The 71,212-nt window shown below is 44.3% G+C and overlaps 2 protein-coding genes across 5 annotated transcripts in view; both read right to left on the bottom strand.

Annotated features, from left to right (window-relative positions):
- Positions 1 to 20,774: 20,774 nt before the first annotated feature.
- Positions 20,775 to 55,102, bottom strand: Nckap5l (NCK associated protein 5 like). Of its 4 annotated transcripts, none has more exons than XM_026407035.2 (13): positions 55,025 to 55,102; positions 34,875 to 34,930; positions 32,851 to 33,009; positions 31,784 to 31,852; positions 31,657 to 31,695; positions 30,807 to 30,926; positions 27,975 to 28,088; positions 24,366 to 26,998; positions 23,027 to 23,189; positions 22,684 to 22,765; positions 22,069 to 22,377; positions 21,849 to 21,991; positions 20,775 to 21,482 (listed from the first exon to the last, which is right to left on the bottom strand). In XM_026407035.2, exons 3-13 carry the CDS (start codon positions 32,959 to 32,961, stop codon positions 21,270 to 21,272), a joined length of 3,996 nt encoding a protein of 1,331 aa, XP_026262820.1. In that variant the 5' UTR covers positions 32,962 to 33,009; positions 34,875 to 34,930; positions 55,025 to 55,102; the 3' UTR covers positions 20,775 to 21,269. The 4 variants fall into 4 exon arrangements, with proteins under 4 accessions (XP_026262820.1, XP_026262816.1, XP_026262818.1 ...); XM_026407031.2 differs by having other exon boundaries at positions 32,851 to 33,014; positions 55,025 to 55,056; XM_026407033.2 differs by lacking the exon at positions 34,875 to 34,930 and having other exon boundaries at positions 32,851 to 32,989; positions 55,025 to 55,095.
- Positions 55,103 to 65,426: 10,324 nt separating this feature from the next.
- Bcdin3d (BCDIN3 domain containing RNA methyltransferase) overlaps positions 65,427 to 71,212 on the bottom strand; it is a 6,373-nt gene continuing 587 nt past the window's right edge. Inside the window, exon 2 of the mRNA XM_026407036.2 lies at positions 65,427 to 68,323. Coding sequence (XP_026262821.2) covers positions 67,754 to 68,323 — 570 coding nt within the window. The 3' untranslated portion in view covers positions 65,427 to 67,753. The remainder of the gene's footprint in view (positions 68,324 to 71,212) is intronic.

Raw genomic sequence — 71,212 nt, 5'->3', positions numbered from 1 at the left:
CCAGGTTCCATTCTAGATGCATCATTAAATTAAAATTGAAATTAAAATTCTTACCCTTGTAGAGCTTATATATGAGATTATAAATCAGAGCTTGCACTGCAATCAGTCTATTCAATCTCGGCACATTTGCCCTCTAGTTGTCATGTTCGCTGTAGACCCAGTCCTTCCTGTTAGGATTTGTTATTCTGAATGGTTGATCCAGGTTACTTCCAGTTGACCTATTTGGACTCGATATAAAATCTCCATGCCAGCTAAGTATTTTTCCCAACTTAAAAAGGATCTTTTAAATATCTTCTCTGTTGCTGACTTTGAGGACATGCTCATCTTAAAAGACTTTAAAGCCTGAGTTTATCTTTGTGCTGGGAGCAGGCACAAGCCATGATTGAGTGCTTACACATTGGGCACTGTGCAAAGTGTCTTATAGATTGTTTTGTTTTAATATTCCCAGTAGCCCAAGAAGATGGTGTGTTGACTAAATAGGATCAATTCCAAGTTCATACTGACTCCAGGGCCCCTGCTTTTCACTGTGTAAGTAACATAAAGTTAGTCCTTCTGGGCCAGTGTCATCCTTTCCATCCTGACTTATATAATGGCTATGGCTTCAGCTGAGGTGGAGAGGGAAAAGTGAAGGGTTTGTGCAAAAATCCTATCCCATATCTTCGCAATCAGTGTAGAAGACAGAATACTTTTTATTCTCTTTCCTCTCCCATTACTAGTTAAACTGAAGAGGGTAACAAAGTCAGGCTGCACAATCCTGTAATCCCAGCTGTTGGGAAGGCTTGGGGAAGGAAAATCTCAAATTCTAAGCCAGCCCATCTGGCCAGAATTTATCTGAAAAAACTAAAGGAAAAAAGCTGGGATGTACATCAGTGGTAGAGTGCTGACCTAGTTTGTGCACAGACCTGGACTTAATCCCCAGCACAACAGAAAAAAAAAGACTAACTGCTTCTTGGTCCATGAGTGGTGGATCTGCAGGCCTGTACCAGACAATTGGGGGGAGTGCAAATGGAAGACTCATTGCTGGAAGAGAGTATGGCCTTCCTGTTGTGGTGATCAGACGGAGCTTCTGCTCAGTACTTTCTAGTCATTCACTGCTAACAGCACAGCAGAGCCACATGTAAACTAAACATTGTGTGTTGAATAGGAGAAAGCATGCGGGCCTTGCAGCTTGCTCTGTTAAATCAGGGAAAGTGCTTTGAAAGACAACTGAGCTAAACTAAATCACCAAGGTTGAGCCATGAGTCAGAACAAGAGATTAACAAAACTAAGATTTCTGGGGCTGGGGTTGTGGCTCTGTGGCAGAGCGCTTGCCTAGCATGTGTGAGGCACTGGGTTTGTTGCTCAGCACCACATATCAATAAAATAAAAGTCCATTGACAACTAAAAAAAAAATATTTAAAAAAACCTAAGATTTCTTCTCACGCCAGTCAGAATGGCAATTATCAAGAATACAGACAACAATAAATGTTGGCGAGGATGTGGGGGGAAAAGGCACACATACATTGCTGGTGGGACTGCAAACTGGTGCTGCCAATCTCGATCCCACTCCTTGGTCTCTACCCAAAGGACTTAAAATCAGCATACTATAGTAACGCAGCCAAATCAATGTTTATAGCAGCTCGATTCACAATGGCTTAACTGTGGAAGCAACCTAGATGCCCTTCAGTAGATGAATGGATGAAGAAACTGGTATATATACACAATGGAATGTTACTCAGCATTAAAAGAGAATAAAAGTATGGCATTTGCAGGTAAATGGATGGAGTTGGAGAATATCATGCTTAGCGAAGAAAGCAAATCCAAAAAAAAAACAGGCCAAATGTTCTCTCTTATAAGTGAATCTGATCTGTAATGGGGGAGGGCATGGGGAAAATGGAGAAACTTTGATGGGGCAAAGGGGAGGGAGAGTTGGGGAGGGTATATGGGGGCAGGAAAGATGGTGGAATAAGATGGACATTATTACCCTAGGTACATAATATGCACATAGGGTGTGACACTACATTCTGTACAACCAGTTGTGCTGCAATTGTATGCAATGAATCAAAATCCATTCTGCTGTCATATATACCTAATTGAAATAATAATAATAAAAGACAGGCAGTAGGGGTAGTTTTTGGGGCCAAGAGATTAGCATGGGACAAGGCACGGCATGACACAATGTGGAGAGTGCAGGGAACTGCAAATGGTAGGTTTTGCTGAGTTGGAGAGACTAGGAGGAAATGGGAGGGAGAGTTAAGTAGGTGAATAGTTACTGAGGATCTAGTGTGCTGTTCTAAGCGGCAACAGAGAGCATTGAAGAACATTGAGCAAAAAGAAGTGGTTAGCTGGCCGCAGTGGGTGTGTTACTGTAACCCCAGTGGCTCAGGAGGCTGAGGCAGGAGGATCTCAAGTTGCCCAGCCTTAGCAACTTAGTGAGGCCCTAAGGTGAGACCCTGTCTCCAAATAAAATACTTAAAAGGGCTGGGCTCAGTGGTTAAGCGCCCCTGAGTTCAATCCCCAGTGCCAAAAAAAAAAAATGTATGAAATGAGCTTGGAATATAATACTATGTCAGAAAGCAAAGAAGCTATCAGAGATGACTAGCATCATCATTCAAGAGGACTTGGGGGCCAACTTAGAGACTGCTGCTTGCCAGAGATGGGATAATTGGAACATCAGTAACAGTTGAATAAATGTTTTTTAAATCTGTAAATTCATGATTATATTTTTAAAGCATAGGTGGTAGGCATAGTAGCACATGCCTATGATCCCAGCTATTCAAGAGTCTAAGGCAGGAGGATTGCAAGTTCAAGGCCAGTCTGAACAATTTAGCCAGACCCTGAACTAAAACAAAACAAAAAAGGGTTGAGAGAATAGTTCAGTGGTAGAGTGCCTCTGGCAGTACTACCCACCCACCCCACCACCCCACCCCCGCAACAAAAAAAAGTACAAGTTTCTTTCAATAGAAATGTTTCAAATAAACTGTGGTATAAGCCTGTAATCTCAGCTACTCAGGAGGATGAGGCAGGAGGATTGCAAATTCAAAGCAAGCCTCAGCAATTTAGACCCTGTCTCAAAAAAATAAAAAGAGTTGAGGGTATAACTCAGTGGTAGGATCCCTTGTCTAGCATATGTGAAGTCCTGGTTTCAATCCCCAGCATAGAAAAAGCAACTATTGTTGTTTTAAACCACTGTGGCAAAGCAATAGATAACTAAGACAAATACTGACTAGATAGTTAATAATATTAAAAATTGTCACTGTATTATGCCAATGGTATTATTGTAATTGTACTCTTCAAAAGTTATCCTTTAAAATCAGATACCGAAATATTCGTTGATGAGTGAACATGATGTAATAATATTTATCTTTCTATTGCTGTGACAAAATACCTGAGAAAAATGAACTTAAGGAAAGGTTTATTGTGGCTCATAGTTTCAGAGCTTTCAGTCCATGGTCACTTGGCTCTGTTGCCTTTGGACCTGTGATAAGGCAAAACATCCTGACAGGGAGCCCTTGGCAGAGGAGGCTCTTTATTTCATGGTGGCCAGGGAGCAAAATAAGAGACAGGAAGGGGCAGTGTTTTAATATTTCCTGGTGACCTAACTTCCTTCCATTAGGCCCTATCTCTTAAAGGTACCTCCTAATAGCCCCAGGCTGGTGACCAAAACTTCAAAACCTGGCTTTTGCGGGGACATTGAAAATCCAGGCTGGGTGCTGTAATGCCAGTGATTTGGAAGGCTGAGGCAGGAGGCTCACAAGTTCAAGGCCAGCCTCAATTACTTACCAAGACCCTCTCTCTAAATAACCTCTCTCAAAATAAAAAATAAAAAGGACTAAGATGGAACTCAGGGGTAAAATGCCCCTGGGTTCAATCTGCAGTACTTGGGGGGGGGGGGAGAATCCAAACCCTAACCATGATATCCGAGATTTGCTTCAGAATAATGTACCTGGGTGGTAGCAAGGAGTGGAAGGTATAAAGAAAGTGAAGGTAGTAGTTATATGAGTAATATAAAATGAGTTTATATTGGTTGTAGCTGGGCAGTGAACATACTCATTCTACTATTCTATCTATATGTGTTGGGAAAAAAATTTTATGGTGCTGAAGATCAAACCTAAGGTAACATGAACACTAGGCAAGTATTGGACCACTGAGCTATGTCCCCAGTCCAACATACTTGAAATTTTCTACAATAGAGAGCTAAAAAAGCAAAAAAAAAAAAAAAAAAAAAAAAGGCAAAATAGTCCAGGCAAGAGGAAAAAATAATCTGAAGCAGAGTAGTCATAAGAAGGAGGAGAGGAGAAAAAATGGGGACTAAACTATTCTGGGGGTAAAACTCTCCAGGCCTTGGTTCTTAATCAGCTGTGGGAAGGTGAGAGAAACAAGAGAATCAAAGATGACTCTCAGGTGGCCTGTATGGTCCCACCAGCTACTTGCCCTACTAGGGCCTAATTTTCCCAGGGGTCAGATGTAGGTAATAACATAGAGGTAATAACCACATAGAACTACTGTGAGGAGTAAATTAAAATATGTAAAGAATTTAGAAGAATGCTTAGCACATAACAAAATCCGAAGTGTTAGCTCTTCCAGAGAGACTCAGGACTAGGAGTGAGATGATAGTTTTGGCTTTGGACATGTTGAGATGGCAGTGCTGTGGGACACCAATGCAGATGCATTGGGATGACTCTGAAACTAAGGGAGAAGCTAGGGTAGAAGCATGATGATTTGTCACATTTTAAAACCAATAAAATACACTGGGCTTGGTGGTACATGTCTGTAATTTCAGTGTCTTGGTAGGCTGATGTAGGAGGATATCAAGTTTCTGTTCAACCCAGGCAACTTAGCAAGACTCTGTCTCAAAATAAAAATAAATGAATAAAAATGTCTGGAGATATATCTCAGTGGTAGAGTGCCCTAGGTTCAATCCCCAGTACCACAATAAATAAACAAAACCATTAAAAAATGAGTTAGCGTGGGCTGTGGATGTAGCTCAGTGGTAGAGCTTTTGCCTAATGTGCATGAGACCCCGTGTTTAATTCCAGCACCACAAAACAAAAGACAACAAAACATGAGTTAGCTCCTGGAATAGGCTCTTTGCCAAAGAAGATATACAAATGGCAAGTTCAACATCATCAGACATTAGAAAAATGTAAATTAAAGAAACAATGGGAAAAAAAGGAAAGAAACAATGAGCCCAATGTGGTGTCATAGGGCTGTTATCCCTGCTACTTGGGGAGCTGAGGCAAGAGGATCGCAAGTTGGAGGCTAGCCTTATCAAATTAGCAAGACCTCTTGTCTCAAAATTAAAAGGGCTGGAGATATCTCAGTGGTAGAACATCCCTGGGTTCAATCCTCTGTACCAATAAATAAATAGACAATTAGAATGTCTAAAACTAAAAAAAAAAAAAAAGTGATAATACTGAATACTGGCAAGAGTGTGGAACAACTGGTTCTCTCACATGTCACTGGTATCAAGGTAAAATGAGTCATCCTCTCTGGAAAATGGTTTGGCAATTTATTTTTTTGTGGTATCAGGGATTGTATCCAGGAGTGCTCTCCACATTCCCAGCCCATCTTTTAGTTTTTATTTTGAAACAAGGTCTTACTAAGCTGCCAAGTCTGGCCTTGAACTTGTGATCCTCCTGCTTTGGTCTCCTGGGCAATTTCTTTTTCTTTCTTTCTTTTTTTTTATATATTTATTTTTTAGTTTTTGGTGGACACAACATCTTTGTATGTGGTACTGAGGATCGAACCCAGGCCGCATGCATGCCAGGTGAGCGCGCTACCACTTGAGCTATATCCCCAGCCCCCTGGGCAATTTCTTATAAAATCAAACATGAAAACCATTCAGCTCGGGCTGGGGTTGTGGCTCAGTGGTAGAGTGCTTGCCTAGTGAGTACGAGGCCCTGGGTTCAATCCTCAGCACCACATAAAAGAATAAATAAATAAAGGTATTGTGTTCAACTACAACTAAAAATAAAATAAAATAAAATAAAAACATTCTGGGGCTGGGGTTATGGCTCAGTGGTAGTGCGCTTGCTTCACATGTGCAAGGCCCTGGGTTCGATCCTCAGCACCACATAAAAATAAATAAAAGTTACTGTGTACAACTACAAAAAAAAAAATTCAACCCAGTAATTGTAACTACTGCATATTTATCCTATAGAAATAAAAATTTGTGTTTACACAAAAGCTGTACATGAACGTTCTGAGAAGTTTTATTTGTTGTCACCTAAAACTAGAAACAATTCATCTATCTTTCAATAGGTGAATGAACAAAGTATAAATACACACAATGGAACACTCTGCAATATTCTATAATGTGAGGAATGAACCACATTACATGTGACAACTTAGATGGATCTGAAGTAATTATTTTGTGCTGTTTATAAAACGGAACTGAGGTTCCATTGGGAACCCCAGGAATCTCACCATTTAAGGAGCATATGGAAACCTTTTAAATCTGTTTAGGAAGCCTCTCTGGCTGGCCAGAGGAACATTTCTGGGGCCTCCTTACACCTGTGCACTCTCCCTCCTAGCGTGGCTCACATTCTCTTGTGCTCACCCAAAGACTCTTCAGCCTCACCCACGAGGGGGCTACAATCATCTGGATGCCCAGTGTCTGGCTCAGCGCTTCATGCCTACTGAGTGACTAAGGAATGTTTGTGGTAGAATCATTGTAGGAAATGAAGGAATGAGAGAGGCACAGCGTGGGGAATGGGAGGAATGTCACCTTCATAGTCCTGAGTTCAGATGGATCAGGAAGAGGGAGGTAAACGAGGCCCAGAATTGCTGCCTTACCCTTTCTACCTCAAGGCCGGTTGCAGGAAAAGTTCCCCAAGATGCCAGGCTGGCAAGTAGGACTGACAGGGTTAGTTCCAGGAGAATCAGACAGGACAGGAAGAGTTTATGTCCAAGTCCATATATTCATTACCCTCTGTACTTTGTACAAAGCCTGTGGTGGGCTTGAGGAGTTGGTGGCCAGCATTTGATGTGGTTGTTCACAAGCGAAGGGAAGGCGCTCTGCATTTTGTCTTCTCACCACAGGGTGGCAGTGCAGCTTTGTAAACTTCTCCCATGGGTGCTGCCTCCATTGCCACCACCTGGTGGCAACATTTCCCTAATTACTTTTGTAAGAATAGTAAATTATTATTTTATTATTATTATTGGACTGAGGATTTAACCCTTTAACTCAGGGGTGCTTTACCACTACATGTCAGTACGTTTTTTTTTTTTTAAGAGAGAGGAGAGAGAGAGAGAGAGAGAGAGAGAGAGAGAGAGAGAGAGAGAGAGAGAGAGAGAATTTTTAATATTTATTTTTTAGTTCTCGGCGGACACAACATCTTTGTTTGTATGTGGTGCTGAGGATCGAACCCGGGCCGCACGCATGCCAGGCGAGCACGCTACCGCTTGAGCCACATCCCCAGCCCCAATCAGTACGTTTTTTTTTGGGTGGGGGAGCGTATCAGGATTGAGCTCAGGGGCACTCAATCACTGAGCCAGATCCCCAGCCCTATTTTGTATTTTATTTAGAGACAGGGTCTCACTGAGTTGCTTAGTGCTTCATGTTTGCTGAGGCTGGCTTTGAACTCAAGATCTTCCTGCCTCAGCCTCCCAAGCCACTGGGATTACAGGTGTGCACCTCTTCGCGCCCACTTATGTCAACCCTTTTTAAAGCAGACAGGGTCTCGATAAATTGCCCAGGCAAGATTCAAATTTGCCTCAGCCTGTCTAGCTGCTGAGATTACAGGCACACACCAATACACGTTTAAGATTTTTTTCTTTTCTTTCTTTATTTGTTTATTTATTTGTTTGTTTGTTTGTTTGTTTATTTATTTATTTTTGTGGTGTTGGGGATTGAACCCAGGGCCTTATGCATGCGAGGAAGGCACTCTACCAACTGAGTTATATCCCCATATTTTTTTAATGTTTAAAGAGTCAAAACAGAACCATGTGATAAACTCATATTTGCTATTTAAAAATAACTCCTTTGTAGGTATCTCAACATCATAAAACCTATCTATGCTAATTTTCAGGCCAACATAATTCTAAATGGAGAAAAATTGAAAGTGTTCTCTCTAAAAACTAGAACAAGACAGGGATGCCCTCTTTCACCACTTCTGTTTAACATAGTTCTTAAAACACTGGCCAGGGCTGGGGATGTGGCTCAAGCGGTAGTGCGCTTGCCTGGCATGCGTGCAGCCCGGGTTCAATCCTCAGCACCACATACAAGCAAAGATGTTGTGTCCGCCGAAAACTAAAATAAATAAATAAATATTTTTCTAAAAAAAAGAAACACTGGCCAAAGCAATTAGACAAAAGACATTAAATTGATACGGATAGAAAAAGAAGAACTCAAGTTAGCACTACTTGCGGAAGATATGATTCTATATCTAGAAGACCCAAAAAATTCCACCAGAAATCTCTAGAACTAGTAAATAAATTTAGCAAAGTAGCAGGATACAAAATCAACACCCATAAATCAAAGGCATTTCTGTATATCAGTGATATATCCTCTGAACGAGAAAAGAGGAAAACTACCCCATTTACAATAGCCTCAAATCCAATAAAATACTTGGGAATCAACCTAACAAAAGAGGTGAAAGACCTCTACAATAAAAACTACAGAACACTAAAGAAAGAAATTAAAGAAGACCTCAGAAGATGGGAAGATCTCTCTTGTTCTTGGATAGGCAGAATTAATATTGTCAAAATGACCATACTACCCAAAACACTATACAGATTTAATGCAATTCCAATCAAAATCCCAATGGCATTCATCACAGAAATAGAAAAAGCAGTCATGAAATTCATGTGGAAAAATAAAAGATCCAGAATAGCTAAAGCAATCCTTAGCAGGAAGAGTGAAGCAGATAGCATCACTATACCAGACCTTAAACTATACTACAGAGCAATAGTAACAAAAACAGCATGGCATTGGCACCAAAATAGACATGTAGACCAATGGTACAGAATAGACGACACAGAGACTAACCCACATAATTACAGTTATCTTATATTAGACAAAAGTGCCAAAAACATACTTTGGAGAAAAGACAGCCTCTTCAACAAATGGTGCTGGGAAAACTGGAAATCCATATGCAACAAAATAAAATTAAACCCCTATCTCTCACCATGAACAAAACTCAACTCAAAGTGGATCAAGGAGCTGGGAATTAGACCAGAGACACTGAGCCTATTAGAAGAAAAAGTAGGCCCAAATCTCCATCATGTTGGATTAGGTCCCAACTTCCTTAATAAGACTCCTATAGCACAAGAATTAAAACCAAGAATCAATAAAATAGGATGGATTCAAACTAAAAAGCTTCTTCTTGGCAAAAGAAGCAATCAGTGAGGTGAATAGAGAACTTGCATCTTGGGAGCAAATTTTTACCACTTGCACATCAGATAGAGCACTAATCTCTAGGGTATATAAAGAACCCAAAAAGCTAAACACTAAAAAACCAAATAGCCCAGTCAATAAATGGGCCAAGGAAATAAACAGACACCTCTCAGAAGATGAGATATAATCAATCAATAAATACATGAAAAAATGTTCAAAATCTCTAGCAGTTAGAAAAATGCAAATCAAAACTACATTAAGATTTCATCTCACTCCAGTCAGAATGGCGGCTATTAAGAATACAAACAACTATAAGTATTGGCAGAGATGTGGGGGGGGGGGAAAGGCACACTCATACATCGCTAGTGGGACTGCAAATTGGTGCAGCCAATATGGAAAGCCATTTGGAGATTCTTTGGAAAACTGGGAATGGAACCACCTTTTGACCCAGCTATCACACTCCTCAGTCTATATCCAAAGGAGTCAAAAACAACATACTACAAGGACACAGCCACATCAATGTTTATAGCAGCACAATTCACAATAGCTAAACTGTGCAACCAACCTAGATGTCCTTCAGTAGATGAATGGATAAAGAAAATGTGGCATATATATATATATATATATATATATATATATATATATATATATATATATACATAATGGAAAATTACTCAGCAATAAAAGAGAATAAAATCATGGCATTTGCAGGTAAATGGGTGGAGTTGGAGAATATAATGCTAAGTGAAGTTAGCCAATCCCCCCCCCAAAAAAAAAAAACAAATGCTGAATGTTTTCTCTGATATAAGGAGGCTGATTCATAGCGGGGTTTGAAGCAGGAGCATGGGAGGATTAGACGAACTCTAGCTAGGGCAAAGGGATGGGAGTAGAAGGGAGGGGACATGGGGGGTAAAAACGATGGTGGAATGAGATGGATATCATTACCCTAAGTACACGTATGAATACACGACTGGTGTGAATATATGTACAACCAGAGATATGAAAAATTGTATTCTATATGTGTAATATGAATTGTAATGCATTCTGCTGTCATATACAACAAATTGGAATAATAAATAATAAATAAAAAAGGGACTGGGGTTGTGGCTCAGTGGTAGAGCGCTCACCTAGCACGTACAAGGCCCTGGGTTCAGTTCTCATACCACATAAAAATAAATAAAATAAAGGTATTATGTCCAACTACAACTAAAAAATTAAAAAAAAAAATAACTCCTGTGTGAGCTCCTGCTTTAGGGAAGGCTCCCAGTGCTACCTAGTTGGCTTCCACACTTCAACCACAGAAACATGATTTCCAGATGGCTCCTGTAGCCTTAAGGAGCCCAGCTGCCTTCTGTGACTGGGCCCTGCCCATTCCCTCTCCTGCATGAATGATTTTCCATCTTTCAGAGACCTGTCCTCTGGTGGTCCTTTCCCTTCATACCCACATCATTTTCAGGTACATCAGGCTTCCTGAAGCTGACTCTTCACCACCAGCTTCTCAGTCTCTTCCAGCACCTGTTTCACTTCAGCCAGGAGCACAGGATGGGAAAGTCTCCTCTGCTACTCTCTGACCACAACCACAACCATATTCGGCTCTGGCACCCTTTCTCCTTTTCACTGTTGGTGTCACCTCCCTTCTGTTGTGATTTTCTTTTTTTTTTTTTTTTTTTTTTTAGAGAGAGTGAGAGAGGAGGGAGAGAGAGAGAGAGAGAATTTTTAATATTTATTTTTTAGTTCTCGGCGGACACAACATCTTTGTTGGTATGTGGTGCCGAGGATCGAACCCGGGCCGCACGCATGCCAGGCGAGCGCGCTACTGCTTGAGCCACATCCCCAGCCCTGTGATTTTCTTTAAAAATTTTTTTTTTCTCTGATCCTCACTTTGTCAAATTAAAACTGGGATAATGAGGCTGGGGATGTGGCTCAGGTAGAGCACTTGCCTATCATGTGAGACCCTGGATATAATAGCACAGCCAAAAAAAATAATTAAAAAATAAAAAAAAGGATGGGGAGGAAGATAACAATAACATCTATCTAAAAAGATTGTAGCCAGGATTAACTGAGTGTGTGTGTGTGTGTGTGTGTGTGTGTGTGTGTGTGTGTGTCTCAGAACATATAACATTGTTAGGTATTATATATTATTACTGTTCAAGTTGGAGGCTATGGATAATCTTATTTAACCTCTCACCAGGCACCTCAATTCTCTTATTAGCAAAGCCTGTTCGTAGGTTGAACCAGGCATTTTCACTTGCTAAGAGAGGCAACAACAACTACCAAAATCCCACTTCCCTGAAAACTGGTATCTTGGAGATCCCTGGCCTTCAGCCTCCACTGGGCTCCAGGCTCCTTGAAAACCCTGATCAGTCCTTAGCTTGGCCCTTCGACTCAGTCTGCAGCATCCACCTCTTTGTCACATTCTCTCTCCACGCAGTGTGAAATCAAAGGCTCAAAGTGTACAGTGAAATTAAGGGTTCCTCTGTGGCAAATTGATAAACGTGGCTAGTATGATTTGTAACTCCTCCCATTGAATTGTGATGACCCTTTCTGGCCCACACTCCAGTCCTTAAATAGCTCTGCATGTTCCTGTTTCCATTTCCTGAGTCCTCTAGCACTCGTCGCCCTACATCAGCAAAAGGCCAGTGGATATACCCTCTTCTCCGAGTGTTTTCTTGTCTTCCCATGGCAGCAGTCCTAACTCTCCTTTGAGGACAGCATTCTCCCTGAAGCACTTTTTAGCAGGTGGAGCTTTATCTCTCATACTTTGTGCCAACAGTCCAGGGGATGTGGTAGGTGCCTTCATGCACTTCAGTGCTGCTTTTATACCTAGCTTTCCCTTAAAATCCCTCAACTTTGTCTTGTTTCCATGGCCTGTATCACCCAGTATGCCTCCTTCCACTCATCTACCAATCCCTGGGCTACTTCCCCTCATTTCTTGAAAGTTTGACTCCTGCCTCATTCCCTCCCAGCCCCAGTATAATTCTATCCCAACTTTTAGAGATTTCAATATGCAGAGAGATGAATTTCACCAACATGTTGGCCTCTCAGTTCTATGCTCTCCCTGCCTCTCTTCTCCAGTGACCTCTCATGGTCACACTCTGATCCTGTCACTATTCATAACTGCAACCCTTCTGCATGAGCCTGCTAGGGCTACTGTAACAACATACCACAAGCTGGTGGTCTACACAACAGAAATTTATTGCCTCAACGTCTGGAGACTGGAAACTTGAGATCCAGGAGTTCTCAGCATTGGTTCTTTCTGAGGGAAGCGTGGGAGAATCTGTTTAGGCCTCTCACCCATCCTCTGGTGATTGCTGGCAACGTTGCTGCTCCTGGACTTTTAGATGCATCACCCCAATCTTTGCTTCATCTTCCCATGGTGACCTCCCTGTATGTCATGCCTGATTTTTCCCTTTACATAAGGATGCTAGTCAAATTGGACTAGGGCCCAGTCAAATGACCTCATTTTAACTTGATTATGTTTATAGATTCTACTTCCAGATAAGGTCCCCTTCTCAGATTCTGTGGGTTAGGATTCATTATCTATTGGAGAAGAGAATACAATTAAACCACAACATCCCCCAAACTCTCGATTTCATGCATCACACACTCTTGGCAAATTGTCAGTCATGGCTAATCCAATTCACTGTCTATTCTGTGCCTAGCAAAGCTAGAGAAGAGAACAAACTTTTTTTTTTTTAATATTTATTTTTTAGCTTTAGGTGGACACAATATCTTTATTTGATGTGGTGCTGAGGATCGAACCCAGTGCCTCACGCATACCAGGCAAGCATGCTACTACTTAAGCCATATCCCCAGCCCCCACATTTATATTTGTAAGATTCACTTTAAATTCCTGATGGCCCAAGGGGATTATTTGTGCTACTTGGTAATCCTACCACCTTTCCAATCCAGTCACTTTTTTTTTAAGGTATTGGGATTGAACCCTAGGCCCCATAAATGCTAGACAAGTGCTCAAATGCTCTACTCCTGAGCTATACGTCCCCAGGCCTCAGTCACTCTTTTGAGTTAGGTGGCTACTCATATTTTCTCCTTTCTTCTTAGACTTCCAACATCTCCTTTCCCCCATACTTCCTCTTAGCTGACGGTCTTAATTATTTCCTTGAGACAATGGAGCACAGAAGATACTTCTACAAGAAGAAACCATCACCTACACCCACGGTTCCTATATCCATGCATCTTGCTTAAGGCCATTTGTGCATGGGAGTCCAATTCCCTTTTCTTTCTTCTACATCACCCAATAATCTCTATTTGATCATTCACATACATATAAGAATATACTTTCATGGGGTCCAGTGGTGTGCACCTGTAATCCAGCTACTTGGGAGGCTGAGAAAGGAGTATTGCTTGAGCCCAGGAGTTTGAGGTGTGCCTGGACAAAGTACTGAGCCCCTGCCTCAAAAACAAAAGACAGGGGCTAGGTTTGGAGTTCAGTGGGAGAATACACAGCACATAGGAGGCCCTTGTTTCAATCCTCATTTCCCTTGCAAAGCTTAATTTCTTCTATGTTTAAGAAACCTTGTCAACTGGGCCTGAAGGCACATGCCTGTAATCCCAGTGACTGAGAATACAGGTATGTGCCACCATGCCTGACCTTTAATTCCTGATTTTGATAGTCTTGGGGATATACAGGAAAATGCCCTTGTTTGGAGGAAACAAATACTGATGTATTTCAAGTGATGGGGCATCAGGTTGGTAACTTCCTCTCAAATGGTTTAAGAGAAAAAAAAAATTCTTTGTATTGCCCTTGAGACATTTGTGTATGAGATAGTTTCAAAAATAAGACTTAAAAATGTTAAAACCTGCTATTTGCCTAGTGTTGCATGCCCATAATCACAGTGACTGAGACAGGAGAATTGCAAGTTTGAGACCAGCCTCAGCAATATAGTGAGGCCATAAGAACTTAGTGAGACCCTGTCTCAAAATAAAAAGGGCTGGGGATGTGGCTCAGTAGTAAATCCTGGGTTCAATCCCAACAACAACAACAACAGTAATAATGTAGTTTCTCTTTAAAAAAAAATTAACCCCACCAGGCACTGTGATATATATCTGTAATCCCAGTTATTTGGGAGGCTGAGGCAAGAGAATGGCAAGTTTGAGGCCAGCCTTAGCAATATCAAGCCCTGTTTCAAAATAAAATAAAAAGAGCTGAAGATGTAGCTTAGAGGGAGAGTGCTACCCTGCCATGGGTAAGACTCTGGGTTCAATTCCCAGCATTGCAGAAGAAAAAAGAAAGAAAAATTAAAGCCTTGTTTCTTTCTTTTTCTGATAGTGGGAATTGAGCCCATGGGTTCTTTCCCACTGAGCTACATCCCCGGCACTTTTTATTTTGATTTTTGACTCAGTGTCCATGTTGTCCAGGCTGGCCTGGAACTTGCAATCCTCCTACCTCAGGCTCCTGAGTAGCTGAGATTATAGGCAATTGCCACCATGCCTGATTGAAACTTCACTTTGAATGTCTTCTCTCCCATTTATTTTTTCTACCTCACAAAAGAGTTGGCTGTACTCCAGTTCTTTCCTTTTTTTTGTTGTTGTTGTTGTGGTGGAGGGTACCAGGGTCTCATTGAGTTCCTTAGCACCTCACTTTTTATTTTTTGAACTGAGGATTGAACCCAGGAGTGCTCAACCTTTGAGCCATATGCTCAGCCCTATTTTGTATTTTATTTAGAGACAGGGTCTCACTGAGTTGCTTAGTGCCTTGCTAAATTGTTGAGACTGGCAATCCTCCTGCCTCAGCCTCCAGAGCCACTGGGATTACAGGCAAGTGCCACGGGGCCGGGCTCCCATTTTCTTCTGACAAACAGCTTTCATTTCTACTACTGTTCTTGTTAAGGTCCCCAGTGACCTCCATGCTAAATTCAAAACACAATTTTAATCCCCATTTCATCAGATATGTCAGCAGAATTTGATAGTAGAGTATTTCTTCTTGAAACACTTGCTTCACGTATATCTAGAACCCCACATTCTCCCGGTACCACCTTTTCTGTCCCTTTAGCTGTTTCCTCATTTCTTCTGACCTCTAAGAATAGAGGATCCCAGAGTTCAGGACTCAGATCTTTCCTCTTCTCACTCCTTGGGTGATCTCATCCAGTCCTCTGGTTTTAAACAGCATCCATATGTGATGACTTACTAATTAATATCTTCCCAGTTCAGATCTCTTTTCTAAACTCTGGACTTCTATAACCAACAGTTTATTCCAAACTTTCCTTTGGATGTTGTCCAATAGACATCTCAAATTTAACATGTCCAACACTTCACTCCTGATCTTTCTCTCCCCTAGACTGTTCTATCCAGTCTTCCCCATATCAGTTAATGGCAATGTCACCCTTCTAGTTGCTCTGAAGGCCTTGGAGTTATCCTTAGCTCTTCTTTCCCTCACATCAATTACATTAGGAAACCTTGTTGTCTCTATGCTTCCACCTGGACCAGGTCACCACCGCCTCTCATGGGACCACTGAGGAGGCCTCTTTAGTAGTATGCTTCCATACTGCCCTCTACAGTTTATCTTCATCACTCTGTGTTCCCTATTGTACTGAGTAAAAGCCTCAGTCCTTACCTTGTGCTGCAAGACCCTTCATGATATCTTACTCCTACCAACTTGGCTAAGAATAAAAAGTTTGATATTGCTCAATGGAGTAGAAGATGTGGGGAGGTAATTCAACTTAAATATTGTTGATGGGAATACAATTTATTGATTTCTATAAAAATAAATTAAGCATACCCTAGGATCCAGGAATTCTATTTATAGGAGTTTATCTTATGCAAATACATAAGTGGTCAAAAGTGCACTTGATTTCACTGCACCAAGTTACAGCAAAACAAATAAACACAGTGTGCCATGCAATGGAATGGAGTACCATGCGTGATAATGGAGATTCATGGAATTTGAAATGATCTCCAAGATATTAAACACTAAAGGGAAGCATCAGATCAGTAACTATAGAATAATATCCTTGTTAAGTAAACATGAATATGTTGTGTGTTTATGCATTTTCAAAACATCTGAAAGGATTACCAACAAACTCAGGTTGGTTTGGGAAGTGAGACTAGGGATTGAGGAGTATGAGAGTCTTTTGTTTTTGTTCAATTTTTTAAAAAAATATTTTATTTTTTAGTTATAGGTGGACACAATACCTTTATTTTGTTTATTTATTTTTATGTGGTGCTGAGGATTGATCCCAGGGCCTCATACATGCTAGGCGAGCATTCACACTGAGCCACAACCCCAGCCCCTTGATTTTATTTTTTTTTAAATTGAACCTAGGAGTGCTCTACCACTTGTGTACATTTCCGGTCCTTTTTATTTTTTGAGACAGGATCTCCTTAAGGTGCCCAGGCTGGCCTTGAACTTGTGATCCTCTTGTCTCAGTCTTCTGAGTCCACTATGGCTACTGGGCATAGGGGGATTACAGGCGTGCACCACCATGTCTGGTACAAACATAGACTTTTAAAATTTGTATATCTAATAATTTTTTTAAAGTTTTAAAAAAGTTCTTCCCCAGGACTGGGGCTTAGTGGGAATGTGCTCACCACGCACATGTGAGGCATTGGGTTCGATCCTCAGCACCACGTAAAAATAAATAAAATAAAGGAATTGTGTCCATCTACAACTAAAAATTTAAAAAAAAGTTCTTCTCCAACCCAAGATCATAGAAATGCTCACCTGTATTTACTTCAAGTTCATGTGGCTTTAAAAAATGATTTATATGCTTGAATGAAGTCAGGATGACAGATCAGGAATACACATCTTGAATTTGCTGTGGAGTATGATTGTTTCTTTTTTTAAAACCTTTTTTTTTAAATAAAGAAAATAAAACATACTATTTGTAGAAAATCTAGAAAAAGGTGAAAAGAAAATAAAACCACTGGCAACCTCAGTTAACAGTTTTTGAGTCATTTCCTTCAAAAGGCAGAGTGCCCAGTGGAGTGAAACCTCCTGCTTCATTTTTTGCTGATGCCTTGATGCCACTCGCGGGGTGGGCAGGTATCTGGCAGTTTGGGCATCATTTGGGAAGCCCAACAGAAAAGGTCTGACACATGGTTAAAGCAAACATTCACCCATTGGGATGTGTGTGTGTGTGTGTGTGTGTGTGTTTTGTGGTACTGGGGATTGAACACAACATTCTACCACTGAGCTATATCCCCAGCCCTTTTTAGTTTTTAGACAGGGTCTTGCTGAGTTGCTTATGCTGGCCTTGAACCTGTAGTCCTCTTGCTTCAGCCTCCTGAGCCACTGGGATAACAGACATGTACCCCTATGCCCAGTAGCCAAACCTTTTCTTGAAGTGCAAGGAGAAATTGGGTTCCCTAAAGCATTTTTTTTTTTTTTTTTTGGTACTGGGGATTGAACCCAGGATCACTTAACCACTGAGCAACATCCCCAGATCTTTTTATTTTTCTGTGACAGGGTCTTGCCAAGTTGCTGAGGCTGGCTTTGAACTTCTGACCTCCTGCCTCAGCCTCCCAAGTGGTTGGGATTACAGGTATGTGTCACCATGCCCAGCCCTAGAGTGTCTTTAAACTCTCTTGTAAGTGCTCCTCCACAGAATTATTTCAGATAGAACACTGGGTTTGTGTGGACCACATACAGTCATGTGGGCTGAGGGATGACTCCACGAGGACCAGCATCCCTCTGTGGCATCTGGAAGGGGTAGGGAGCAGTTAGGCAGAACAGTTGGTAAGCAGCTGGTAGGAGACAGCTGGTAGGTGCCTAACAGGCACCAGGTGGGTGTACTTTGCCCTAATGCCTGACAAAGGACATTACCCCAATCAGTTCACAAGGGGACAAGGTGACATCTTGTGTTTGCAAACACTAGAGAACAGAGCCCAGCAGCAGATCAGACTCTGGCTAAGAAGAATGTGGATGAATCCTTTGCTCTCAGCTTGGAAAAGGTAAAGTCAACAATCAAGCCCACCATACCAACTTCTTCCCAGAAGGGAAATGAGAGAAATAACTTGCAGGCAAACAATTCAATTTTAACTAAGAAATGAGGTAATCCATTAGATTCAATCAGAGAAAAGGGTTTGGAAAAACAAAAAAATAAAAAAAAATTGGAGGATGCAGACTTCTTTAAGCTCACTTGGGAAGAGGCAGAGGTTTGCAGCTTAGTTTTATGTGTGTGTGTGTGTGTGTGTGTGTGTGTGTGTGTGTGTGTGTGGCCATAAAGGGAACAGAACTGAGAGATGCTCTACCACTGAGCTACATCCACAGCTCTTTTTGTTTTTATTTTGAGACAAGGTCTTGCTAAATTGTCCAGGCTGGCCTTGAGCTTGGGATCCTCTTGTCTCAGCCTCTCAAATTGCTGAGATTATAAGTGTACCACCAGCCCAACTTGCAACTAGATAATACCCACTTAAACTTTAATACACTTAAACCATAAGAATAAAGGAACAGTGGGAGAAGAACCTGGAAGTAGGAGGTAAGGGAATGGGATTCTGACTTGAAGTAAACCAAGACATTGAACCCAGCTCTTTTCTAAGGGCTGATTTCTTCAATGATGACATTAAGGAAAATAGGAGTGAGAGATGCCAGATGCAGGAGGTGGTAAGAAAAAAAAAAAACTAAGGAGGTCTGGGTGATGGCATCAGTGGTTCCAGCCTAACCTCCTAATCTACTGTAGATAAAGAAAACCAATGTCCAGAGAAGGGGTAGTTTTCCAAATGAAGCCCAATTCAGTGGCAAAGACTTCTGACTTCCAGTCTAGTTCTCTCAAGCCCTCCTATTAGGAAGGGCTTAAAGGGAGAACATTAAAGTCTGGGCAAAAGAAAGCAAAGCTAAACACTCCAAAAGTCACCACCTCTACCAGGCTCCATCACAGCCCATCAATGGTGTCTGAGCTTCAGTGTCTTTACCTGAGAACAAGGACACCACTTCCTTGCCAGGGCTGTGGCAGCGGTGAAAGGCAGGTATTCGCCTTACTGAGTGAGTTATCTTGCTGCTCCCATGAAACACACTGGGGCTGGAGAGATGCCGCTAGAGGAGCTAGCATGAAGGGAAGTGCTGTCACTCTCCCCATGATCAGTTTTCTTTGGTTTTGTCAGAATTCGAGACTGGTGTCTAGTGGTACCAGGCTTTTTTTTTTTTTTTTTTTTTTTTTTTTGTGAGACTGGGGATTAAGCCTGGGTACACTTTACCACTGAGCAATACCTTCAACCCTTTTTATATTTTGAGACAGGGTTTTGATAAGCTGAGGCTGGCTCTGAACTTATGATTCAACTGCTTTAGTCTTGAATGGACCCAGTGATACCCCATTAGTCACCTCTGATTCCAGCCTTTGGTACTAAGACAGCAGGACACTATGACCATGTGTCTACTAAGGGATCGCACCTCCTACACACCAACTATTCAGAGTCCCAACCACAAGTCCAGGTGTTTCAAGCGTACACACTGTCCTGGTGGCTTTCAGAGCTTTCATGGGGAGGAGGCAAGCACAGGCTGCATCAGGGTGCTCTGGAAGAGCCATGCTGTACCTTGTAACCTGGCAGAGAGGCCTTCCTCAATAGCTGGCAATGCCAAATGGGCCATCTACCCCCTGGCTCAATTTAGGTTCTTACCCAACTTCTGGCCCAACAGGAAGTCCACAGAGAATTCAGAATAGCTTCTGGAAACCAGGACCCTTCTCCTTAGTCTCAGTTCTGGCCTCCCCTTCCTAAACAGAGTTTCAGAATTGGGGAAACTTCTGGTTTAAATCTGAGATAGAAATTGGGCCTTTCGGCCAGGTGCGGTGGTGCATACCTGTAATCCCAGCAGGATGGAGAGTTCAAAGCCAGCCTCAGCAATGGTGAGGCACTAAGCATAAATACAATATAAATAAAATAAATAAAATACAAAATAGGGCTGGGGATGAGTGCCCCTGAGTTCAATCCTCAGTACCAAAAAAAGAAAAGAAAAAAGAGAAATTGGACCTTTCCTAGACCCTCTTCCCCTAAATCTGAGATTAGAAGGTGGCAGTGATTTAAGACCCAGTTGTGCCTCAGTTTCATGGTAATAGGAGACTATAGTTAACTCTAACTACACTCCAACCTGAGGCTCCAAATTGGTCCACTTTGAGTGCATGTCCATGACATTCTCCCTACCTGCCTTCCCAAGGGGCTGCCTAGCCCTGTGCCCCACCCAACCCTGGCCCAGGGGAATCTCCTAAAGCCCACACATATGCAGTTCCAGGCTTAAGAAAGCCCCATTTCCCTAATCTCCTGGGGTGATTCCACCTTTCCACCCAAGTCCTCCCACATGACAAAGTGAGTCAGGGTGGGAAGGGGCCTCCATGTTTTATTAGGGATACGGCAGAAGCAGAGGCTGGAAGCAGAGCAGCCATGTTTTTAACAACAGATAAATTAACCATAGTGCAGGTTGAGGGGTAGGAATTGGGCCAGGCGCCTTAATAAAATAAAAAAAAAAAAAAAAAAAAAAAGACAAACAAACAGACCCCAAAGACATGGGGCAAGGGAGGGCAGCACCATCCAGACAGCAGGGAGAACCAGGGCAGAGAGAGAAGGCAATGTGTCCCCTTACCCCCAAGCTCCAAAAGCAGGGGCCTCCAGAATGGCCCCATGGAGGCTTTGGGACAGGGGAGCAGCCAAGTTGGGCAGAGATGGCACAGCTGGTGGGCAGAAAGCCCAGCACCACAAGATGGCTCAGCCTGAAGCGGGAGCTGAGACAGTGGCTTTGAACCCTCAGTCCCTTAGAGGAAAAGCCTTATTCTGGGCAAGTGAAGGAACCAAGGGTGGGGTCTCTCCCTGAGCTGAGCAGGGCCATCTCCTCCACAGCAGCGGTGGGCAGTGGGGTGTGCCAGGGACTTCTGTCAACTTCTTCTCCACCTGCATCCTTGGTCCCTTCAGGCAGGGCCCACTGGCTCTGAGGCATGGGGCATGAAGAGAGTGGGTCCAGTCCGTGGTCCCCAGATCCAGAGGGGGCTGTGGTGGGCGCAGTCCCTCAGCCCTGACTCCCACAGGAGGAGAGTGAGTCATAGAGCGAATCGCTGAGGGACTCGGAGGTCTCTAGCCCTGGAGCACCCCCACTGGCCACTCTGCCTTCCTCACCCATGTCCGAAGTGCTGGGAGTACGACTGCCCCCAAATGCTGGGCCCTGGGGCGTAGAGGCTGGGCGGCTGGGCTCCAGGTTCCGCTTCCGGTCCACAGGCAGAGCCTGGAAAGGAGGTACTGCTTATAGGACATTCCTTCCCACCTGTCAGCCTAGCTTGTGAAGCATGGACTGAGGGACATTCTGCCCACCTGGTGGGAGGTGCTACTCTGGGTCCACCCCTGAGAGGGAAGAAAGCTGAAGATACAACTATACACAGACCTACCAAGGCTCCAGGGAGTGATGAAAATCCTTCCCCCAAGAAGGGTGGGTGAGCTGCCAGAGGGGCACAGAAGGGGTGCTCCCTCCACCCTCCTCCCGGGCAGTGCTGGACCTCCTGGGATATGCAGGACACATGCTGTACTACTGTGGCCTCATACCATTCCCTCCTGCCACTTAGTCCTCTTCTCATTCCCCTTCTTCAACTCTCACCATGGGGGTCCTGGGCAGCCCCTCCAATTGTCGGGGTGGGCACAGGAAAGGGTCAGAGGAGCTGCCAGCTGCCCTGGTATTGGGGAAGGTCCAGTTCTTGGCCAGCTGCACAGGAGGAGGAGGGCCTGGGTCTTCGCAGGGATCTGTGCAGGAATAAGGGGAAGGTGGATGGAGCTGTCCAGTTTCTGGGGATGTCCCATTCACCCTCCAGGACACTTACCATCAGGACAGGTCTGATGGCCCCGATGGCCTGGAGTAGCAGTAAGCAGTGCAGGAAAGGCTGGCATGCTGGGGTGCCGCCCACTCACTAGCAGTTCCTCTATGCCTGGCACCTCCCGTTCTAACGTGTGAGCACGACGGGGGACTTTGGTAAGGGCTGGGGGCCGAGCTTGGGGCACTCCTGGAGTAGGTTCCAGCCGTGGTGGTTTGGTCTTGGGAAGATTCTTGCTAGGGGTCCCACTGTTGCCATGGTCTGGGGGTGGGAAGGTCCCAATGCCACTGTCCAAGGTTCGCGTCAAGGAGCCACAGGCTGGAGAAAAGAGCACACAGAGGATGTTAGGTGGAAGCTCTGCCCCCTGCCTCTCCTCTAGCTTCCCACCCCAGTCCAGGCTCCACTCCAACTCTCAGGGCCTCCTGACCCAACATGCCCATCCCACAGAACCTGCCTGTCCACCCCCAAGGGTTCTGGGCTCAGAGAGGTATCCTTGATGGTAAAGGGGAGTTTCCCTTCTGTGCAGCCCCAGAGCCCACTCAGTGTTGGTCCCCAAGATGGCACTTGGGGCCTGCATCTGCCATGGTTGCAGGAAAAAGTATCCTCAGCCCGGGTCCCACCTACCTGTGAAGTGCGAGGTGGGCACTGGCTCGGCCAGGCTGTCTTCTGAGGGCATCTCTTCCCGCTTCCCTGGCTCATTGCTCAGCTGTGCAGATACAGGAGACCTGGGTGTTCATTCCCATCCCTCCTCCAAACCCCACTGTGCCTCTGGGAGTAGGAATGTGAGTATGGGAGCAGGGGAGTAGGAGCATTAGGGCCCTGGAGGATGGCTGTGGTTGCAGGCGCTCTGGAACCCACTCTCCTCTCCTTAGTTCCCCTTACAGACCACAAATGCATCCAGTAGCTCCCAGGCCCAAGGGAAGGGAAACCCTCCAGAGCCAGGCCAGCTCTAGCCCCAAGAACTTACCTTTCCAGAAGGTTTTCCACAGCCCTGAAGTGGGCCCACCAGACCATTTCGGGGCCCACAGGCTGGCCAGGGATTCTTGGGGTCAGAGGACACTGGCTGGAAATCGCCATACTCAGGCTTGGGCTCCCGCCAACTCTTGGGCGGCAGCTCCTTGCCATCCACCCTGGGTAACAAAATAGGTAGGTGAGGGAGGTGAATACTCAGAAGACCACACCAGCCTCTATGGTTTGCTGAGTGTCCCCCAAGGATTAATACCTCATTGTGAGGGATTAAGAGAGTGGAAACTTAAATCTATGGTTTTTAGAGGTAGAGAACCTTTGCAGGTGTGAGAGAGATCATGATTAGGTATGGTCATTAGGGTGGAGCCTATATGGCTAATACTGGTGGACTTATAAGAGACCAAGAGCCGCACGTATACATGTGCACTCTCTTGCCACCTCAGGACTCTGCCAGCACAAAGGCTATCACCAGATTCAGCTCCTAGACCTTGCATCTCCTAAACTATGAGCCAAAATAAACCTCTTCTTTATAAAGTAGCCTGCTTTGGATATTTCATTATAGTAATGGAAAAATGGACTAATATACCAGCCTTGCACCCTCTAGGTGCTGGGTCTGGTAAGGTACTTGCTGGGACCTATCCAGGGAAAAGGGACATATTGCTCCTGCCAACCTCTCCTGATACTGGCAAAAGGCAGGGACCCTGGGGGAAACCCCAGGGAATAGTAGAGGCAAAGCTACCCAGCAATGTACTCTGTTATATTGGCAGGTCAGGTCACATCCTGGTCCCATGCACAACACCCTGCCTGCTCCCCATGAACTTCTGAGCACACTTGCCACCCAAACCTCATACTAATAAGACCCAATGCCTTCAGAATTTGTTTTATCAGCCCAGAAAGTGCAATCCTGGAGTGGGTTTCTTTTCTAAACAATGAACCCCCCTAGTGTCAGGTGTCAAAATGTAAGACAAGAAGGGGACCTTCCTTGTTGCTGGAGGAACACTTTCATTAGCCTTGGTTAGGCTCTAGTATTCGTTTAACTCCCATATGTAGACCAGCTCATCTGACATGAGACAATCCAGAAAAACACGAGTTAATTCTTTTCAAATGAAAACTGGTCTCAGCAAGTCTGGGTGACAGCCAGCCCAGCAGGGAGGGGAGGATGGCTGACTTCTGATTTGAGTCCTAGATCATTCCTCCAGGCCAGGACACTAACCCCAAGACATTCTGGTAGCATCCTATCCCTTCTGACCTCTGGGAAGCCCTAACTGCCAGAAGGGCAGTATCAGGTCCAGAATCAGGTGTGTCTGCTGAGCATCTGCTAAACGATCCCAGATCCTCACCTGTTGAGCAGTTGTTGCATGAAGGTGTCGGCACCTTGGTACATACCGGCCAGCTGGCCTTGCACCTGCCCTAGACCAGGGCTGGGTGCTGCGGTTGGACCCCCAGGCCGTGGGCGGGCCCTGCTGCTCAGGTAGGCCTTCTCTTCTTCCAGAGCCCGGCGCAGGTCTTCTGCCTTAGCCATCAGCTTGGAGATGTTGAGGCTCTCCGCCTCCAGCTTTCGGGCTTCCACCTTGACCTCCTTCCGGAGTGGGGAGCCCCCACTAGCGCCCTCCTTGCTTTTGGTGGCCTCTGTTCTGCGGTTCAGTGCTGGCAGCTTGCTCTTCTTAAGGCCGAACCAGCTGGCGATGCTGCTGGTGTTGCGGTGCTTGGCCTCAGAGCCTGGTGCTCGTTCCTGCCCCTGGAGCCGCAGCACATTCTCCTCGATGCCCTTCATCACCTTCTCCTCGATGGCTGAGTGTGGGGCTGGCCCCTCAGGTCCCTGGTTTGGGTCAGTGGGGCCAGGCACAGGGGATGTGGGCTGGCCTGTGGTGCTACCACAGTCTGCCCAAGGAGGTCCCTTCCCCTTTTCAGGCTTGGGTGGCTCCTTGGTGACTGGGGGGACCCCAGGTCGGGGCACCACCTTTGTGGGTGACTTGGAGGGTAGTTTTGTAGGGCTGCTGTGAGGGCTCTTGTTGGGCTTGCCCAGGCTGGGGGCTGAGGTTGGCACTTTCGCAGGGGTGCGAGGCACCTGGGGGCATAGGGCCCCTGCCAGCCGGCTCTTGGCCAGCTCCACTTTGGTGAGGCAGCTCCTTGGTGAGACAGGCTCCAAGTCAATCCGGGCCCCCATGGAATGGGATGAGTAGACTCGGGCCCCAGGATCCCCAAGTCCAAGTCCAGGTTCCTGCTGCTTCAGGCTGCTAGTGCCTAAGGCCACTGCCCCCCGCAGGGCTCCCTTTGTTTCTGGCTGCTCAAGGGGTCTAGTGGTGGTAGGCACCATATCTCCAGTACTTTCCCCTGACCTCCCTGGTCCTCGAGTTTTCTCGGTGCCAGATCTGGCAGGCAGCCCATTTTTCTCTGTGCCCAGGGGCCCCTCAGGGCCTGTTTTCAGTTTTCCCAGGGCTGCAAGTCTGTCCCGCAAAGGCGTGTAGCTGGTATCCCCAGGTCGCCGCCCTGATCCCTGGCTGGGCTTCTTGGATGAGCTGCTTGGGGTCCTACGGCTGGGATGGGGAGACTCTGAGCCTGCCTTGTCCAAACTCTTCTCCTGGGGGCTCCCATAGGGGCAGGATTCTGGGAGGCAAGGGCTGGGGGGTACTCCAGGGCTTCTGAGGACCTCAGGAGCCTGTGGTACTTCCAGAGTCAGTTGTGGGTAGGTGGGCACCTGCAGAGGGGATGGAGGTGGTTCTGGGGAAGGCCCTCTAAAGGTGCCCCGGGAAAGGTCCAGGATGTTTTCATAGCAAGGAGATACCACTGGCCCTGGGGACAGTGTGGTAGACAAGGCTGATTGGGGGGGTCTGAGCTGTGCAGAGTCTGGGATTGTGGAGCAAGGTGAAGGACTGGTGGGCAGGCCCTGTGCCCCCTCTGGGGACAGTTCTCCTCCACCCAGACCCCTGCGGGCCAGCAGTGGGGAGGGGCTGCCATCTGAGCCACTATTGCGACAGGGGATTCGGGAGTTCCGGGGTAGCTGGGGACTGAGCTGGGGGCCTCCTGGGCTGGGAGTCTTCTCCGAAGCTGAAGGCAGCTTGAGAAATTTGAGACCTCTGGCTGGAGAGGGCAGAATGGGTCCTTGGGCTTCTCCAGGAGAAGGGGGCCCAATTTGGAGCTTGCTTTTCACCTGAGATGAGGAGTGGGGTTGGCCAGGCCGCGAGCCCAGTGGGGCATCCCCTGCACCCATGAACATACTGAGGAAGGGGAGGGGCCCTTGGCCCTCTGAGGTAGCACCAAAGCCCAGCTTGTGGGCCTCTGGGGTACCCCCACCCCAAGCTGACTTAGGGAGGCCTTTGGACTTGGATAGCTGCTGAGGCCCCTGGTCTGCGGACGATGGCTGCCCAGGACCTGGGTGGTCCCCATTGAGTGGGCCTGTAGCCCCAGCCAGGAATGCCTGTAGATAAGTCTCCGTATCCTCAAGGAGCTGGCCCAGGTTCAACTGCTTGCGGGCTAAGGCACCCAGCAAGGTGTCAGGACTAGGTGCCTCATTGGGGTCACCTGCCTCATCAGAAGAGGAGGAGGAGCTACTGCCTGGAGCACAGTGTGAGCCAGAGCTAGTGCCCTGGGCCTGTGGTGGGGCCCTGCTAGGGCTCCAAGGCCGCCTGGTACCCTCTTCCTCCCCTGGTTCCCCCAAGAGGCGCTCCCAGTGCAGCAGGCTTCCTAGGTTACCAGGTCCAAGTAACAGGTAGGGGGCCCAGGGCAAAGGTTCAGGTTGTGGTGGGCCACACAGCTCTCCATTGAGGGGCTCTGGAGAGCCTGGACCCTGGCCTGGAGGCCGCCAGGGTGTGGCAGGTGAGCACAGAAGCAAGGGGTCAGTCTCTTCCAAAGCTCGAAGCACCTCCAAAATCTGGGCTTTCTTCCGAAGGAATGGGGATAGGGCATCTAGTGCTGGTGGTGGGGTGGCCGGGGGACCAGGGCCTCCTGGTCGCAGCTGCTGCTCCCAACACACCTGAGAAGGAAGTGAGAAGGAGACTTACACAGTGGGCATTCTGGTCTAGGCCCAGGCCCTGAGTTGGGCATAAAAATATGCCAGAGACAGGGCTGGCCTGGTTGCATGTCTGTGACCGGAAAAGGAATTCACAGCTCTTGGGGTATGATGGCTCAGTTTCCTCAAGTGGTGCTCAGGTCTGGTTACCCCAACTTGTACCTAGCACACTTTGGGTAGGGTAGTCAGCCCGCATCCCCTTCTTACTTATCCCAGCCTCCTATCCCTATTGCTGTTTGGATTAGCAGGGATAACCAGCTATAACTCTGACATCTATGCTTGCCTCAGGAGGGAGGCCAGTCCATTTTTCAGGTTCCAGAAAGAAAGGAGACTCAAGAAGGGGGTATGATGTGGCCAAGACCTAAGTCAACATAGGCCAACCCAGGCCTTCTCTTTCCAACCAACATGCTGGCCTTATCCCCAACAGGAGAAGTGGACTGGGGATGACTCCATGAAAAACCTTCTCTGCTGCTATCCTGCTCCTTCTTGAGTCTGGAACAGTGGTTAACTATATCCTCTCTGGAGTCAGACTGGGTGGGTTCAAGTCCCAGTTCTACCTAGCAATATGACCTTCAACAAGCTATTTGACCTATAAGCTTCATGGTATCATCTGTAAAATGAGATGGTAATTATGTTTAAACTAATAAAATAAAAGAGCCCTAAGGTGACCTGCACAGTGCCTGGCATGGAATGAGTTCCATAAGTGTTAACTATGACTCTCACTGCAATACTAATGCATTTGCTCACAGGCCATGGGTGGGGGTGGGGATCTGTTTTTCTTGATTACATGGCTGACAGCTGAGGGCTCCCACTTCCAGCCTGGACAAGAGTCTGTGCGTGAGAAATAGTACCCCTGTGTTTTGTTAGGAACCAGCAGTGGAGTACTGACTGACTAGCCCCTCTCCAGGGAAGCCGAGACCACTATGCCCACCTCTCCTACCTCTCTTTGCCCAGCACAGCGACCCAAAGGCAAAGAGGTGGCTGTTCCTTCAGCGGCACTCAGGGAGGGGGTGGCTGGCGGCTCTGATGGTGGCTGAAGTGGAGTGAGTGGGATCTGTAGAGGGAAAAGGAGAGTTAGCACAATGCTGTCTGCCCCTCATGAAGCCAGGCCTTCCCTTCCAAGTGTGCCCCTTATGGTCATCTCCAGGCCTAGTTCCTGCTGCTGCCACTACCTGCTGGTGAAGAGGAGCCTCAGGAGACCATGGCAGAGGGAGGTGGGACTTTGGGGAGAAAGACAAGTACCACAGGCCTGGAGGGCAGCTGTGGCTCTAACCCAGGGTGCCTATCTCCAGCACTGCTCTGCTTTTCTGAGGTGTTTCCTCCCTATTAAAAAGGGAGTTACCAGGAAGGTCTCTTTCTGTTCTAACTACCTGTTATTCCAGCAAAGCTGAGGCTGATAATCTTAGAAAAGGATGGCAGGGAGCCATTATTTCTGCCTCCTCAACCTGGTCTCATCTATTCTGAGGATTGCAAAAGTAGGATTTAATCAAGGGCCACTTTTCTCAGTCCTTGAGAATGTTATTTCCTCTTCCCAGTCATCTCAACTGATTATGAGTCAGCTTTAACCCTTCTCTCACCCCAACTCCCCACAGTCTTCAAACCTGGTCTCTGCAGCATCTTTCAGCCTTGCCTCTGGCCATATGCCAGCAGTAACTTCAGTCTGAATCTTCCCACTTCTAGCCTGGATGCTGCTGGGCATTTCAATCAGTTTCCTTGACCTGATTTGGTGGCCTTTCCACCTCCCATGCACAGGCAGCCTAAAGCATCTTCTTTATCTTTTTTTCTAAAGCACTTTTGTGCTCAGTGTGCCTGCCACTGCCTGAGGAAACAAGTCGGAACTCCCATGGGGCTCCCGGCCTGGCCTGTAGGTTCCCTGGACATGTCTTCCCCTGATACTTGTCTGCAGCTTTTACCACTCACTGTCCTTTCACTTATCTTTTGTTCCTGCCAAGCTGAGTAGCTTGCCACTCCCTAGGCTTCCCTGCCTGCAGATCCTTACTTAGGCTCTTCTTCCCACAGGAAATCCCTTCTCCTCAACCACTGTGTCACTCTTTGAGGCTCTCCCATCAGTCCAGGCCAGGTCCAAAGTTAATTCCCAATAGGAACCTTCCCTAGTCCTTCTCTGAGGGCCTGTCTCCCTCCTGGGTGGGCCCTTGGACAGAAGCACTGTCACCTTCAGTTTTGTAGCATGGCTGTCTATAGACCTCATGTAGTCATGAGTACCCTGCACAGGTCACAGCCCCTAAGGCCATGTGATTCAGTTCAATTCTATATGTGCTGGAAAAGGCATTGCTCACAAATAGGAGCTTAATTAGCATCTGCTCAAAGGAGCATTCATCCCAACAAACATAACTTGGAAATCACATTAATGATAAACAGCTACCATTTATTGATTACATGCTGGGTCAAGCATTATATATTATCTCATTTAATCATCACAATATGCAATACAGGTATTTTCATCCCCATTTTTGAAGAGAAAAAAAACCTAGTTTTCAAAGTTAGATAATCTGTCCAAGGTCACACTTAGCTAAGAAGTGGCTAAGTTAGGGGTCTAACCCAAGCTTATGAGGCCAAGGTTTGCTCTCTTTTCATTATGTCATGCTAGCTCTGAGGAAGATAAATCTATTGGTCAAAGTTCTAAGAGGTCCTAGAATTCATTTAGATAAAAAATAAATGATTTAAGGATGCTTAGTCCTGTCATTAGCAGTCACTCAGAAGGGGTAAGCTCGGCTGGTGTGGTTGGGCCTAATGGGATTTCAGAGTGGGCCCTTCAAATCAGGGACAACTGTAGGGCAGGGAGAACTACAGTCTCCGCTGCTGATTCAGACCCAGTTCTGCAATGTCTGGGTGAGATGGAGGCTCCAGAAACATCATGTTAACGAGAGGCTTCCTCTGCAGGGGTGAGGCTTCCCAGTGAGTGGAAGGACTCCCTGCTCAAGAGCTCCCTGATTTATAACACAGACACAAATTCAGACAGACACATAAGCTCCCACACACGAGGAAAGTGCTTCTCTTCTTGTCAAAATGGGGGAAGAGGTTGGCTGCCCTCAGAAACAACCTAGTGCTCCCCTTGACCACCGGGAGCTGCTCCCAATCTCCCCACCCCTGCATCTTAACCACATCCTTGGGAGTTCCTGACAGAGTAACCTCAAGGGACATCTTGGCCCAGAATTCATTCCCAGGAGTCTCCTGCTGCTCTGAAGAAGGCAAGAGTCAGGGCTAATAGCAAAGGCCACTAACTGTGAACATGTGCATACAACAGTGACAGATGTATGCCATTATGTGTGCCCATAGTTATCAAGGGTGAAGCACCTTCCTGACTGCTCGGTGACACCATAAGCCCTGGGCTGCCTTATGTATGGCTCACTCCTGCCCCTGGCCAGGAAGCACACATCAGTGGCCAAAGGAGCCTCTTGGGAGCTTGAAATAATTTCACTTGCAGTCTCCACCCATCTCCTCATCTCCTCACACAGAGGCAGGAGCAAGTACGAACCTTCTCTGTCAGCAAGAAGGGATGCTGCTCAGCTGGGTGGGGAGCAAGTGGGATGTAAGGGCCAGCCAAGCTTGCAGGGACTCAAGTAGTTTTCATTCCATTTAAAGTGTGAAACCATCAGGCTGGGCAGGCCTTCCTGTGATGGCCACAGACCCCAGCATGAAGCGGGATGAGTGATGGCCTGCTTTTCTGTGTGTATGTGAACAAAAATAGCACTGATGACTTGGGGCAGCAGGAAGCAGACTAGGAGAGGACAGGAGAAGTGCAAGTGCCCACCTGGGGGAGGGAGCCTGTTGTGAGCTGGAGTTTCTGCTGAAACAGGGCACTCAGCATCTGGTTCTGTCGTTCCAGGTCAAACACCCTCTTCTTTAGCTTGATGCACTCCTCTCGCAGGTCCTGCACCCGCCCAGGAGGCAGAAGAAGCGAAGGGAAGGATGGTGGGGACAGGAAGAACAGAATGAGCACAGCAGATCCTGCCTAGGAGCCCAAGGCACTCGCTGGGCATGTTCTTCTCCTGCAACCTCCTGCAAGGGATCTGAACCTGCCTGTGTGCAAATATAGACTCTTGGGGATGGTAAGTAGTTTCTAAGGTTTGCTACCCTGGTGGGAGGTAAATCCTATTCTCTTTGCCATTTTTCCTATCCCTGGAGCCAACTCTGCTTCTTAGAAACCACACTTCAAAGAAGGGTGTATTTCAGATGGAAGACAACCTTGGAGTCAGAGTGGCCCTTATGTCAAGAAGTGATCCACTTATGCTCATGAGTAAATATTTAGATCCCACTTATGCTCACAACATCAATATTACTTTGAGAACCATCACAAACTGGAGAAACCAGTTGGGACCAGGGTAAGGGGAAGATGCAAATCCAAACTAAAGTTACCATAGCTTAGAGACCTGGCTTTACTCAGTCACACCTCTGCCCCCAGGAAGAAAAGTGTGGACCTAACCAAAGCAGGCAGAGGGGGACAAATGGAGGAGGGGGATAGGTTGACTCCTCCAGTTCCTAGTGAATGCTTTAGCTAAGCTGGCTCAGGGGTCCTGGGGAAGGGCTTCTCCATGTGCACTCAGGGCCTTTCCCCAGAGCAGCTGGGCTTAAGGGTGGAAGTGTTTCCTGTGGCCACTCACCTTCTGGTTCAGTAGTGCCTGCACCACATGGTTAGCAACCTGAGGACAGAAAGCCCCAAGACTGAGCAGACAAGCCATGCCTCCCCACCCCCAACCCCAGGACAGTCCTACCACAGATCCCACAGACCTCATCCAGGCAGCGCTCATATGTTTCCCGCTGGTTCTCATTGGCCTGGGCCAGCGCAGAGTTCTCTGCCTGCAGGAGTGAGGGAAAAAGAGGGTAAGGAAGCTCAGGGCCTGTTATTCCCCCAGGGCAAATTCCTTTTGAAGAAGAGGAGAAAAGGAATCCACTAGCTACAGTTCAGGTGGGGAGGCCTGCAGAGGTGGACCAGGGGTAGTAACTTTGATTTGGAGGACAGAGGTGAGACAGCTGGTTTTCTGTAAAATCCAACTTTAGGCAGTGAGGCTGGGGGGCTGAGGAGACACTGTGACCAGGGGGACCTGAGTGGGTGATGCCAAAGTAACTTTTTTTTTTTTTTTGAATTTTTAATATTTATTTTTTTTTTAGTTGGCGGACATAACATCTTTGTTGGTATGTGGTGCTGAGGTTCGAACCCGGGCCGCACGCATGCCAGGCGAGCGCGCTACCGCTTGAGCCACATCCCCAGCCCCAAAGTAACTTTTTTTTAAAAAAATATTTTTTAAGTTATACATGGGCACAATATCTTTATTTTGTTTATTTAGTTTTATGTGGTGCTGAGGATTGAACCCAGGGTCTCATACATGAGATGTGAGTGCTCTACCACTGAGCCACAACCCCAACCCCCCAAAAGTAAAACTTTTATTTTCCTGGGAGGTGGACCCTGGAGGCTGGAGGGAAGAGGACAGGGTCTTAATGTGGCAAGGGGTTTGGTTTGAAGATCCACACCTGTACTCCAACTCCTGGGTCCTGGGTCACCTAATCCCTTCCTCCCATGCCTGCTGTGACTATTTGTTGCCCTACAGGGGAGAAGAGAGCATTTGGGGGTTAGGACAGCCCATCCTTGTGCTGCCACTTGGGCTGGAGAGCTTTAAGAGCCAGGAAAGGGCTTCTTGGAGGAGCTCTGTTGAACAAATGATCAGTCTCCTCCTGCCTGTCCACAGGGGCAGAGAAGAAGCCTCTCTGCACCCAGACCCCACACTGAGCTCAGCGGGAGAGGCAGCCCTGCCTCCCTGCCCCCTCAGGGTTCTGGCTTGCACTCCCATTCCACACACCTCCAGCTCCCGCAGCCGGTGCAGCAGCTCCTGGCAGGTGCCTGGCTCCATGATGCCATCACCACTCTCTCCTGGCCTCAGGTTTCCAGGATCCCCAGCTGGCTGGTCCATGGCCTCTGATGTCAGGCTCTGGGAACAACTGAGAGAAACCCCAGCAGGCTACTCTAGGGCACAAGGAGGAGTGAAGGAGGAGGACAAAGATGAAACTCTTCCCTAGTCTCAGAGTTTAGATAGGTATGATCTATATGCTACAGACATTGTTACAAACTCACGGTCACCCAGGGAGATTCCTACTTACTCTTCCTGTCTCGAGAATAGACCATTGTTTTAAAAATGCCTGTACTATCTGATCCTAGCATAGGTCAGACAGACACTGAGCAAGGGACTAAAAATCTTGAATTCTCTACTGGTATTAGCCTCGAACTGGCAAGTCAATCTGTGCCTCTATGTTCCCTATTTACAAAATAACACCCCAAATCACCTAATCTCAGTCAGTACTGGCAAACAAAAATATTAGGTCTGTAAGGGTATTAGAAAAAGTTAAAACAAAACAAAACAAAAAACCCCAGTCTTAGCTGTGGGTACAACGCATGCCTGTAATCCCAGCTACTCAAGAGGTTGAGGCAAGAGGATCACAAGTTTCAGGCTAGCCTCAGCAACTTAGTGAAAACCTGTCTCAAAAAAAGACTTAAATCACATGACTATTATTATTCATAATAGTAGTAGTAGTAATACTAACACTAATACTTCTAAAATAATATACATTAATATAATAGGTACGGGTAAGACAACTGGGATTTTGTCCAGGGAATCGGAGGTACCTTGCTTGAGGCAGGTCTCAAGTTACTGGGGCCATGGGCCAAAACCCTGGCTTTGTAGCCAAAAGGCTCTAGCTGGCTCTGCCCAGTATAAGCTGGGTGAACTGAAAACTTGCTTGTTTTGGTCACTCACTTGGTCAACCAACTGATCTTCAGTTTCCCAATCCTGAGAAATGGGCAGGGCTTCCTGACAGGGCTATTAAGAAGTCAAATGAGAGCACTACGGTCTAATAACCTGAGTTGCAACCTGCAAAAGGATCAATATGACTGACTCAGGCTCCTGTGAACAGAGCTGTGGGAGGGGCTTGGTGTGGAGACCCAGCCCTGGCTCATTTCACTTGCCAGATGACCCTGGAGCAAGGCCCCTCCCCCTGGGCCTCATCTCCTCCTGGATATAGTGGGAGGTGTCCTGCTTGCCTCCAACACTCCCTCTTCCAGCTTCAGCTGCCCTAGGCACCCAGCACCCTGAGTGGTATAGAGGGCACTGCCAATGAAGCCCCAGCAGACCAGCTTCTCTACACATGCTGGCCACTCTGCTGGGGACCTGACACCACTCCCTCCCTCCCACTTGGCTAGACCTTTCTGTCCATTCCTCAGGGCTCTCACTTCAAATCTGGATTGGGTGCTGCTCCTGTGTTAATTCTGTAATAGTCCCCATTAAGCTGTCAGCTCTTAAGGGCAGGGACATTGTAGTCACTTCTCTGTCCAAACCCACACTCCTCCCAGTACAATACCTGACATTTAGGAGACAGAGTAATGATGAAAAAACCTCATATGTCACCGACCACACAAACACAGCAGTGTTCTGACCCACACTGTGCTATGTGATTCCCCTTCAGACACTTGCCATCATTAGTTTTAACTGACTAGTCTTTATCTTCCAATTGAGTTTCAATTTCTCTGTTAGAAGAAAGCACTCACTTCTTTCTGCATAAAGATTATGACTTTTCTAGCCGATGGGAAGCCATTCTTGTTGTAAAAGGGTAGACACCCTTGTCTACCACTGACTACTCCATTGCTTCTTCCATGTCCCACTGAAGCCCCAACAAAAGTGGCTTAGAGCTTTTGTACTAGAAAAGAGGGGGGCCCTCAGCAGGTCATCTCCAGGCATCTGAACCTCACTCTTGTCTTCCGGAGTGGGACACAGGGATACCCCTCCTACCTCTAGTCCCCATCACCACCATACACAGGCTTCAAAGGCCTTACCTGTCTCTGCCCCTCACCTAGGCTGGCACGTTCACTCTGGCAGCCAGTCACCTCATCTGGGGAAAAACAGAGGGAGATGTCAGTCATGTACTTTTCAAATATTTACTGGGCTTATGCTGTGTGCCAGGTGCCAGGGCATAGGGGCAAACAAGTCCGAAAGCCCTGCCTTTATGTAGCTTCCACTCCACTACTGTGTGAGGCAGACAAAAATACAACACTGGGCATAACTAGGCACCAAAGGATGACAATTAGGCAGAGACCTGAGTAAAGTCCAGATGAAATCCCAGGATGGAAAAAGCACTCTGGGCAAAAGGAAAGAGCCACTACAAAGGTCCCTTGCTCCTTAGCCAGGAGTTACTCAGCTAACATGCTTGTCTTTAATCCTCATGACCACAAAGGGAAGTAAACACCTATATTTTTAGAATTTGTTTACTTATTTATTGCAGGGCTGGGGTTTGAACCCCCAGCCCCATGCTGCTGGACAGGTACTCTACAACTGAGCTACATCCCCAGCCTAAGGCCTATATTTTTTTTAGATGAAAAAACTGAGGAACTGAGTATCTCATGTACTGCATGGTGCTGGAACTTTTCTTTTGCAATATGACATCTGAATCTCCTAATAACCTTGACAGGGGGTACCAGCCTGAGAAAAAAAGCAGGCTCTGGAGGAATAAGACACTGCTGAAATCATATGGCTAGAGCACACAGCACACTGGACAGGCCTGGATGTCCCTGCTCCTCTGAAGCTTCTGTATACACATCAAGTTATACTGCCCGGGGGCTGGGGATGTGGCTCAAGTGGTAGCGCGCTCACCTGGCATGCGCGGCTTGCTGGGTTCGATCCTCAGCAACACATAAAAATAAAATAAAGATGTTGTGTCCACCGAAAACTAAAAAGTAAATATTAAAAAAATTCTCTCTTTCTCTCTCTTAAAAAAAAAAAAAAGTTATACTGCCAGCTTCACAGAATAACCTACATGCAGGCTCCATACAGTCCCAGGGCCCTGGTGTAGAGACTCCTGGAGCTTTGCAGTTGGATAGATCTGGGCTGAAATCCAGACTCTGAAGAAGTCTCTTTCCTTGCTTATAAAATGTGGGTAAAGATACTTAGTTCAAAGAGCAGTTGGAGGATAAAATGAGAGAATGGATGCAGAGCAGCCAGCATGACCTCAGTAACTGGAGGCTTTTCATATTATGGTGAGCTGACATGGGATTATAATAATAATTTTCATATTATGGTGAGTGCCAAGCCTGGGGTTGCTGTGGAGCCTGATGTTACTCTCAGCTGGCACACAGGCAACACTGGGTCCCAGCTCCTCACCCTTAGGTCTCAGTTAAAGGGGCACCTGCAGATCTCAGGTACTACCCAGCCTGCCCTGCCCTCTTAGGCTCCCTCCCCAAGTCTCCCCCAGCTCACCAGCCCCATGGTGGACCCAGCCTTCATTGTCTCTGCCTCATACCCTAGAAAGGAATTGGCTGGAGGTTTTGAGGCCAGAGGTAACGGGCAAAGGGAGAAGTCTTCTTTCTGTGTGTGTGTGTGTGCATACCACAGTGAGAAGGGGGCTTCTGAAAAAAATAAGAAAAGGAAAAACTGTGTAATACTTATTTTTAATACTCTACAACAATTGAAAGTTCTTTTGTTTTCTGATATGGTAATAATGCATTGGATATAACTTGGTTTGCTCTGACATTATCAAGTTTGACAAATTTAGAAATATACAAGCCTGGGAAAGAAAAATAAAAGAAATTCAAGAAATATTCTCTTTTCCATACAAATAGGGTGAGAACCAAAAAAGGCCTCAGGTTACCTCTACCATTCAACCATTTCCACCCTTGCTCCTCAACTCTGGTCTCTGGACATCATCTTCTCTCTTCAGTGAATAACTCCCACTACCCTAGACCTGGCTCTAGTGATCACTAGTTTTTCCCTTGATTCTACACTATTTGTTTCCCCAGAGGCAATTCCCAGGAAAGAGAGGAATTGGGACACATATGTTTATGAGCATCTATGTGCATTGTAGAGAATAAGAAAGCTGGAAATGCAAAGTAAGGGAATAGAACAAATAAGGTCCAGAAAAGAATAGCGCTAAAGTTAGGGGAAGTCCCAAGTTTTGTGTTCTTCACAAAAACAAAACAAAATTAACACAGGATAAAGGATAAAGACAATTTAGTAGAATATCTTTTCCTAAAATAATAACTAAAAAAAACAGATAAGGATGTGAAAGGTAAAGATATGAAGGCTAGCTGTGAATATTTTTCTTTCTTTTTCTTTTTTTTTTTTGGTGGTACCAGTGATTGAACCCAGGACCTTGTATATGCTAGGCAAATGCTTTATTACTGAGCTACATTCCCAGCTCTTTTTATTTTGTTTTTAGATAGGGTCTCCTTATGTTGCTGAGGCTAGTCTAAACTTGCAATCCCCCTGCCTCAGATTCCTGAGTAGCTGCAATTACAGGTATGCACACCACACATGGCCTGGTTGTAGAGTAAATGGGATTATAAACTTATGCCATCATGTACACATGTACGTGGCAGTTTTATGTACTAAAGAAGGTAGAGACCCAGCACACCACGCTAGCCAACCATTGCCACCATCCAAATCTGAGCCCTTACAGATCCCAGGGCAGGGTGGGCTGAGTCCCTCTGTGAACTATGGGAGGCCCTTTAGTTTCTAAGCCTCCCAAGGGTAACATTTCTCTCCTGCATACACTGCTCTGTAGGTCCCAGCTGGAGCCTGAGTAGAGGCTCCGGAAATGTTGGCTGGAGGAAGGCTGTGACTCAGCCCCACTTTGGGAGAAATGTTTTCTGCCCTTGCACCACGATGGTCTGGGCCAACTCAGGGTGGAGAGCCTTCTCTGTGTCTGCAGGGCTGCCATAAGCAGGAGGCAGAAAACTGTCAGCCTGACTGGGGAGGAACATTTCAACTTGGTGATGGGGAGGAGCACGTGCCTATGAATCTGAGTTTGAGATTTCTAAAAAACAAAAAGCAAAACATCAACAAAAACAGCTAGACATGGTGGCATAAATTTATAATCCAATTTACTCCAGAGGGAGGAAGGAGGATTGTGAGTTTAAGGCCAGCCTGGGCAACATAGTAGAAACTCTATCCCCCAACCCCCAACCCCACCTTTCTGTAGTATTGGGGGGTTGAGCCCAGGGCCTTGCTCCTGCTAGGGAAGCACTCTACCATTGAGTGACACATTTCCAGCCTGATCCGGTCTCTTAAAAAAAAAAAAAAATTTTTTTTTTTCTAAAAGAAAACTTCCTTAGTCTTTAAAAAAAAAAACATTTATTTTTTAGTTGGACACAATATCTTTATTTTATTTATTTATTTTTTACATGGTGCTGAGGATCGAACCCAGAGCCTCACCCGTGCTAGGGGAGCGCTCTACCGCTGAGCCACAATCCTAGCCCTTCCTTAGTCTTTACACCCTCTAGGGACTAACACCTCCACCTCCAAAACAAAGCCTAATTAGGAACTTGGTCTTTCAGGGTCTCCTAAGTCAGGTCCTCAGTGACTCTCCATGTGTGGTGTCAGTACCCAACTCAGTGTCCAATCATCCTCCTCTTCTCTCAGGACCCATGACTCCTACTCACAGCCTCTGTGCTCAGCCCTATGTTGATCCTGGGAAAACCTGGGCCTGAGCCTTTCAGATGGTCCTGGTTTCTAATATCCTTCTGCATGGCCTCACAGCACATCTCAGATGTTGGGTCTGGAATTCTCCCTATAGCCAGGCTGGGTAGGAAATTCTAACTTGAACTGGAGGCTTCTCCCTCCAGAACTGCCAGTGAGAGGTTTTTGCCTCCACAAAGGCCTGATTCAGAAGGAGGTGACCTCAGTGCTGAGGGGAGGGAGGGGCAGGGAAAGAAGGAAGAACAGAATGCTCTCTCCTTTAGAGGGCGTGGGGGGCAATTTTAAGGCATCAAGAGACAGGAACGGGAAACTGCTGCTCAGAAATCTCTGGGTAACCTGGAGAAGTTGTTGAGTGTGTGTGGATGACTGCTATCTCTTTGGCCTTGGTTATGTATAGCCTTAGTTTCATGCCACCTTTTTTGGTGGTGCTGGGGATTAAACCCAGGGCTTCATGCCTGTTAAGCACACACTCTACCACTGAGCCACAACCCCATCTTGAGCCCTGTTTCCTTTAAAGCCAGTAGTAGACAGGAGCTTCTAGGGCCATCCAGCCTTTCAGTCTGCCAGAAGAGGGTCTGCAATTCCTACCCATCTCTAAGTATGGTATGGGCAAAACTCCTCCCTAAACTCAGAGTCCAAATCTGGGAGCAGGGGCCAGAGAGGTGGCAGCAAGCCTGGTCTCCATCCCCCTTCATCCCTCAGCCAAGGCCCTCTGGCCCCTGAGGAGTCCCTCACTTCCCAGCTGTTCCCTCCAGAGTCCTACAGGGAGAGAAGCCAGGGGCTGGGGTGGGGGAGGGACTGGCAGCTGCAGGAAAACAGAGTTGGGGAAACTCAGAATCATCCCTAACACCAGCTAGTCCCCTTCACTCCCCTCCCCAGCTGCTTTCTGGAATCCCTTTCATCAGTCCCAGTGTCACACCCAAGTTCACTTGTAAACAGCAACTTCTTCACCCACAGCAAAGACCAGTCCTGGGCTGCCAAGGGAAAGGATATAAGGACAGAGGCCTGGTTCCCACAGGACACTCCTGGCTTGACAGTGGCCACTTAATCCCTGGCCAAAAACAGGGATTAAGTGGCCATTCTTTTAGCCCTAAGAATTTCAACTGGTCCCCTCCCCACCCCACCAGGGAAAGAGGGCATACAAGAATTTCCTTCCCTCCTCCTGACAACTGGCACCAGAGACACAACAGTCTTTCTGAAATGCATCTGTCCTTGGAGAAAGGGCCCATGCATCCCCCTCCAGCTTCCTCTTCACAGGCACTCCAAGAACCTTGGCTACCACCATGGTATGAATTATTTGGAAGAAAATGGACAGCCAGATCAGCCCCTGCCCTTTCAGGTTGGTCAGGAGGAAGGGTAGCTACTTTAACAGCCCCAAAGGCTTCCAGATTTCAACATTCTTCACTCCCCTTCCCTTGTCCACAGTATAACCCAACAACAAAAATAGCAGCTGCTGGGGTGAGGAGAGAGAAGGGGTTCCCTCACAATAGGTTTATTTATAGGACCACACACCAGTGGTTCTGCAGCCAAGCGGCCTAGGCTCCCCCTCCCAAAGTCCTGACTAGGCCCATCCTAGCCCAGGCAAAGGAATGGGAAAAGCCACAAAGAAGGTGGCAGAGGCTTGAGTTTAGCCTAACTCTGCAATGTACTTCTTGCTGTGTGACTTTAGGCAAAATATCCAGTCTCTCCAGGACAATCTCCTTCCACCATGTGGAGATTGTTTTAGAACAATCTCTCCAAGAGTGGCTTGGGGATCCTGACGTCCTTTCAAGTTACCTATAAGGTTACAACTATTCTTTTCTTTTTTTCCTTCCCAAAACAATTTTCAGAGTTCTACTAAGACACTATCTATTTTTTTATTCTCATTCTCTCATGATTTTCCAGAGGCTATGCTGTGTGAGATCGTCACAGACCAAATACAGAAGCAGATATAAGAATTCAGTTACCTTCTACTAAGTCAGACATGACAGACTTATAGAAATAAACAGGGGACTTTTTTTCCAATGTTTTTTCTGTTTTGAAAAATATGTAATTATTTTTCATAAAATATACTAATATATAATGGGTTTGTTGTTATTTTTACATGAAGAAATAAATGTTTAAAATTTTTAGGTCTCCTCCAACCCCCCCCCACCCCAGTACTAGGGGCTGATCCTAGCTAAGCAAGTGCTCTATTGCTGAGCTACTTTTCTTTTTATTTATTTATTTATTTTTTTAATATTTATTTTTTAGTTCTCGACAGACACAACATCTTTGTTGGTATGTGGTGCTGAGGATCGAACCCGGGTCGCACGCATTCCAGGAGAGCGCGCTACCGCTTGAGCCACATCCCCAGCCCCTCTTTTTATTTTATTATTATTATTTTTTGTAGCTGTAGATGAACAGCATGCCCTTATTTTGTTTATTTTTTTATGTGGTGCTAAGGATTGAACACAGTGTTTCATCTAGGCAAGTGCTAGGCAAGCACTCTGCCCCTGAGTTACAGCCCCAGACCCTTATTTTTTATTTTGAGACAAAGTCTCACAAAGTTTCCCAGACTGGGCTCAAATTTGTGATCTTCCTCCACAGCCTCTGGAGTAGCTGGTGTGCACACAGGTGTGTACCACCATGCCTGAGTGGTCCTAAGTTCTAACTTATACTACAGTAAATGTCAATAAGTAAAACACATATAAATGAAAGCTCTTTGGGGTTTTCAATTTTGAAGAATGTACTGGGGTCTTCAGACAAAAAAGTTAAAAAAAAATTTTTTACTGTGATGAAAATGCTTAGTCTGGGCTGTCCGCAATGGTAGACAGTAGCTATAGGTGGCTACTGTGTATTTGAAATATAGGCAGTCCAACTGGGAACTGAACTTTAAAGTAAATTTTAGACAGCCACGTGTAGTTAGTGGCCATTGCTCTGGATGGTGAAGTTTGAGAACACCCCTGAGATATCTTGGCTAGAACATTGTAGGTCAATGCTCTTCTCCACAAGGAATGAGAGTGAGAAAGGATTAGGACTTGATGCTCATTCCTGTCCCTAGGCTTTTGCTCTACACTATTTTTCACTCTCTGCCTCAACCAAAGGAAAGCCATGTCAGGCACATTGTCAATCTTTTTTTTTTTTTTTTAACTTTTTTGAGAGAGTGAGAGAGGAAAGAGAGAGAGAGAGAATTTTTACTATTTATTTTTTAGTTCTCGGTGGACACAACATCTTTGTTGGTATGTGGTGCTGAGGATTGAACCCGGGCCGCACGCATGCCAAGCGAGCGCGCTACCACTTGAGCCACATCCCCAGCCCCAGCACATTGTCAATCTTGCTGGCTATATTATTTGTTGGAGTTGCTCTCTAATTCTCTGAAATAACTCTATTCCCTTTCTATTCTCCTCAAGCTTCTGGCCCATTACCTATCCTCCTGTTTTCCCAGAGGGTTAAAGCTGGCAAAGGGAAACTCCCTCAAACCTCCTGCCATCTTCCCAGCCCCATGGGAATCCTACCTATCCCCTCATCGCCTCTATTACAACAGAGGGACTGCCTCTCCTCAGCCCAGGCTAGTCCTTCCTGACTCAGACAGCCTCTGTTCATGTCTTCAGAACGGACATTCTGAAGGGATCTTTCCCATTCACTTTTTTTTTTTTTTTTGGTACTGGAGATTGAACCCAGGCACACTTAACCACTGAGCCATATCCCCAGCCCTTTTATATATTTTACTTTGAAACAGGGTCTTGCTGAGTTGCTTAGGGCCTCACTAAGTTACTGAGGCTGGCTCTGAACGTGGGATCTTCCTGCCTCAGCCTCCAAAGCTGCTGGGATCACAGGCATATGCCACTAAGCCTGGCTCCCACTTTTTTTTGTGTGTGTGTCTGTGTGTGTGTGGTGCAGGGGATTGAACCCAGGGCCTTGAGAGAAGCACTCCACCAACTGAGCTATATCCCCAGCCCTCCCGTTCACTTTTAAAACTTGTTAGGCATCTTTCATTTTAAAAACAATTCTTTCCAGACATTTATCCTGATACTGCCCTTCAAAGCCAAAGTGAAAAAATAAAAAGCTGTCTTCTCATCTTTTCGTCAATCTTGTTCTATTTAGCAGTACCCACAACAATAAATCCAAATATTTTTCAGGCTTCATTGCCTTCTCAGGTATAAATGTCTCTGATGACTTTTTCCTCCTGCATTTCACTAAGTTACCCAGGGTGGCCTCGAACTTGAGATCCTCCTGCTTTAGCTTTTTGAGTCACCAGGATTACAGGCATGTGCCACCCCATCAAGCAGCACTTTTTTTTTTTTTTTAAAGCTTTGAAATACAGTTCACATCCCATACAATTTACCTATTTAAAGTGTATGATTCAGTGTTTTGGTTTGTTTTTCTTGGTACTGGGGATTGAATCCAGGGGGCACTCTACCAATGAGCTACATCCCCAGCCCTTTTTTTAAAAAAATAAAAAATTTTGAAATACGTCTGCTAAGTTGCCCAGGCTGGCCTTTAACTTGTGATCTTCCTTCCTCAATCTTCTGTCTGGCAACCTGGGCATTTTTGCATTTTGGAAAATGTTTCCCAACTTGAATCTGATATATTTTTAATATTTTTATTTTTATTTTTTTTAGTTGTAGATGGACACAATACTTTTATTTTATTTATTCATTTTTATATGGTACTGAGGATTGAACCCAGTGCCTCACACACTCACACACTAGGCAAGTGCTCTACCACTGAGCTACAACACAGCCCCATGTCTGATATTCTTGCTGATCAAATTAAGGTCATGTTTTTTGGGAAATATCACCAAATGTGCTTTTCTCAGTGATTGCATTGGGGTATGCATGAGGTCAAGATGTCTCACTACTGGTGATGTTTTAACCTTGACCACTTGGCCAGCTGGTATCTATTTGCAAGTTTCTCTATTGTAAATTTACTGTTTTTCCTTCTGTATTTAATAAATATTTTGGAAGGCAGTATGCTGTGATTACCCAACTATTATGTTTCTCTTTAAAGTTTCATTCACTGGCTGGGCATGGTGGCACTTGCCTGTAATCCCAGAGGCTCAGGAGACTGAGGAGAATCGTGAGTTCAAAGCCAGCTTCAGCAATTCAGTGAGGCGCTAAGCAACTCAGTGAGACCTTGACTTTAATAAAATACAAAATAGGGGTAGGGATGTGGCTCAGTGGTTGAGTGCTCCTAAATTTCATTCACTCATTTTAGGCTCTATCAGTGGATCTTGCCTGCATTAATTACTATGATGTTCCAATGATAATTTTCCATTTCCCTTATTTCCTGTAAGGAAGAATTGTCCATTCATTCCCATTTTTTTTAATTTAAAAACTTACATTGTTACAATTACTTATATTATTATGAATTAACTGATATTTATTTACTATGGGTTGTAATCCAATACTATCCTCAATTATTTCGTTGCTTAAACTCTGGCTTTGGCCATTGAAAAATCTTTCAGATTGGCTTATGTATCCTTTTAAAATGCCCTTTTATTTTGGCACTTCTTTAATTTCTGGCTCCATAAGACGTTTCAAGTTTTTTTCATATTTTCCCTGTCACAATCACTTTTCCAAGGAGCATTCTATTAGAGCGATTTTCTAAAACTATAAATCTGATTATGTTTTTCCTACTTCAAATCTTCCCATAACCTCCTATTGGTTTGGGGATAAACCAATACCCTCAACACAATCCTAGAAGTCCATTGGTCTTATCCTAAAGCAATTCTTCCGAAAAACTTTCTTGGGCTGACATAGCACTAATTGGTCTCTCTTCTTCTTCTTCTTTTTTTTAATATTTATTTATTTTTAGTTGGACATGATACCTTTATTTCACTTATTTATTTTTATGTGGTGCTGAAGATCAAACTCAGGGTCTCGCACATGCAAGGCGAGTGCTCTACTGCTGAGCCACAACCCCTGCCCCATTGGTCTCTCTTGTTAAAGTGACTCCAGCAGGATCCCTATTTCAAAAAGCAGTGTGTTCTGTGCAGTCCCTGTGAGGAGGGACTTCTCATGATCTTCTGGAAGGAAAGTTCTCCAGGGAGGAGGGCTGCATTTCTGGACTCCCCCCACATCCTATAGGAGGATCACAAGTTCGAGGTCAGTCTGGACAACTTAGTGAGACCTTGGCTCAAAATAAAAAGGGGTTGGGGGCTGGGGTTGTAGTTCAGTGGTAGAGCACTTGCCTAGCATGTGTGAGGCACTGGGTTCAATTCTCAACATCACATATAAATAAATAAAATAAAGGTCCATCAACAACTAAAAATATTAAAAGGGAGGGGGTTGGGGATGTAGCTCAGGGGTATAGCTCCCCTGTGTTCAATTCCCAGTACTACCAAAAAAAAAAAAAAAAAAAAAAGAGCAAAGAGACACTTCTCAAAAAATACAAACAGCCAATAGGTATATGCAAAAACATTCGGCATCACTAATCATCAGGGAAATGCAAATTAAATTAAAACCACAATGAGATAACCTCTTCTACCTGTTACAAAGGCTATTATTACAAAGATGAAAGACAACAAGTGTTGGTCAGGGTATGGAGAAAAGGGAACTCCTGGCACACTGTTGAGGGGAATATAAACTAGTATAGTCATTGTTGGAAACTGTATAGAAGTGCCTTAAAAATTAAAAATAGAAGCACCATATGATCCAGCAATTCCACTACTGGGTATACAGCCAAAGGATATGAAATCAGTATGTTGAACAGAAATCTGTACTCTAATGTTAATTGCAGCATTATTTACAATATCCAAGAGGTGGACTTAGCCTGCATTAACAGATGAGTGTATAAGAGAAAATGTGCCATATATACACAGTAGAATACTATTTAATTTCAAAAACAAAGAAAATTCTGTCATTTTCCAAAACTGGATGAATTTAGAGGACATTATGCTAAGTGAAATAAGTCAAGCACACAAAGACAAAATACCACATGATCTCACTTACATGTAGAATCTCAAAAAGTAGAACTCAGAGAAGCAGAGATTAAAATGGTAGCTAACAAAGGCTTTGAGGGGGTTGTCAAAAGATACAAAAATTTTAGTCAGGCAGAAAAATAAGTTCAAGAGATCTGTTGCACATCATGGGGGCTATAGTTCACAATGTGTTATAAACTCGAAAATAGCTAAAGAAAGTAGACTTTAAGTATTCTCACCCCAAAAGTGAGAAAATGTATATGCTAAATTGCTTGATTTAGCCATTCTGCAATATATCCATATATCAAAATATCATTTTGTACATCATAAATGTATATAATTTTCATTCGTTAATTTAAAATAAGATAGGCAAATAACTGTACTGCAAAGGAAGGTTCACTAGAGAAGTCTTTTGAAGAACTTAAAAAAGTCATCAAGTGAATTGAGCCCCTAAAGACAAACAAGGTTTATATAGAAGGGAAAGAAGATCATTTGAAGGCACCAGAGAAGTGAGGAGGCAGAAACCTCATGTGTATATGTAAATGGATGACTCAGTGCTGCTGGATCTAGGGGCACCTGAAGGTGAATGTTTCCTGCTTCCCTCATCCAACTCACTTGTTTCCCATCCCTGGGCAGAATGAGGGAGTCAGCATCTTTTTAAGATCTTGGGCATAACTAGTGACATATGCTAGGTCCTGTAGGAGAAACGGAGGCAGAGAGGCTCCTGGAGGTGATAATGGAGCTGACTGTTGGAACATCAACTACATATTCTCAAATCTGAGATGGAACTGTGGGCTGGGGTTGTGGCTCAGCGGTAGAAGGCTTGCCTCTCACGTGTGGGTTCAGATCCTCAGCACCACATAAAAATAAACAAAATAGAGATATTGTATCCATGTATAACTAAAAATATATATATATATATATATATATATATATATATATATATATATATATATATATATATATATTTAAAAAGGGACTGAGTTCTCAGGCTTTACCTACAGGCCTAGGAAAGCTGGGTAGATATACTTCTAGCTCCTCACTATACCCATGACCCAGTGCCCAACTCCATATCCTGCTTCTTTCTACAAAAGAATTAGGCTATGGCAGTTTTCTGCACTCACACAGCCCCAGTGCTACACCAGCCATCCAGCCAGTGCACAGATGTCACCTCCAAAGTTGTCAGCTCTGCTCCAGAAGACAGTATCTCTGGTTCACCCACAAACTTCCACTGGTTATGCTCTTGTTTATGCTTACAAATGGGAGACAGGCTTCTGGATTCTGGTTCTGGCTTGGCATGGTCCTTGGGGGAGTAGAGAAAAGTCAAGAACTCCTTTGGGCCTCAATTTTATTATCTTTAAAATGGAGATAAGTCTTCTTTGACTCTTCTCTCAGCAGGGCATAGAAGAGAAGGATGATATCATGTCTAGGAAAGGATTGCAGCTGAGAAGACAGGTCCCCTTGTGCAGAACAAGGGGGAGGGGAAGCCTGCCAGCTTTGATGTTCTCTTTCTCCATCAAGAGCTGCAGGCTTCCTGGGAAAGCAGTGGGGGAGGACAGAGGAAGGGAGAGCAAAGCCAAGAGCTTTTAGTCTTCTTCTAGCCTGGGGGACAGGAAGTGAGGTGCTGTCTACAGAGGAAATGAAAAGTGAACACCCCCCAACTTCCCTTTCAGCCTGTAGTGGAAAGCAGGTTCCAGCTTCAGGAGCTTGCAGGCTTGGAGCAGGGGAAATAGAAGGCCACACAGTGGAGTGGGGAGGAGGCACCATCAGCACCATCTGGCAGAGAATGGGGTCTCTGTCTTGGACACTGTAAGGGGCCAGGATATCGCACAGATTGGGGAAGAGATTAGAAGAGAAGCCAATGAAGCACTCAGGTGTTCACATGGTACTATGTCTGCAGTCCTGGCTGGACTCCTGCCTCCAGCAATGTGTCATACAAAGCCCTGGGCACATTCCTCACATGCACACACAACTCTGTGTCTTTGCTCTTACTACACATCCTTTCTGTCCTGGGTATGGACCTCAGGGCACTCTTACCACTGAGCTACATTCCCCAACCCTTTCAATTTATTTTATTTCATGACAAAGGTCTCACTAGGTTGCTCAGGCTGGCCTTGAACTTGTGCTACTCCTACCTCAGCCTCCTGAATAGCTGGGCTTACAGGCATGTACCACCATACCCAGCTATTTTTAATTTTTTTAAAGAGAAGGGGTTTTTTTAATATTTATTTTTTAGTTGTAGTTGGATACAACACCTTTATTTTGTTTATTCATTTTTATGTGGTGCTGAGGATAGAACCCAAGGCCTTACACATGCTAGGCAAGCACTCTACTGCTGAGCCACAACCCATAGCCCCTATTTTTATTTTTTAATTGACATACATGTACTGACTTATGAGGTACAATATTGTAAATCAATACATGTATTTAACCTGTAATGATCAAATCAGTGTTGCACACGTCCTTTCTTTGTAGTCCCTATCACAACTATAATTTTAGAACTGTTATTTGATGAATGTGAACTGTTTTTTGGTACTGGGGATGAAGTCCAGGGGGGCTTAAACTCTGACCCACATTTCCAGCCCTTTTTATATTTTATTTTGATACAGGGTCTTGCTAAGTTGCTGAGGTTGGTTTTGAATTTGTGATCTTCTTGCCACAGCCTCCTGAGCTGCTGGGATTACAAGCTCCTTTTCTTAAAATTTGAGACTGGGTCTCCCTAAATTGCTCAGAGCCTAAATTGCTAAGGCTGGCCTTGAATTTGCAATCTTACTGCCTCAGACTCCCAAATCACTGGGATTATAGGCATGTGCCACCATGCCTGACTGAATGTGGACTTTCTTTCTTTCTTTTTTTTAAAGAGAGAGAATTTTAATATTTATTTATTTATTTTTTAGTTTTCGGCAGACACAACATCTTTTGTTTGTATGTGGTGCTGAGGATCGAACCCCAGGCCGCACGCATGCCAGGCGAGCGCGCTACCGCTTGAGCCACATCCCCAGCCCTGAATGTGGACTTTCTTGATCACCATTGTATCCTTTAGTCTAGTACAACACTGGCATACATTATGTTCTAGGATATTTACTGGATGAATGAATGGCCTGGCCAGACCCTGAAAATTTCTCACAGGCTTGTTTGGGACAAAATCCTGACATCTGAATGAAGATCAGAATATAGAGTTGAATGACTCTGCTCATGGTCTGAGGCCAACTAGGGGAGCCTGAGTTGGGTGCTTTGGTCTGAATGTTTGCATCCCCACTCCTCTAAATTTATACACTAAAATCCTAACTCCCAAGATGATGTTATGAGGAGGGTCTCTAAGAGGTGATTTGGTCATGAAAGTGGTGCCCTCATGAATGATATTAGTGCCTTTATAAGAGAGGCCCAAGAGAAAAAAAGGGGCTTTGTCTACTGAGCCAGAAACCAGGCCTTCACAAGACACCACATCTGCTGGCACCTGGATCTTGGATTTGCCAGACTCCCTAGGACATGAGAGCATGTGAGGTCTGGTCAGATGAATGTGGGGACTCTGACTACAACACACTAAAGCCTTTACTCCGTTTCTTCCATAGATCTAAGAGAGGCCCTTGTTCCTCCAGGATGCAGTGTGGCACGGTAGCACCACTATTCAGTAGCTAGTCAGAGGCACATCTGCGTATTTAAGAACTGGGTTCATTCTAGTAAACTGGGAAGGAGGCAAAGTCTAGTCGAGGGCAGAGGCAAGGGTAAGAGGTCAGAAAAGGGGGAGAGCTTGAAGTAGATGAGGGTAAGGTTGGTAAATGACTCCTGGAATGAGTGCCTAGAGCTACTGCAGACAGGTTCTGGGGGTGTCTCAACAGATCCCTGCACAAAAGGACCAATTATATCCCCCACATCAAGCCAGCTAAGGGTAAGGTGAATCAGCCCCTGGGAACTCAGGTGCTGAGTACCCCAGGGCCGCACCCCAGGAGTTTCAAGGCCTTTTGCAGCCTTGTCTAGGAAAAGTCATTAATCCTCTTCCCAAAGGGTCAGGGTCAGAAGCAAATCCAGGCTGAGAGTGAGAATTGTAGACTAATCTCCCCTAAGTAGCATCCACCACTCAAGTCCTGTAGACAAAAGAAGGAAAATAGAATAGGGTCTTCTTGCCTTTAAAATAGCTATAATTTTAGGTGGACACAGTAGTGTATACCTGTAATCCTACTGACTCAGGAGGCTGAGGCAGGAGGACTGCAAATTCGAGGCCAGCCTCAGCAACTTAGTGAGATCCTCTCAGAAAGGAAAACTAAAATAAAAAATGGGCTGATGGTATAGTTCAGTAGTAGAGCATCCTTGGGTTAAATCACTACTACTACCACCAAAAAAAAAAAAAAAAAAAAAGACATGTAAGAACACTTGCTCAGCAAGTATGAAGTTCAATCCTCAGTATCAAAATATAAATATAAATATATATATATATATATATATATATATATATATATATATATATATAGTTATATTTATTTAAAGCTTAGGGAGTACTGGAAAACTCCTAGAGCTCAAGGATCAGGGTGCTGGGCCTGAATGTGTTCTTCTCAGAAGCTGCTGGGTTTTTAGAAATCAGTAATAACAGCAACGATAATTCACCTTAATAACAGCCTGGCCTCCTTGAGCCTCTTTCATCTACAGAACTTCCAGTGCTGGGAAAATGGTAATTATGGAGCAGGTGCCACACCCCAAAGATGATGTGTTATTAATCCATGAGCACTAGCTGAGAAACTGAGGTCCAGAGAGAAGGATCTTGCCTTGCACAGAACTAAGAACCTAGGTATGGAGGAGAGCTGTCCAGTGGGGAACTAGAGGTGCTGGCTCTGCCACACCTGCTATTTCGGGAAGATGCTGCAGACAGGGGTACTCACTTCAGATCTGGGTTTGGTGAGAAGGTGAGGAAAGACCCCAGACATTTGACCCAAGTCCCTTCTCCAGGCCCTCGGCAGGAGTTCTTGAGCACCTGCACCACTTTCCCAGAGTGTGGCAAAGCCGGTCAATGGCCACCTGAGCATCCTCACCATCTCTATGGTACTCTCAGGCATCACAGGCTAAGCAAGGGCTCAGTCCTTTGAACAGCTCCACACTACAGGCACATTCCATGATGAGGAAGCAGAGAACACCTGGCAGCTGGGCAGGGGGATCAGATCAAGAGCACATCAAGAAGTGTTCTTTTGGGCTTTGGATGTGGCTCAAGCGGTAGCGCGCTTGCCTGGCATGCGTGCGGCCCAGGTTCAATCCTCAGCACCACATATAAACAAAGATGTTGTGTTTGCCGAAAACTAAAAAAGAAATATTAAAAAATTCTCTCTCTCTCTCTCTTTAAAAAAAAAAAAAAAAGAAGAAGTGTTCTTTTAGCTTAGTGGCTTCCTTGCATGCCCAAAGCTCTGGGTTCAATCCACAGGATATTAAAAAAAAAAAAAAAAAGTGGGAATACTATTCTTGGGATCCCAAGATGATGTTATGAGGAGGGTCTCTAAGAGGTGATTTGGTCATGGAAGTGGTGCCCTCATGAATGATATTAGTGCCTTTATAAAAGTCCATTGTAGCCTCTATTCATCTTTGGCATTGATCCAAAATAATAAGCTCTTTCCTTTAGCAAGGTCTGTCTGGTCACTACCCTAGAAATTTGCAAAAAAAAAAAAAAAAAAAAAAAAGCCTAAGGATGGAAAGGTTAGGCAAAAAGTCAATAGACCAAAGCTCTTAGTGATAAAGAAGCAGCAGAATCAAACTGTAGCATAGAAGGAAGTGGCAGAAACCCAAATTAGTTTGGAAGAATAAAGACAGAGGCATTGCATATATAGATGCATCCATAGCCTACTATGTGTCTAATACTGTGGCAGATACTGGAAATTTATCTCAGCTCAAGGACAAATGTTAAGTGCTAAGCCAAGTAGCAAATAATGGCCTTATCCTCTACCTCTTCAGGACAGTGTCTAGGGGAAAATATTACAGGTCTTGTTTTAAGGGATTTAAAGTTTTTTTTCTTTAGTATGTCAGAAAGCTAATCAGAGTCCCTGAGGGCCCTGGGATAACATTCTGACCCTCTAATTGCCAGATTCGATAACTGGCCTTCTCTGCTTTAAAATACAACAAGGCTCTCTCATGAATGAAAAATTACAGCAGAATGCAACCATGTAAAACTAGAGACCAGAGTCAAGAGTCCTACTGACATTCACCACTGCATCATTCACCACCATGTGAATCATTTCCCCCTCTGGACTTCAGTTTCCCCATTTTTAACTTGAGGGCGTTGGACTAGACTGTCTCTAGGATTCCTTCCAGCCTGTGGAAGCTCCACACTGTTTTGATGTGGTGGCAGATCTCAGATTGATTTACATAAATTTGCATGTTCAATCAGAAATCCCAAACTCCAAGTATAGAAAAATTCAATCAGTCCATTAGCACAGCCAGACAGGCTGGAGAAGCCTGCCAGTTTCGGTTGAGGGTTGTCAAAGCAGACGGTGGTAGTAACGGTGACTTGGGGGGAGAGGGTGGGGGAAGCAAGAGTGGGAAAGGGCATTTGTTCTGAGAAATGCAGCTCTGGGGTTCCAGGACTGATGGGGTTAGGGACCCTACTCTGGCAATCAGGCAAGGGTCTTTCTTTTATCCTTCTGCTCCTAACGGGGCCTCTGCTGGCCAGCCTCAGAGCCACACCCCAAGAAGGAAGATCAGCCTCTGCCTAGCAACAGCTGCATCCTTCACTCTGACAGGGACTCTACCATTAGCCACTTTCTGGGAAACTGACTTCCCTGGGAGCTTCCATTATCCATTTCAAGAGCTCCTATCAGTGAGGAAGGTTTCCTTGGGGTCTGACCTAAATAACTCCTGCTGCAGCTTCACTCATATATACAGGAGAGAGGGGTTCCCAGGCCCAATAGAGCCAGCAGAGGGAAAAGCAATGCAGGAGAATATGCCTCATATTCAACCAATCTGAAGGCCTCTCTAACTACTACCTCTCCTTCAACATTCCCCTTCACCTGGGAGACCAAAGATGAAAACAAACAAGAACGTAAGGCCTTTTGGCTCTTGAGCTGGAAAGCAAGTCCCAACCTGGAGAGAACTGACTCCTGAGAAAGCCCTACCCACAGGAGACAAGGGGGCTGGGAAAGATGGGGTGGGGGACAGCTTCTTGTTGCAGGAGCTGTTGAGCTGGCATGGCAGGGCATGGGAGGCTGGCTGGACTAGGTGAGGGTAGCAGGGAAAATTCAGCCCCTTGCCTGGGAGCTGGGGTGGTAAGTACACAGAGGTGAAGTGGGTAGGGTCAGGGGGTGGGATGGGCAATAGCAGTGGGGCCCTCCTTGCCCTTTTCCCATAAGAGGGTAGATGAGTGTGCTATGCTTCCTGGCCCAGATCCTAAAACAAGTCCCAACAGCTGAGATGCAAACTGTCTCCTGGGAATCTGCTTACCCTGCTGGCCTTTGGCTGCCTCCTCCTCTCAACCCCTCCCCAAAGGTCCAACTCAAAGACTGGCTGAGCCAGATGTCTCATCAGAGGCCTTGATGGGTGGGCCAAACCCAAGCAGGAGTTCATATCCCAAGGCACCAGGGGTGAGCAGAACAATGAGTATTCCTGGGCAGGACAAGGGAGTCTGCTCCTCTCTAACCTTAGTTCCAATCCTAAGCAACTATGACACCTCACACCTTAGCTCTGTGAGGTGGAACCAGCCTGCCAGAGGACCATTCTCACCTCTAGAGTTGCCTAATAGTATAATCATTCAATATCAAAAAGGGGATTTTAGAGCTTTCTAGTCCCACTGGTGAATTTAAAAAATGATGGAAACTGAATCCCAGAAAGGGAAATTGTCTTGGCAAGGCCATACAGCAGATTAGGAAGAGAAGGGCCCAAAGATTCTCTCAGAAAGTGTATGTATATGTGTATCTTCATTTATGTATTTTGTGTGTATTACTGGGGATTGAACCCAGGAGTGCTCTAACAACAAGCTACACCCCTGGCCCTTTTCAGAATTCTTTGGAGACAGGTTCTGAGTTGCCCAGGCTGGCACTAAATTTGTGATCCTCCTGCCTGAGCCTACTGAATTGCTGGGATTACAGGCATGCACCACAATGGGCCTCTCCATCCATATTGATATCAGCTCAGTCCTCATACACACAGGTTTTCACTTGCCTATCATGAAATACCTTCTCCCCTGCAGCCAAGACATTGGCCTCTCTGGGTTCTCACTCTCCTCTCAAAGGCCTGAGTTGGAGAAAGATGCTGAAGGACCAGAGACACAAATGCACAAACCACAGATCTTGAAAACAAAATTGAACTACTTGGGATTACCCCTTATACAGGAATATATATGGTTTCTCTGGGGTGAAAAACTCACTAAACCCAGGTTGGTTTTAAGAAAGGGTGGGGGAAAGAATTTGAGAGGTAAATTTTGTGTCTTCCTTCTGGCTAGACAAGGGGTCTCAAGAGAGCCAGCTGACATAATGTCTCTAAGAGAGGGTCTGCAATAAGGCAACTGGGCTACATTCATTTTCCCCCAAAGTAATGACCACACAATGATTAAATACTGACCCCTCTCTATCTATTCCCAGACCTCTCCTGCCCCAGGCCTCTGGCTACAACTATTTCCTCTGGCTGACAATTGTGCTTAGGCAGGAGGACCTTAGTGGGGAGGCAGAGAAGTGGTAGGGAGGGAATAGAGGGATTGCCTCTAAAGCCAGGGAACCCCTCAATCGAAGACACCAGTAGCAGCTGGGCAGACTGGGTGGGTTTGGCTGATACAGGTTTGAGCAGCCTGGAAAACCAGGCCTACGGGAGGTGAGGGCCCTCTATGCCCTTGGGGCAGTGCCAAGGCTGGAGAAACGTAGGGGGTTTGGCCCAGGATAAGAAGAAGGTAGATGGGGCTATGGCCAGCCACTTTCTTGGGCTCTATGCTAAGTAGACCAGGGGAACGGGAGACACAGATTCTCTGCATTCTTTTGACACCGCAACCAGGACCCTGAGAGCCTTTTCTGCGGGGATTGCCCGGTCCCTATCCTGGCCCAACCCTTCACTCTCCCTCAGCTTTTCTTCTGTTTGCTGCCCGCCAGGATCCCTCCTCCTTCCCGCAGCCCCTTAAGCTTCGGAAGGGCTGTTCCGGGACACCAGGTCTCTCCGTCTTTCCCCGCCTCCCCCACGCCCTACCGCCCCAGGCTGTGGGGACTGGAAGAAGTGCGAAGTGGAGCCCCAGGCTCGTCTCCGCGCCTGCGCTTTGGGGAGACCCCCCCCCCCCAACAACCTGGCACCGCTAAGCAGCACCCGGACCTTGGGACCCGGGTTGGGTAGAGTACGCAGCTGGGGCAAGGTCAGTGCTTTCGAAGCAGGAGGGAGGCAGGCCACCGGAACATCCCCCACTCCCGAAAGTTTCCCTTCCGGGGCCACGGAGTGTGCGCGAGGATGGCGCAGGGGGCGGGAGGGGGTGGGGTGGGGGTGGACAGAGTCGCAGCCAGACCCTCTGGGGAGAGTGCAGCGCGAGGGAGGGGCACACTGCAAGGTACGCGCAGGAAGCCGTGACGCCCCCTCCGACCCATAACTGCCACGAGAGCTTTACCCTCCACACTCCCCAGCCCCCTGCCCAGTGCTTACAGACTCTCCCACCTTGCCGCCCTTTGAATCCCAAGTAGGCCCGGAACTCACCGAAATCAGGTGTTGGGCTGGACCAGGGCTGGCAGGATCCGCTGGGTCCATGGCCGCAGCTCGGGGGCGGGGGGCAGAGAAAGGGGGGTGCCGGAGCCGCCTCTTGATGTCAAGGCTTTAAAGGGGCCAGCGAACCCCGCCCCTTGCCTAGACTCCGCCTCCCTCGTCCTGCGCAGCCAATCCGCGTTCATCATGGATGTGCACCCCTCCCACCTCCTCCAGATGTTCCCAGGACAAGAGCTAAGTCTGCCCGGCCGGCGCGCGCCGCTTCCGCCCGGGTGGGGAGGGCCTCCCCTCCCCCTATGGAGAAACACTCTCGTCAGGCCTTCCTTGGCCTGTAGTACACCTCCCCAAAGTCGCCATCGGGGACTCCGGGGCTGTGCCGAGTGGGGTAGAATGGGGCCGTCTGCAGAGAGAAAACTTAAGTAGGTACGCGCGAGCCCACGGGCTTGCGCGTCGGTTTTCGTGGGGCTGGGTGTGCACGTGTGTATGTAGTTGTGAACGTTGGTGTTTACAATTTTGCCTTCCTACATACGTGTTGGGTGTAAATTCAGGGGAAGAGTCTTGAGTTCTCCCTTAGCCTTAAGTGCGAAGTGCTTCGTCCTCGAGGATCGGATCTTCGCAGTAGTCTGGAAAACTGGGCACTTAGGAAATGGCTCTGCTTGTGGGTGAACAGCGCTGTCCGTTTCCTTACTAGCTTAAGAGCAGGCAAAGTGCACAAAAAGAATACGTCCTTGTTTGGGGTCACTTACTATATTGGGGAGGGGCAGGGGCACCAGTTTGAACCACCTGCTTAAAGAGGAAATAGGCCAAACAGTCCACCAGGCCAATATAGAGGCTTAGAGCTCCCTTCATTGCTATTCTTATTGGTCCTTGATTAAACATCATTGTCTGGATAGTTTATAATCCTCACAAGCCCACATCTGGGCACTAGCCAGGATATTCAGATTCTGAACTGCGTTCTGCAGGGAAACAGAAAGGTATTACTAGACAGTGTTTGCTTATTGCTTTTGTTGCAAATATATGTGACTTTAAAGTATCATATTAGTCCAATAAAGGAACATAATAACTGAGGGAACACAGAGTTCCCAAGTTGGCTAGGATTAATTAAGAGCTCCTTTCTGAAAGAGACTTCTTATTTAAAATGGAATTTGAAGGACAGAGGGAACTTGAGTGGGATCTAGGCAGGGTAATGACAGGAGGAGACTCTGGTAGGAAAGAGCATATTATCTGCATGAGACCGTGAGCAGATTACCTTGGTGGGAAAAGGGAGAAGTTAATTAATTCCCCAGATTTTCCATGGAGATTAAGAATGAAGTTATGGACTTGACAGTTGATAAGTCATTTTTGGGTTCTGGAGCATAGGACTAACTTGATGAAGAGAGTATCTGAGGACAGTTACGGATGGAGGTCATGGTGATTATCCTCACCAATTCTCTCAGCTTCTTGCTTAACATTTTTTTGTATTGATTTATCTTAACATGCAATAAAATGCAGAGATCTTAGATGTTGTTTAGTGAATTTCAACAATAATATAACCTATGTAATCAACACCCAAAACAAGATACTGAACCATCTCAGAAAGTTCCCTTGTGTTTACAGTTGATCACCCTGTGCCTACCACCATCCTCCGTGACAACTTTGAATTTAATTACCATAGTTTGTCTGTTCTCTTTCACATAAGTGGAAACTTACAGTAGTAAGTTATTTAGCTTAGTAATGTTTTTGAAAAACATCTGCAAGTACCTGTAGTCTATTCTTTTTAGTTACTGAGTAATATTCCATTGTATGAATATATCACAACTCATATTATCCATTCTCTGCTTGATGGATATTTGGGTGCTTCCCGACTATTATGAATAAGACTGCTGTAGAAATTCTTGTATACATCTTTCTATGAACATGTTTTCATTTATTTTTCACCTTATTTCATCAGACCTTGGGAGTGGAAGTGGAAGGAAGCGGAGAGCTAGGCTAAGACTTTTGGATAATTTGTAGATGGTAGGGCTACTCACTGAAATCAAAAGTGCTGTTTATAGATAATGGTATCTTTGGAACACTATAACATTGATCAAATCCTATTCAGTCATCCAACTTATTGAATAGGGATCAGTTGGCTAGTCCTGGGATTATAAGAAAAATTAAACATGGCCCTTTCCTCAAAAGGCTTAAAATCTCCATCTAACTCTATTTGCATGCTAAGCCTTGGGATGGAAAACCATGAAAGTCTGCCACACGTTTCTAATTATCATTGAATGTTTGCAAATAATGGAATATTTGGAAGCAAATAGAACATCTAGATGATTTCCTATTTTTCATTCAGATGTTTGCCCTTGTTGAGTAAACAGACAAAATCTATATTGTCAGAGCAAGTACCTGCCCTCCTTAAAGACACTAACACTTGATAGATTAGGCATTTAGATTTTGGCAGATTTTCTATGCTTCACAACCTTCATCTTCAGTTTCAGGAAAAAGAAATGTAGTTACCATTGCTCTCTGGTGTTCCTTTTCTGTCTTTGATGAGGCTTAAGACACTTTAATTCTCAGTGTTGTTATTCACTTAAATTATTAAAAATTAGGAGTCCCAAATTTGGTTCTCCACCCATGTTATATATCACTAATCATACATTGTCCCTTCCTTATTAAAATGACCCCCTCACTTCTCATGACAGTACTTTGAATAGGATTTCCCACTTCAGTATTATATGGTCATTCCTTTAGTGTTGGGGCATTTCTACTCCTCAGTAGAAATGACATTATAGCAATGTAACAGTGGTTGCACGGGTTGATAAGCTGACAAGTTTAGAAAGCATGACATCAAAAGACAGTCAAGTTAGTAACTGTTTCTCAAAACATTTTAAACTGGCTATTCACCAAGTTGGATTGACTTGTGGGCACAATTTTGATGGATTTCTTGCTCAGTAAGAGGAAGGAAGGAGCTAGTTAATGTTGGTTCTTTTGCCAAAGGAATAAATTGTTGCTAGCACTTCTTAATTCTACATGGAACAGTCATGTTCCTTGGATTCTGACAGTATTGTCAATATGTGCTTTAAAACCTCTTACCTGGTATAGATATGATGGATCTGCCTCGATCCTTGAATGTTTTTCATTTTTTATCCTTCAAAAAACAACTGAGCCAAGCATAGTGGTGCACACCTGTGTTCCCAGTGACTTGAGAGGCTAAAACAGGAGTATCACAAGTTCAAAGCCAGCCTCAGCAATGGCAAGGTGCTAAGCAACTCAGTGAGAACCTGTATCTAAATAAAGTACAAAATAGGGCTGGGGATGTGGCTCAGTGGTTGGGTGCCCCTGCGTTCAATCCCCGGGACCCCCCAAGAAAAAACCTCCCCCAAACAATTGAGCCTTTATGCCAGCCACTGTGCATATTGTATTAGGTAAGTAATGTGGATAGGCTATGCAGCGAGATTGGAAAGGTAAGCAATATGAATCATCCTAAGAGCAATGCAGAACCTTTAGAATGACTTAAACAGTGGGATGGCATAATCAGATTTGCATTTTGGAGAGATCACTGTGGTTACAGTGTAGAGAACAGGGAGCAAAATTGAAGCCAGGGATACCAGAGAGAAAGGTTTTATAGAAACTGAGGAGAAATGTGAGAAATTATGTGTTCTGGACTAGGAAAGTGATAGAGGTGATGGATAGATGACTTCAAGAAATAAACAGGCTGAGTGAAGTCTGAGGCAGGAAGATCACAAGCTCAAGGCTAACCTCAGCAATTTAGCAAGACCCTATCCCAAAATAAAATAAGGACTGGGGCAAAGCACCTGGGTTCGACTCCTAATACCAGAGGTTGAAGATGAAGAAAGAAATAATAGCAGAATCATCAGACCTTGGGGTTGGAAGTGGAAGGAAGTGGAGAGCTAGGCTAAGACCTTTGGATAATTTGTAGATGGTAGGGGCTACTCACTGAAATCAAAAGTGCTGGAGAAAGAGGTGATTTTGGAAATGGTATGCTTATTTCCAAACATGTTGACTTTGAAATGCCTGGAGGACATCCAAGTAGAAATGTCTATCCAAGAGATCAACTTCCCAACTATTATGCCTCAAAAAGAGGTTACAGATGTGCTGCATTTTGCTCTTACTTCTTAGGGCAGTGCAAGCTCCCTGAGACAAAGTAATCTTAATTGTGTTGGACTGCATCATCCAGCATAGAAAATGCCGTCATTTTCTACATTTTCTATGTGTGCCATGATGTGGAAAAGGTTGGAAAACAATGATGTAAGCAGCATGATAAATAATTCTGAAGCTCAAGAGAGGGAACTCGACCAAAGGTATTTGTGAGTCATCAAAACATTGGAAGTAACTGAAGCCATGGAGTGGAAGAGATCATGCAGGAAGAGGGGCTGGTACAGAACCCCAAAGAACACCATTTGAGGGGCTGGGGTTGTGGCTCAGTGGTAGAACACTTACCTAGCATATGTGAGGCACTGGGTTCGATCCCTGGCACCACATAAAAATAAAAACAAATAAATAAAGGTATTGTGTCCCTCTACAACTAAAAAAATCTTAAAAAAAAAAAAAAAGAACACCATTAGAGAGGGATCTCCAGAGAAGAAAGAAAAATGGATGAATACTGTCACCAGAGCCTAAGAAAGAAGTTTCCAAAAAAAGACCAAATATAGTTTCCAGGGTTGTTGAGGTCAAGGACAGTTTGATCAGGACAGAGAATGTTCCTATAGACTTTTGCACATCATTAGAGAGTGGCAAAAACAGATTTTGAAGCGACAAGAAACATGTAAGGAACACAGACAGGAAGTGCTGAAAACTCTTCCAAAATTTTTGGCTATGCTATGAAGGGAAAATTAGGCAGAGATACAGGTGGGCAGTAGGGAGAAGTGTTTTAGGCCATGCTTGGAGGCATATGCCTGTAACTTCAGTGATTTGGGAGGCTGAGACAAGAGGACTGTAAGCTTGGGTACAGCCTGGGCAATTTAGTGTGACTGTTGTCTGAAAATAAAAAAATAAAAGTGCTGGGGATAATATAGCTCTTAGATTTAATGTCCACTAACATATGCACATATACACACAATTATTTTAGAAAGATATTTTTAATGAAAGACATGCTTAATTAAATTTTGAAAAATATGTGAAATTAGTTTTTATTTATTTATTTATTTTAGCTGTAGTTGGACACAATACTTTATTTATTTATTTTTTTGTGGTGCTAAGGATTGAACCCAGGGCCTCATATGTGCTAGGCGAGTGTTCTACCACTAAGCCACAACCCCAGTCTGTTGTGAAATTAGTTTTTTATAAGTAATAAGTGCATATAGATTTTAAAAAATCAACATAGGAGCAATTATTTGCTGCATTTCCCAGTGCCTGCCATGAGCCATTTTAACCTGTTGGTTGATTCTTCTATATGACCGAAGATGCTTATACTATTTTCTTTTTGTCATATAATTATCTTCTATGTGTGAATTCTTTTCAAAAGCTAGGAAGCAAGATCTTATAATTCACATTTGTTTGCATCCTTACACTTAAAATATCTTGGAGACCTTTCTATATTAGCATATATAATTCTATTTTCTTCTTTTAAACAATTACATAATGATCCATTTACAGCTGTCCCACATTGTTTGTTTCCTGCTTATGGGCATTTACTTTGTTTTCAGCTGTTTGCTTTTTTTTTTTAATACTTATTTTTTAGTTGTAGTTGGACACAGTACCTTTACTTTATTTATTTATTTTTATGTGGTGCTGAGGATCGAACCCAGGGCCTCACACGCACTAGACAAGCACTGTACCTTTGAGCCACAACCTCAGCCCCTCAGCTGTTCACGTTTATCAACTAAATGCAATGAATTAACATTGCATACATATTCTTGCATAATTATATATATGAACATCTTGGCAGGATATATTCCTAACAGTGGAATTCCTGGGTGTGTGGAGTATATGTACTTTTAAAAAACATTTTTTTTTTAGTTGTAGATGGACACAATACCTTTATTTATTTTTATGTGATGCTAAGAATCAAACCCAGTGCCTCACACATTAGGCAAGTGCTCTACCACTAAGCTACAACCCCAGCCCTGTACATTTTGGTAAATATTGACAAATTGCCTTCTGAAATGGTCATGCTAATTTACATTTCCACAAACAGTGTAAAATATAATATCACAAACTCACCATTACTGGTTTAAGTTTGTGATATTAATCTTAAGTAATGAAACATTCTTTTTTATTTAAGAGAGAGAGAGTTTTTTTTAATATTTATTTTTCAGTTTTCGGTGGACACAACATCTTTATTTTATGTGGTGCTGAGGATCGAACCCAGTGCCCTGCACATGCCAGGCGAGTGTGTTACTGCTTGAGCCTCATCCCCAGCCCATGAAACATTCTTTTGTTTTCATTTGAATATAAACTGACAAGATTAAACAAGTTTTCAGGTACTTATCTGCCATTGTTTTCTATGAATCTTTTTTTCTGAAAAATTTATGAATTACTTGTATTATAATGAAATTAGCCCTTTTTCACATACATTGCAGATAGTTTTCCTATTGGTAGTCTGTTATGCAACTTTATTGTATTTTCTTTTTTGATAGTCAAATTTATTGATATTTTCCTTTACAACTTTTTTTTAAGTACTCCAATTTTTAAAATTGATTTTATTTCCTGGTATGTTTATGGTTTTCTCTTTATGTATAAATAAATGTTCCATCCAGAACCTAGTTAAGCAGCAAAGATCACTGTTACTGGATAAAAGAATTACATCCCTTCTGCACCAGCCCATCCTTTCTATTCTGAATGTGCAAATACCCATGCCTATGTGCTCTTTCCAAAAGATCTTTTTCTCCAGGCTCACAGGAAATGCTTTTTTCCCCCTCTTGTCCATCATTCTAGAAGCTATATTCCTTTTAGAGACAGCTCAAGTTCCACATCTGCTAGAAAGTTTTCCATGCCCACAGACTTCCATTTCTAAAGCTCATATGATCAAATATTACCTTCTATGAGCCTCTCCTTTTTTCAATTTTTAATTTTTTTTTTTTTTAGTTGCAGATGAACACAACACCTTCATTTTGTTTATTTTTGTGTGGTGCCAGGGATTGAACCCAGTGTTAATGCATGCTAGGCAAGCACTCCACCACTGAACCACAACCCTGGCCCTCCTTTTCTCAATTTTAAACCTACTTTCTGAGTGAACGGAATCTAACCTTTGGATATTTAGGGTTGTTTTATCTAATTCCCTCCTTACCCTTAGAGCAGCTAAAAACATGCTGAATATATGGAAAGAATTAAATAGTACTTTTTTTTTTAAGTTGTAGATGACACAATACCTTTATTTATTTATTTTTAATATCTGTTTTTTTTTTTTTTTTTTTTTTAGTTATAGTTGGACACAATACCTTTACTTATTTTTATGTGGTGCTGAAGATCAAACCCAGGGCCTTGCACTTGCTAGGCAAGCACTCTACCGCTCAGCCCTAGCCCCAGCACCTACCTTTATTTTATTCATTCATTTTTATATGGTACTGAGGATCGAACTCAGTGCCTCATGAGTCTAGGCAAGCACTCTACTGGTGAGCTACAGCCCCAGCCCTAAACAGTACTTCTTGATTTGCCATGACAGTGTATGTGAAACTGAAGATGGGGTTGGTCCAAGTGGAGATGAAATGGAAGTATAAAATGCATACCAGGCTTTGAAAACTTAGTATGTAAAAGTATCTCATTTTTATATAGACTGTATGGTAAAATTATAACATTTTGGAGATGATCAGATTCTATAAAATATATTTTTTAAAATGTTAAAAGTATGAGCTAGATGTGGTGGTACATGCCTATAATCCCAGCAACTTGGGAGGCAGGCAAGGCCAGCTCAAGGCCATCCTCAACAACTTAGCGAGAACCTGTCTCAAAATAAAATGTACTGGGGATGTAGCCTGTGGTAAAAGGTTAAAGTATATCTCTATTTAGTGTAAATAAAAGGTTAAAGTATATTCTCTATTTCAGAATGGTCCAGAGAGGTGGTACACGTCTTTAATCCCAGCAACTCAGGAGGCTAAGGCAGGAGGATCAGAAATTTGAGGCTAGCCTGGGTAATTTAGTAAGACTGTGTCTCTAATAAAAGATATAAAGGACTATGGATGTAGCTTGGTGGTACAACATCACTGGGTTTAATCCCCAGTAACATTAATACACATACAGCTCATTATTATTCTTTTTTTTGGTCCCAGGGATTGAACTCAGGGGCACTAGATAACTGAGCCTCATCCCCAGCCCTATTTTGTATTTATTTAGAGGGGTCTCACTGAGTTTCTTTCTTTCTTTTTTTTTTTTTTTTAAGAGAGAGTGAGAGAGGAGAGAGAGAATTTTTTTTTAATATTTATTTTTTAGTTCTCGGCGGACACAACATCTTTGTTGGAATGTGGTGCTGAGGATCGAACCCGGGCCGCACGCATTCCAGGAGAGCGCGCTACCGCTTGAGCCACATCCCCAGCCCTCACTGAGTTTCTTAGTGCCTTGCTTTTGCTGAGGCTGGCTTTGAACTCACAATCCTCCTGCCTCAGCCTCTTAAGCCGCTGGGATTACAGTGGCTCATTATTCTTGGTGCTGACTCCTAAATTAAGGTGATTTGAAGATAAGATGATCTTTTCTGGGGCCAAAGATATTCTGACTTCAAGGTCTGTCAAACCATTATGCAATCATTATCCTCTTGGTACCAGGGCCTCATCTTTATGAGTGCTAATTACATATTTTCTTTTACACTAACTGCCACAGACTTGAAATACAATGGTCCCTCTCAACAAGTCAGGTAACTGCTTGGCCAATAAAATGTTACTAGGAGGGCCTGGGATTGTGGCTCAGCGGAAGAGTGCTCCCCTAGCACAGGGGGGACCCGGGTTCCATTCTTAGCACCCATAAAAATAAAGGCATTGTATTGTGTCCATAAATATTTTTTAAAAAAATGTTACTAGGAAACAAGTCAGGTTCAGATACTGAAACATCTCTCAAAGCTTTCTGTGGTCTGAAATGTTCTGTTAACGATGTAGACAAATTCTTTGCATATCCATTTAGTCACTGGGGCTATCAAGCTGTTTGGAACAGTTGCCACTTGGCCTTGTAAGCTAATCTCATTTAGTTGGAGCCCCTGTGTTACTTTTTACTGCTACAACAGATCATCACAAACTTAGTGGTTTAAAACAACAAATTTATTCTTATAGTCTGGAAAGCCAAAAATCTAAGTCAAAATTTTCGCATTCCTTTTGGAGGCTCCAGGGAAGAATTTATTTCTTTGCCTTGTCTAACTTTTGGAAACTGCCTGCATTCTTTGGTTTACAGGCAGGCCTTCCTCTCATCACTCCAACCTCTTGTTTCTGTCATCACATCTTCTACTGTGGTCTAATCACATCTGCAAAGTCCCTTTTGCTATCTCAGTTAACCTCAATTTTTTGGTTTGTTTTTATTGGTACTGGGAATCAAAACCAGGGGCACTTTACCACTGAGCCACATCCCCAATCCTTTTTACTTATTTATGTTTGAGACATGTTAAAGTTGCTGAGGCTGGCCTGGAACTTAAATCCTCCTATATCAGCCTCCTGAGTCACTATGACTACACTGCACACAGCGTGGATAACATTTGTAGTTTCCAAGAAATAGTATTGGATATCTTAGGGGTCTGTTATTTAGCCTATCTCTGCCCCATATACATTTATTTGCACTGCCTTGGTGAAGGGTGATAGGAGAGAGCCACCTTGCAGAATTGCAAGGTTTCCAAGTATTCTTAAATTAAGATCTATAAAGAATAGGTAAACTCAGCCCTATAAAATCTGGTCTTATTATTTCATATATATAATATAAGGGATATTAGCTCCATATCCCTTCCTCCCAACACTGCTCTGTAGTAGTGCTGGGTAAGGTGATGCATACCTGTAATCCCAGTGAGTTGGGAGGCTGAGGCAGGATGATCCCAAGTTCAATACCCTCAGCAATTTAGGCCCAAAGCAATTTAGCAAGACCCTGTATCAAAATAAAAAATAAAAACAAAGGCCTGGTATGTGGCTCAAGGGTTAAGTGACCCTGGGTTCAATCTCTCGTCTGCCCCCCACCCCCCAAAGAAAGGAAGAGAAAAAAGCAGCTCTGTAGTGCTAAAGCTGAACTCCTTATTACTGCATCCTGAAAAACTAATTATTAGACATAGTAAGATGTGAGTTTTCTATGATGATTTTTTCACATAAGCCTTTGATCCACCAGGTATAATTGTAGTCTGCACCATGCTTACAGTGTCATGAGAAGGCAACAGTACTATATTTTTTTGTTTAATGCTGTATCCTACAAAATACCTTCACATTGTTTAGCTTACTTAGACATAGGAAAAGGGTTCTTTATTTTTTTATTGTTGTTTTGGTATCAGGGATTGAACCCAGGTGTGCCTAACCACTGAGCCCCAGACCTTTTTTTTTTTTTTTTTTTTGAGACAGGGTCTCACCAAGTTGCCAAGACTGGCTTTGAATCTGTAATTTTCTGCCTCAGCCTCCCAAGCTGCTGGATTACAGGCATGTACCACTGTGCTGGCTAGGTGTTATTTCAGTTGTACAGATGAGTAAACTATGGTTGCAAAGCAGAGAATGGACTAGAAGGTAGGTGACTTAACATAGAAACCCCTGGTAGGCATCATCCACATGGATGGAATGAATGAAATTTACTTATTATTTGTAGAATTGACTGGATTTCCCAGCTACTTCCCAGGCTGAGGCAGGAGGATTGAAAGTTTGACGACAGCCTCAGCCAGCCCTATCTCAAAATAAAAAATAAAAAGGACTGTGGATGTAGTTCAGTGGTAGAGTGCCAAAACAAAAAAGAACAGGATGGACATCATGATTATTTCAGCATGGGGATATAAATGACCCAAGAGTCAACTGAGGTTTCTGATTTGAGCAGTGGACGCCACAAATTGTGATAGGATTAGGTTTGGAGAGAGAGTAGATAATGAGTTTGCTTTTGGGATATGTTGAGTTTTAAGATGTCTTAAGGATTTATTTAGGGGGATCATGATTTTAAGACAGGAAAAATATTAGTCTGAAACTGTGGGGTAGAACTACCAGTATATTCAGGGATCGTTAATGTTGGTAGTTGTTAAAAGCCTGAGAGTGGAAGAAATCACCTATGGAAAAATATGTAGAAGGCTGGATGGAACACGATAAAACCCTATATTCAAAGTGTTGTCTACTGCTTGTATCATAATCATCTGAGGGGGCTGGGGCTGTAGCTCAGTGGCAGAGCACTTGCTATCATGTGTGAGGCACTGGGTTTGATCCTCAGCACCACATAAAAATAAATAAATAAAAATTAAAAAAAAAAATCACCCAAGGAGCCTGTTAAAAACAGAATCCTTCAGGGTGCAGTGGCATACACCTGTAATCTTAGTAACTTGGGCTAGGCAGGATGATTGTAAGTTCAACGCCAGCCTCAGCAACTTAGAGACCATGTCTCAAAATAAAAATAAAGACTGGGAATGTGGCTCAGTTGTAGAGCATATCCAAGTTCAATCCCCAGTACTCCAAATAGCAAAACAAAAACAAAACAACTAGAATCTACACTGTGAATATGCTGAATGTCACATTAATTATACACTTAAAAATTGGTCAGCACGGTAAATTTTGTTATATGTATATGTAGTTTACCACAATAAAAGAATACAACAAAATAGAACATCTAAATCCTATTTCAGACCTGAACTAGTACCTCTGGGTTCATAATTTAAACCTGTTAAGCATCTTGAAATTCTAGTTAATGTATCTTTCCTAGTATCTATAATTGCTGTGCCAAGCCTGGGCATGTTAGAAACTTGAACTGCCACAGAAAGAGAAAATACATTCCCTATTGACCACTTCCTTTAGTCAGGTCAGTGGCTCTTCATTACAGATTGCATTGTGAGGTTTTGCCCAAAGGCAGGCCTAATTAAAAACACCTAAAAAAAAAAAAAATTTTTTTTTTTGATACCTGGGATTGAAATCAGGACTGCTTTACTATTGAGAGACATTCCCAGTCCTTATTATTTTTTTGAGACAATCCTCCTCTGTTTCCTGTGTCATTGAGATTGCAGGCTTGTTCCAGCAATCATGATTGGCTTTTTTTTTTTTTTAATGGGGTACCAGGGATTGAACTCAGGGGCATTCAACCACTGAGCCACATCCCCATCCCTATTTTGTATTTTATTTAGAGACAGGGTCTCATTGAGTTGTTTAGCTCCTGGCTTTTTGCTGAGGCTGGCTTTGAAGTCGTGATCCTCCTGCCTCAGACTCCTGAGCCACTGGGATTACAGGCATGTGCCACTGCACCCAACGAAGCCTGGTCTAATTTTTAATGACCTTTAAGAGTTGGGGATATGGATCAGTGCTAAGAGCATTTGTCTACCATGCACAGGCCCTGGTTTTGATCACCAGTACCACAAACAGAAACCTAGGAATAGTCTATTCCACATCCTACAACTAAGGATCATATTCTTCATCTAAATACCCTTGCTCACTGATCTTTGAATTCATTCTCCTCAGGGATTGTCCCAAATAATGGGGAACAGACATTCTTTCAGTTGCATGCTTTGGACATTTTGCCAAAAGCTTCTGCTAGGTTTTCAGGCTGCCTCACTGTTCCAGGACAGTGAACATAATTCTCAAGTTAAAAGTCTTTTCAGTATCTTTTTCTGCCTTCCCATCTTACTGCCTCCAGAATCTTAATCTGTTCCTTTCTTTCTCTTCTATCAGTGATTCAGGGATCAGATGCCCTGAAGAGTAGAAGACTTCGGTCCCAACTGGTGTTGCCAAAGCAGCATACTAATTCCATGCCATGGTCCTGGGTCAAGATCTGCACAATCTGATTGGCCATATCACCTCGGATGGCAAGGGAATGGAAGTGATCAAAATCGTGGAGTCCCAGCTTTCGGAGACGCCTTGCAGCTGCTCGGTAACACTTCCAAGGCTGTGGCTCCACAAGAAGGTAGCGGCAGAGGGAGGAAAGATGGGCCAGGAACTCCCACAGGCCATGGTCCCCATGGTTCAGATGAATCCACATGGTTATTGACATACAGAAGCCAATGTCAAAAACTGAACGTCCAAATTGACTTAAGAAGGAGCTCAAGAGAACCTTCCGGGTCCTTTGATTCATGAAGTCCAGGGTGATAAAATTCAAGCCATCAGGAAAAGGACATTCTTTTTTAGCTCGCTCCACCAGGACTGGATCTATGTCACAGCATAGGAGACGGAGTTCTCTGGAGGCATCTGAGCAGTTCTCCCCATCATGTAAGGAAAGGAAGTGTTTGTATAGAGCCACACTCAGATCCTAAAGGAATCCAAAAGAGTCATTGCAGTATTCAACATTGAATGGAAGACAAATCTCTCATCCTCTAAGACTGCCATACTTACTTCTGGCTTTATAGGATGTGAGCCTCCTAATTATAACCTACAGAGGTTTGTAGTTTTTCTTGAGCAGACTCTCAGCGCCCTCCAGGGGTCATAGACTGTAAATGCACTATCCCTATATTTTCTTGATAACTGCTGGTTGGGTTGTATGGTTCAAAGTGATAGCTCAATGATACTGCAAAGGAGCCTAGAGCAATATTTTCTGGCTTAAATAATATGCTGGTAAACACATCTTTAAAAAAAATATATATATATATATTAGTTATTTATGGTCTTTTATTTTTGTTTATTTTATTTGTGGTGCTGAGAATTGAACCCAGTGCTTCACACATGCTAGGCAAGTGCTCTACCACTGAGCCAGAACCCCAGCCCTAAATTCATCTTTTTTGGGGTATCTCAGACCCAAATGAAAAGGAAAGTGGTCCAGGAGCGTAACCAGTGTCCCTTACCAGGAAGGTAAGGAATAGAGCAAGCACCATCTTATGAAAACCTGTTTCTCAGAATAGAAACCTGTGGTTGGAAAAGATCTAGATTCCAAAAATCCTCATTTAGCCTTCATTCTACATCTTTTAGTTTACATACTGTTTTATACTTCATCAACTCCTTCTGAGACTTATTCTGCTTCTGCAGCCATCATTCCCAAAATACACTAATGATCTACTTCTAGCCAAATCCAACTATTTATGATTTTCACTACCTTACGAACTTCTTGACTCTTAAAGAAGTCACTCTCTCCTTTTGCTAACTTTGATTTCTATAATCATTATAATCAACTCTAATTTGTGTTTTTCTATATAATTTTTTACATTAGGTTCCTTTCTAACGTATCACGATTCTTAAAGCTTCTTTTTCTTCCTAATACTGGGAATTGAACAAGGGGCGCTCTACCACGAGGTAAATTCCCTGCCCCATTTATTTTTCATTTTGAGATGGCTGGCCTCCAACTTGCTATTATCCTGCCTCAGCCTCCTGAATAGCTGGGATTACAGGTGTGTGCTACCATGCCTGACTTGTCCTCTCAAACTTTAATGGACACATAAATCACTGATATATAAAATATACATGCTGACTTAGTAGATCTGGGGTGAGGGCTGAGATTGGTTTGTATATATTTATTTTTTGCGATGCTGGGAATCGAACCCAGGGCTTCACACATGCCAGGTAAGTTGCTCTACCACTGAGCCACATTCCCAGCCCTGAGATTATATATTTTTAATAAGCTGTCAAATCATGCCAGTGTTCAAAAATTAGTAGCAAGGCCCCAAACCACAGTGCTTATTTTCTCCCCATTCTCTGTTTACTTCTTCCATACTTTCTCATCTTGTCTGATATTGGGTGTGGTCCCATTTAACTAGTCAATCACATCAGTGAAGGGCTGGATCCCCAGTACCAGGCCAAAAAAAGACATGAATGTTCCCCAGGTTATTAAATGAAAAGCAAGGTATAAAATAGTGTGCTTCTATTATTAAAATTAAATGATGGGGGATGTTTATACATTTATTTATACATTTGTAAATGTTCAGGTATACACAGGATGGATACCCAAGCAATTACACTCATTGGTGCCACTGTGTGGGGGGAAAGGAGGATTTAGGGTTGACAGTAAAGACTTACTTTTTACTATGAAGTCATCCCTTATTATCCATGGTGAACTGGTTTGAGGACCCCAGAGGATACTGAAATCCAAGGATGCTCATGTTATATTAAATAGTTGTGACTGTATCGTTTAGGGAATAATAAGAATAAAAAAAAAATGTGTTCATGTTCAGTACAGACAAAATTTTTTTAAAAAAATGTATTTTCAATCCATGGTTGATTAAATCCACAGATGCAGACCCATAGAAAAGCCATCTGTAGACTTTGTATTTTGATTTTTTTAAAATCAAATATAAACATTTTTTAAAAATATTTTATTTTTTAGTTGCAGTAGGACACAACACCTTTATTTTATTTATTTTTATGTGGTATTGTGGATCGAACCCAGGGCCTCGCACATGATAGGCGAGTGCTCTACCGCTGAGCACAACCCCAGCCCCAAATATATTTTTAAAAGTGCAAAATAGAAAGCTCTTTATAATGCACAGTCACGGGCTGGGATCATGGCTCAGTGGTAGAGTGCTTGCCTCATATCTGTGAGGCACAGGGTTCGATTCTTAGCATCACGTATAAATAAATGAATAAAATAAAGGTACATCAACACTAAAAAAAAAAAGAAAAGAAAAGAAAAAGAAAATGCGTGGTCACACTTAGGACCATTCATTCCTTTAGTTAATTTCAACTATGTCCTTGCTTCTGATGTGTGTAAGATATACTACTCAACTTTAAAATCTCTGGTGTTTTCTTAATTCCTTATATGAAATTCCAAGCCGTAAGCCCAATGTCTCTTTTTCATTGCTTTTCCCAGATTTCCTATATCATCATGGTAGAGAAATGTTTGCAGGGACACCCACACATCTGCTCATTCCAGTCTTTGGGAATGTATCCAAATGTTCTCCCCCTCTTCTGTACCTCAAGGTCTTAAATCATCTTCTAAAGTCTTCTTCCAAAAGTCTCAGACAATAAAATTGTCTGCACCTCTTCCAGCCCCTATCCTGGTGTGATGAGTAGGGGAACCAACTTTTGAAGCATTTGCAATCACGGGGTGAGATAGCCTGCTCCTCTAGGCTATCCTATTGGCTACAAATAGGTGAGAGGCATTTCCTTATTTTGCATGTGGTTGGACTATAATTATTTTATGTCTAAGAATACTCTGTAGTAAGAAGAGTGGCAAGACCTCCATCTGGCTCCAGGGTCTGTCCTGTACTGTGCA

The sequence above is a fragment of the Urocitellus parryii genome, chromosome 5 (assembly GCF_045843805.1).
Source record: "Urocitellus parryii isolate mUroPar1 chromosome 5, mUroPar1.hap1, whole genome shotgun sequence".
NCBI classification, from domain to species: domain Eukaryota; kingdom Metazoa; phylum Chordata; class Mammalia; order Rodentia; family Sciuridae; genus Urocitellus; species Urocitellus parryii.
This window is presented reverse-complemented; position numbering and strand designations above follow the sequence as displayed.

What these genes read in the sequence shown, in the direction of transcription:
- Nckap5l (XM_026407035.2), bottom strand. Translation starts at nt 32,961, where the DNA reads ATGGACCAGCCAGCTGGGGATCCTGGAAACCTGAGGCCAGGAGAGAGT. An exon ending in AGGCACTACTGAACCAGAAG is followed by an intron (nt 30,927 to 31,656) that starts GTGAGTGGCCAC and finishes GGGCGGGTGCAG; the next exon opens with GACCTGCGAGAGGAGTGCAT. An exon ending in GCCCACCTCGCACTTCACAG is followed by an intron (nt 22,378 to 22,683) that starts GTAGGTGGGACC and finishes TCTTTTCTCCAG; the next exon opens with CCTGTGGCTCCTTGACGCGA.